At 31.0% G+C, this 72,089-nt stretch overlaps 4 protein-coding genes across 19 annotated transcripts; 1 reads left to right on the top strand and 3 right to left on the bottom strand.

The window, feature by feature from the left end:
- Window positions 1-42,957: 42,957 nt before the first annotated feature.
- LOC112277194 (V-type proton ATPase subunit F) lies at window positions 42,958-44,761 on the bottom strand. Its single transcript, XM_024509259.3, has 4 exons — window positions 44,645-44,761; window positions 43,810-43,891; window positions 43,504-43,586; window positions 42,958-43,285 (listed from the first exon to the last, which is right to left on the bottom strand). The coding sequence occupies exons 1-4, from the start codon at window positions 44,708-44,710 to the stop codon at window positions 43,118-43,120; spliced, it is 399 nt and encodes a 132-aa protein (XP_024365027.1). The 5' UTR covers window positions 44,711-44,761; the 3' UTR covers window positions 42,958-43,117.
- Window positions 44,762-46,640: 1,879 nt separating this feature from the next.
- LOC112277413 (uncharacterized) lies at window positions 46,641-51,053 on the bottom strand. Of its 10 annotated transcripts, none has more exons than XM_073531290.2 (10): window positions 50,958-51,053; window positions 50,678-50,809; window positions 49,459-49,703; window positions 49,177-49,314; window positions 48,850-48,999; window positions 48,592-48,654; window positions 48,265-48,456; window positions 47,928-48,038; window positions 47,322-47,435; window positions 46,641-47,196 (listed from the first exon to the last, which is right to left on the bottom strand). In XM_073531290.2, the coding sequence occupies exons 1-10, from the start codon at window positions 51,025-51,027 to the stop codon at window positions 46,873-46,875; spliced, it is 1,539 nt and encodes a 512-aa protein (XP_073387391.1). In that variant the 5' UTR covers window positions 51,028-51,053; the 3' UTR covers window positions 46,641-46,872. The 10 variants fall into 10 exon arrangements, 9 of the variants coding, with proteins under 9 accessions (XP_073387391.1, XP_073387392.1, XP_024365422.1 ...); XM_073531291.2 differs by adding an exon at window positions 50,027-50,138 and having other exon boundaries at window positions 49,459-49,692; window positions 50,487-51,003; XM_024509654.3 differs by adding an exon at window positions 50,027-50,123 and having other exon boundaries at window positions 49,459-49,692; window positions 50,487-51,003.
- LOC112277412 (phosphatidylinositol-3-phosphatase SAC1) lies at window positions 51,043-60,044 on the top strand. 2 transcript variants are annotated; one of them, XM_024509651.3, is made up of 17 exons: window positions 51,043-52,346; window positions 52,934-53,138; window positions 53,655-53,686; window positions 53,961-54,183; window positions 54,477-54,553; window positions 54,673-54,866; window positions 55,175-55,272; window positions 55,527-55,660; window positions 55,807-55,947; window positions 56,168-56,615; window positions 56,791-56,912; window positions 57,114-57,224; window positions 57,696-57,825; window positions 58,113-58,201; window positions 58,384-58,575; window positions 58,838-58,949; window positions 59,170-60,044. In XM_024509651.3, the coding sequence occupies exons 2-17, from the start codon at window positions 53,127-53,129 to the stop codon at window positions 59,425-59,427; spliced, it is 2,373 nt and encodes a 790-aa protein (XP_024365419.1). In that variant the 5' UTR covers window positions 51,043-52,346; window positions 52,934-53,126; the 3' UTR covers window positions 59,428-60,044. The 2 variants fall into 2 exon arrangements, with proteins under 2 accessions (XP_024365419.1, XP_024365417.1); XM_024509649.3 differs by having other exon boundaries at window positions 53,521-53,686.
- Window positions 60,045-61,464: 1,420 nt separating this feature from the next.
- LOC112277262 (glycine-rich domain-containing protein 1) lies at window positions 61,465-67,093 on the bottom strand. Of its 6 annotated transcripts, XM_090247630.1 has the most exons (13): window positions 66,959-67,093; window positions 66,502-66,814; window positions 65,679-66,128; window positions 65,280-65,514; window positions 64,966-65,098; window positions 64,561-64,827; window positions 64,310-64,456; window positions 63,866-64,192; window positions 63,365-63,772; window positions 62,951-63,242; window positions 62,685-62,851; window positions 61,911-62,530; window positions 61,465-61,700 (listed from the first exon to the last, which is right to left on the bottom strand). In XM_090247630.1, the coding sequence occupies exons 3-12, from the start codon at window positions 65,692-65,694 to the stop codon at window positions 61,925-61,927; spliced, it is 2,598 nt and encodes an 865-aa protein (XP_090103756.1). In that variant the 5' UTR covers window positions 65,695-66,128; window positions 66,502-66,814; window positions 66,959-67,093; the 3' UTR covers window positions 61,465-61,700; window positions 61,911-61,924. The 6 variants fall into 6 exon arrangements, with proteins under 6 accessions (XP_090103756.1, XP_073387555.1, XP_024365160.1 ...); XM_073531454.2 differs by having other exon boundaries at window positions 65,280-65,502; window positions 66,502-67,063; XM_024509392.3 differs by having other exon boundaries at window positions 65,873-66,128; window positions 66,502-67,062.
- Between the last annotated feature and the right edge of the window lie 4,996 nt (window positions 67,094-72,089).

Below are 72,089 nucleotides of genomic sequence, written 5' to 3'. Positions count from 1 at the left end.
GATAGTAATTAATAAATCTTAAAAAATATTATATATTTTTTTACTGATTTTAGAATCTTCTAATTTATAATAGTTTGAACTTTTTTAAGATCCATCATGAATTCATTATTTGAAATAATATACCTTAAAAAGTTAATTTAATTAATATAAAAAATATATATATATTTTTATCTTGGCATATAATCTTACATCTTTAAGTTTTTGTAATACATAAAAAATATGAAGTTCATGCTCTTTTATATTCTTAAAATAAATCAAGATATCATTTAAATAACAAACAATAAAATCATTTAAAAATTCTTGAAAAAAATCTTTTAGAAGATATTAAAAGTAATTGAGTCATTTATGAGTCCAAAAAGTATCATATAAAATTCAAAATATCCATACTTAGTTTAAAGTATTGTCTTCTATTCATTTTTTTTTTTTTGATGTATATCAAGTTGTATGCTTAACATAAATCTATTTTAATACAAATCTTAGCTTGATTCAATTAATCAAAAAATTCTAATATCAAAGATGGAGGATGTTACAAATATATATCTACTATAAGTATTATCTAAATAATATGAATAGGTAGAAATAGATAAAAATAGATTAATTTCATAATACCTTCTAGAGAAGCTTCTTAAAAGCTTGTTAGACGTTGTTTTAACTTTAAATATATTTGTGATTGATTAGTAGGTTAGAAACTTGGTCAACAAGTTAACTACATACAACATGTATTGATAACTTGCAAAATAAGCTAATTATGTGGTGTCCATATAAAAAACTTGCCTTCCAAGTTAAGATATATGTCATGCAAAATCAACACATTTTTGGAGATCCTATAGAAAGTTGTCATATAGATCCTAGGTAGATAGTATATATAGAGGCAAGAGTGAATTCTTCTTCACTCTTATAAATTTTTTTAATATACATACTTTTCTATTTCTATTTTATCATATTTTTTTAATTTTTTTTAATTTTTTTATTTGTATTTATTAAGTTCTTATACTTAACACCTTGACAAATTAACAAGGGTATACTTATAATATCAGAGCTTTATCTTTTCTTGATTAAGAATGGATTACCTTTTTTTCCTTAATAAGACTTAAACATATTAAAAGTTGTAGATTATTCTCTTATAAATTGATATTATTCTTAGTATTTTTTATTTATTTTTATTTTTAAGCCTTTTTTTTTATTTATCTTCAGCAATATTAGATATCTTGTCTTTTTAAAGTATTATCATGGCAAGGCTTCTTAAAATGAAGAGTGAAGTAGCAAAAATGTAAGAACAATGAAGGAAATTAAATCTTGCAATGCATCAACTCAATTTATTACTACAAGGAGCAACAAGAATACCAAGGAGCAAAGATATAGAGATGATTGAAGCTGCTTTAATATGTGCACCAAATCATATTTCTTCTTGTATAGTAGAACACTCTTCCAGTATTAGCAAATCAAGAATTATACTGCCTAAGAAGTTTGATGGCACAAGATCTAAGTTTCAAGAATTTATCAATCAAATACAACTTGTAATTGAACTTCAACCTCAAAGTTATCCAACTCCACAATTGTAAGTTAAATTCATTAGTACATTCCTTTCAAATCTAGCATTATCATGGTTTCTATCTTTTCTTGAACAATAAGGTCAAATATTGGATAACTTAGAGACAAAGTTTTAATCCATATATGGAAAAAATGATGCAATTTATATTGCAACCAATAAAATATATATTTTATAAGAAAGAAATCAATTAATAATATTATATGCTTCATAGTTTTGACAACTTACAATTGATATCAAATGGAATGATGTTGCACTTGTTAACCAATTTTTCTATTGATTATAACATGAGGTAAAAAAATTGATGCTCAATGCTTGAAGATAATCAAGCAATTTATTTTTTTGTGAGGTGTGACAATCAACTTTTTGAATTTTGATCTAAGAATCGCACAAGTACACCTCAATGTTGTCATATTACGTGAAGTCTTACTCAAGAATGCACCAAGCACCTTGCTATAGAAGATAGAATAAAAATTACAACAAAAAAAATCTTAAATCTAATAGAATATTAAATAAATTCTAATTAAATATTAAAAATTTTAAGCAAGCTTTAATAAAATTCAAAAGAAACCTTAAATAAATTATAAAAGAAAAAATAAAAAATCTTAAAGGAATTTAAAAGAAATCCACAATAAATCTTAAAAGAATCTTTAAGAAATCCTAAAGAAATATTAGAATAATCACATATTTATTTTAAATAAATCTCAATTAATTCTTAATTTAACCTTAGTTGAAATCTTAATGAATTTCAATAAAATCTTAAGCCAAATCCTAAATCCTAAACAAATCCTAAATCCTAAATTCTAAATCTTGAGCAAATCTTAAATTCTAAATTCTAAAAAAATCCTAAATCCTAAATCATAATCAAATCCTAAATCAAATTCTTAACTCTAATCTAATTCTAAATCCTAAATAAATCTTAATCAAATCTTAAAAAAATCTGAAATCCAAAATCCTAAATCCTAAACAAATCTTAAATCCTAAATCTTAAGAAAATCCTAATTCAAACCCTAAATCCTAATCCAATCTTAAATCTTAATCAAACCTTAATCAAATCTTAAATCCTAATCCAATCCTAATCCTAAACCAAATCTTAACCAAAATCTAATCAATTCAACTTAATTTTAGCATAATTTAGAACCTCAATATTTATCAATTAAATTATTGATCTTGCTTAAAATTTTATATACTTCTCAAAAACTAAGTTGGAAACAAATACACAAAATTTGAAGATAATTGAATATACCAAATAGAAGGAAAATCCTAAAATTTGCTCAAGTGTTGACTAGCTTCATATTCCAATCTAAAGGTTAAATTTTTAGTATCAATATTTCTATTAAATTTTTTAAAATTATTATTAAATTCTATACATATGTAGAAAATCAAATCTATTATCTTTACAAATAAATTTCACTCCAATCCAATAAGTAGATTACTAAAAAATTTAAAAATCCTAACTACTTTTCAAATTCTAATTTTTGAATCTTCAACCTACTTGAAATTCAATAATCTTTAATTCAACCATTCAATTAAGCTCAAACTTACAGCATACACTTTACACAACAATTTATATAAGTGCTAAAAATTTGAATTGTAGATCTACTACTAAACTCACAAAATACTCTAAAATATAATAGCCTTTTTATTTCACAAATTCTAGAATCATCCAAAACAACTAACTTTTTGCAAAGCTCTTACAAAGTCATTACCTACTCAAATCCCTTAAAATTAATGCCCAAAAAAATCCTATTAAGTCTTTTCTCAAATCCTACTCTCTAATTTGCCAAAGAATATTCGAATTGCCATAGGTGATTTTTTGTGTGCCTTGAGATCTGATTTCGACCTAGGTTGATATCTGGTCCTCTTTGGATATCAAAATTTGCCTTTTTGAATTATTTTTTGTTCAAATAAATTCCTAATTTTTTCTTACATATGCTTATATCTTTTATTTTTCTAATCTACCTTATTTTGCCTTATTAATTTGAAACAAGAGCTTTTATAATATAATAATTTTTTCATTCTTTTCATATATTAGTTGTGTTACATTATGACAAAATTACTATAATTCAATGACAAAGCATCTTTTCAATACATACATTTGGAAGTAGAAGATATGCAAATTGACATGATAGATTTCAAATCTCTTATTGAGCAAAAAAAGAGTCATTGTTGTTAAAGAGGATTGTACTTGTTTTATAGAGAATCTAAATATATTATTTAATATTTTCCAAAGAAGTAACACAATCACAAAATGAGAGGTATGGCCATCAAAAAAGATAGTATGTCAAAAAATAAGTTTGTCTAGTTATAAAAGAGACCATGTGGCTAGAACCTTATACATCACCTAATATAGATCTTATTCCTTCCTCATAACCCTCTCTTTATTCTATAATAAATATTAATTTAGGACCTAAATATCACAAAAGCTCTACCTTGTTAGATTCAAGAGTCTTAGCATGTTTTTTAAATGAAAAATTTGCTAAATGACATAGATGGCCATCCATTGTCTTCAAAAAATATTATTCATGAAATTCTTCCTATAGAAGTAAAAATTAATGGTCATATTAGCTTTATAATATTCAATACTATTAAATGTCCTTCTAATCAAATAATTTAGATTTATCATGGCTAAAAAAATATAATTTAATTATAGATTAGATTTTTTATAATCTTAACTTTTTTGAAAGTATAACTAAAAGTGTAATTGATCAAGTAAAAGGTCATAAATTGAGTGGAATTAAATCTGTATTTATAGGTACAAGAGCTTTTTTACATACTACAAAAAAAAGATTATCTTATGTCATTTATGCTGCACCTATTTCTAATAGTAAAAAGACTTCAAGTAGCATTGAAAGCAAATATTAAGATTTTAAAGATGTATGTGAGAAGAAGAATGTAAATATTCTATCAAAACATTGTTCCTATGACTATTCAATTGACCTTCAAGAAGAAGCTCAATTGCCATTTGGATCAATTTATAACTTATCACAAAATGAGTTGGCTGAATTCAAGGAGTATATTGAAGAAAATTTAGCTAAGAATTTCATATGCCATTGTAAATCTCTAGCAAGAGCTCCAATTTTATTTATGAAGAAAAAATATGGATTATTGTGGATGTATGTCAATTATCGAGGACTCAAAAAAAATCACCATCAAGAATAGGTACTTGCTACCTTTGATATTTGGACTTCTTGATCAGTTGAATCAAGAAAAGATCTATAAAAAAATAAATTTATGAGGAATATATAATTTGATATGCATCAAAGAAGAAGATGAATGGAAGACTACGTTTTGAATAAGGTATGGACATTTTGAATACAACATCATGCCTTTTGTACTAACAAATATACCAAAAATTTTCCAACATCTAATAAATGATATTTTTTGAGAGTTTTGAGATGACTTTGATGCCTACTACTTAAACAACATCTTAATCTATTATAAAAAATATAAAAGAACATAAACTTCATATTCATTGTGTATTATAAAAATTAAAAGATAAGATTCTATGCTAAGATAGAAAAGTAAATATTTCACACTACTTAAGTCAAATTCTTAAGATATATTATTTCAAATGATAGACTTATAATAGATCCTAAGAAAGTTCAAATTATTATAAATTGGAAGATCTCAAAAATAATAAGAGATGTCGAATGTTTTTTGAGATTTGTCAACTACTACTGACTCTTCATTAAGAAATTCTCTCAAGTTATAATTCTACTTATATGTGTGACTTATAAAGTCAAACTTTAATAGAATCAAGAAACAAAGGAACATTTGAAGTTTTAAAGACAAACTTTATTTCTATACCAATCTTATATTATGTGAACTTTTGTAAGAATTTTTTTATGAAAATAGATACATCGGATTTTGATTTAGATTTTGTATTATCATAGATAGAAATAGATGTTAAACTTCATCCAATAGCTTTTTATTTAAGAAAAATTTAGTAGCTGAGATCAATTACAAGATTTACGACAAAGAATTTCTTGTAATTGTAGATTTGTTTCAAGAATGGTATCATTATCTAGAAGGTACTTTTAATCCAATTACTATTTATACCAAGTACAAGAATCTTGAATATTTTATGTTAGTATATATTTTGAATCATCATCAAGTCATTTGAAGTATGTCTTTGTCAAGATTTATTTTTATAATCACTTATCGATCCAAAAAATAATAAGGTATGTTATACATGCTTTCTAAATATTCTTATCTTATACTAAAAAAAAGAAACACTTCTTTCAATCAATAGAGACTAATTTTCTTGAAATTAGAGCATTTTCATCTTTGAGCAATACAATGAATATTAACTACTAATTCAATCCTTGTCAAACAAATTCAATCAAGTATGTCTTTTGATTTTTTTATTTATGATATCAAGAATCCTTCTTTTAAGTTTTATGATGCTTCCAAGTTGAAGTTTAAAAACAATCTATTGTATTTCAAAGGATGCTTATACATTCCAAAAGAAGGAGCATGTTTATGTGTTTTTTAAGCACATCATGACTTTTTTACAATCGAACATTTTGGATACAAGACTTTAGAACTTACATTTAGAGATTTTTAGTGGCTATAAATATAGAAGATAGTGAAAGACTTTGTTTAGTCATGTGACATTTGTTTAAGATTGAAAACTACTAGTCATCAATCTTGTGGACTTTTCCAACTATTACTCATTTTTGAAAAACCATGGTCTATTGCTTCTATGAATTTTATTATAGATCTTCCAATCTCAAGCTTTTATGACTCTATATTTGTGATAGTAGATCATTTCACTAAGATTGTAGATTTTTTACCATGCATAAAATCTATTACAAGTAAAGAAATAGCCAAGTTTTTTTTTCATAATATCTATTGTTATCATGGATTGCTTAAGAATATTATATCAGAACTTAGTTTGTATAAAGATTTTGAACAACTCTTTTGCCATTGGCAAAGTTTGCTTATAATAATATAATACATTCTTTATGTAATAAATATCTTTTTTTTTGCTAATTATAATTATCATCTATAATTTAATAAATTTGACTTTTCAAAAGTTGATAATTTATAATAAAAGATTTAAAAAATCATTTATTTGAAGTACATACAACAATGAAGGCATGACTAAAAGAGGCTTAAGAATAACAAAAGAGTAAAATAGAACAACTTCATTTCTATATTGGTGATAAGGTATGGATACTTTTTTATAATATTAAAACTATTCACCCTTGGTACAAGTTGAAATATTATAGATTTTGACCATTTTCTATTTGTGAATAAGTCAATCTAGTTACTTATCAATTATATCTACCTAATTCTATGAAAATCTATCTTGTATTTCACGTATCTCTTTTAGAGTCATATAAGACAATAAATATCTTGAGAAGAAAATAAATACAACTTATAAAAGTATCTCTTATAAAAGTGGATAATAATCAAGAATTCAAAGTAAAAGAAGTCTTAGACTTAAGGTAGTATCAATAATGGTTAAAATATCTTATTCATTTGCACAAATATGATATTAGCAAATGTACATAGAAGCCAGCAAAAAATCTTACAAATATAGTAAAAAAAGTCAAAGCTTTTCATCAACAACATCAATCAAAATCAAAATAAAGGATAACAAATCTTTGCTATAAAAGAAATGCAATTTAAGAAAAATTTCCTTCTATCTTTTATCTTTTTTTGTAGTTTCTATATAATTGTGGCGTTAAAGAAATAAAAAATCAACAACCAGTGGATTCAACTCAAAAGCCATAATTTGTTGATTTTCTGGATAAGATATTATAAATCATAGCCTTCAAGTTGACATTATAGGAATAAAGACCTTCAAAAATGACATCTTTTTCTTCGTATAGATGGCAAGATACAATGCATTTGATAGTATTACAAATTTTTTATTTGAAAGAAGTTATAAAGGTTTCAATAGTCATCAAATAAAAAAAATGTCTTTTTTCCTTAATATGAGACATTATCAATGGCTAAGAGGATCTATTAACTACCTTCAAAGGAAACAAAGATCAAAATATGAGGCAAATACAATTTGTTGCATTTTAGACTTCCTCAATATATAATCACTGCTTTTTGTGGAACTTGTCTATAGAAGGTGGAATAATATCATGGATATATATCTATTTTAATTATTAATTAAATAATATAAATATAAAAAATAGATAAAAATAGATTAATTTCATAATACCTTTTAGAAAAGTTTTTTAGATGTTGTTTTGACTTTATATATATTCATAGTTGATTAATAAGTTAGAAACGTAGTCAATAAGCTAATCACGTACTACATATGTTGGTAGCTTCCAAAATAAGCTAATTATGTAGAATCCTTATAGAAAATTCACCTTATAAATTAAGATACTTGTCATGCAAAGTCAACACATTTTTGAAGGCCCTATAGAAGATCGCGACATAGATCCTAGATAGATAGTATATATAGAAGTAAGAGTGAAGCCTTCGTCACTCTTGTCAATTCTTTTCTTGCTTCTAGTCTAGTTTCAAGAATCTCTACTTTCCTTGTCTTTTGGCAATAACTATTCTAGTTTCTTTTTTAATATACATACTTTTCTATGTCTATTTTATCATATTTTTTTTGAAAGAGTCTCATTTGTTTATTTGCTTTCATTGAGTTCTTGTCCTTGATACCTTGACAAAGAATACTTATTATTAATGGTGATTTTATTGAGTCTTTTATAGTTCACACAAATTTGCGATGATCATTTTTTTATTTTTTTATTTTTTTATTTTTTTTCCATAAATAAGATAGTTGCTCTTGCTAGAAATTTTGAGTGGTGTATGAAATTCTTTGCTATGTTATCATTAATGTATTACTTGAATTTATCCAACTTATTTTGTGATAAAATATAGATTGGTCCAAATGAAAGTTAAGCTCTTTTTTTTTAAAGATTAATTGTATAATCATAAAGATGGTTCTTTGGAAGATTATTCTTAATTTTTTTATTAAAAATATCTTAATAATCTTGATATTGACTTAAAATACCACTTGAAGTCTTTTTATCATTAAAAAATATATCATAAATAATACAAGATGATCCTTCTTTTGTAGCATGTAAAAAAACTCTTACATCTATAAATACAAGTTTGGTTTTATTAGACTTTTTACTTTCTATTAGGTTAATAAAAATCTTAGTTTTATTATAGGAAAAGTCAAGACTACAAGAAAATAAATCTATTCAAGGATTATAATTTTTTTGTCATAATAAATCTAAAATTATTGGATTAGAAGAAGATCTAATTATATTAAATATTAAAAAGCTACTATGGCCATTATTTGTTATATCTATAGAAAAAAATTTATGACTAATATCTACAAAAGAAAACAAATGTCTATCTATGATTTTTATATAAATGGATTTAGTTTTTTTTTTACTAAAAATATATTATATTTTTTAATAAATTCTTCATCTCAAAAAAACTTGATACTCTTAAATCTAAAAAGGCAATAGCTTTTTGATATTTAGGTCCTAAAATAAAATCTATTATAAAATAAAGAAAAGATTTTGAAGAGAAAATATGTCATTTTTTGAGTATTGTATAAGATTTCAATTGCACGGTCTCTATTATAGTTGAAAAAACTTATTTTTCAACATATTATATTTTTTAATAGCTATACTCATTTTATGATTGTATCATTTTTTTGGAAAATGTTGAGCAATATACTTAAATTTTTTTATAGTATAAATATAATCTTTTTTATGAATGATGAGTCTTTTCTTGCTCAATAAGAGATTTAAAACATACATCATTAATTTATATATCTTCTACTTTTATATGCATTTATTGAGAAGTCATTGATACTGCTTTTGATTTATAAAAATATTGAGGCCCATTTGAACATTTCTCAGATCTAAATTCAAAAAATCAATTGTCATACTTCATAACAAAGTCAATTTTTTGATTCAATATTTAAAGATCTAATAAGTTAAGTATCAATTTCTTCATCTTATATTATAATTTGTAGAAAAAATGACTAATGAATGTACCATCATCTCCCTTAATATCAATCATAAGTATTATGGATATACATATTTATTCCAATAATTATCTAAATGATTAAGTAAAAATAAATAAAAGTAAATTAATTTCATAATATCTTCTAAAAAAGCTTTGAAGAAGCTTTTTAGAAGCTTTATAGATGCTACTTTGACTTTACATGTATTTGTAGTTAATTGATAAGCTAAAAACTTAGTCAACAAGTTAATCATATGATACATGTATTAGTAGCTTGTGGAATAAGCTAACTATATAGTACACATATAGATAATTTGCCTTGCAAGTTAAATCATATATCTAACAAAGTCAACACATATTGGAGATTTTATAGAATATTACTATGTAGCTTTTAGTTAGAGAATATATATGGAAGCAAGAGTGAAGCCTTTTTCACTCTTCTTAGTGCTTTTCTAGTCATTAATTATGATTCAAGACTTTCTAGTCTTCTTATTTTATTAAGTTGTTTAATATGGAAGAAAAAATCATAGATGCTATACTTGACAAAAGTAGAAATAGATTTGTAACTATTGCAAATCTTTATAAACTTGTCAATACTCTTAAGGTAAGAATTTCATGCATTACCAATGCAAACCATAGAAACTTTAATCCTATGCCTATAAAAAAAGTTCACAGTTTGCATCAAGAAGTTATGTAATTGAAGGAAGTTAGTAGATCAATTTCAGAATCAAACCTAAAAATTTTTATTTTTAGAAGCAAAATAGAAAAAAAAAAAAAAAAAATAGTATGCTCAAATAGTTTGATGGAATAAGATCAAAATTTTGAGGATTTTTGTAATAAATCAAGCTCTATTTAAGATTATATTTCTTTTAATATTCTAATGGATTTATTCAAATTAGATGCATAATCGATGTTATATCTTATATGTACTCTTTTTTGGTTTGCACCTTTGATAGAAAAGGATTTATAACTCCTTTATCCTTTGAATTCATTTTTAGAAGTATTTATGGCTATATTTAGAAAAAGTGATTAAAAAAGAGTAGTAGAGACTAAGTTCTTATCTCTATAAGAAAGATCATGCTTAGCCACCATATATACTACAGAATTCCAAAATTTTGCTTGCTATGTGGATTAAAATGAAAAATATCTTATCAAACAATTTTGATATAGGTTGAAAGACAACGTTAAAGATTTGGCTAGAGAGGAAGAATTTGAATAATGATGATAGCTTTTAAATTTTGAAAAATTTATTTATGAAAGCCAAAATCAATGCAAATCAATATGGTACATTTTAAACTTCTTATTGAGCAAGAAAAAACTTCTTGCGGTTATAAAGGTTTATACCTATACTATAGAGAATCCAAACATACTTCTCAATATTTTCTAAAGAAATAATGTAATTACAAAATGAGGAGTATGATTACCAAAGAAGATGATATATTTGAAAACAAGTTTCTCCAACTACAATTAGAACTGTGCAGCTAAAATCTTATGCAACTCCTAGTAAAGGTTTTATTCTCTCTTCAAATCAATCATTTTATTTTATAATAGAAGTTTACTTAGGACAAAAAAATTACAAAATCTTAACTTTATTAGATTTAAGAGCCTCAACTTCTTTTATAGATAAAGACTTTGTCAAAAAATAAGATATATCCTTAGTTAAGAAAATCAAACCTATATATGTAGAAGTAATAGATGGTCCTTCATTATCCAATAGATATGTTATACATGATTAAGAAGTTCTAAATTATTATAGATTAGAAGATTCCAAAAACAATCAAAGATATGCAATATTTTTTGAATTTTGCCAATTATTACTGATTCTTTATCAAGAAATTTTTTTAAATTGTAGCCTCTTTTATATACTTGATATATAAAGACATACTTGAGTAGAATAAAGAAGCTGAAGCATCTCTTAAAGCCTTGAAGACAATATTTATTTCTATACCAATCTTATATTGTATCAACTTTTTGAAGGCATTCTTTATAGAAATAGATATATTAGACTTTATTATGGGTACTATTTTGTCAAAAATAGAAGTAGATAATAAGATTTATCTAATAGCTTTTTATTCCATAAAATTTTTAGTAGTCAATATTAACTATGAGATCTATGACAAAGAACTACTTGCAATTGTGGATTCATTTCAAAAATGGAGTTATTATCTAGAAAGCGCTTGTATTCTAGTCATTGTTGTTGTATTATAATTCTTTATAGTATGTAAAAATTAACTAAAATATATAATATATTTATAATTTTTTGTAATAGTTGTTAAATGTACATTAATACTTCATATAAAATTTTAGTTTTTTTGGATAGTTCAATCTTAAAATATGACTTATTAAAATTTAGAAAAATTTTATCTTAAAAAAAATAAGGTTTTAGAATATTTTTATCACATTTTCGATGATCTTTGATACTTAGGACTTACATATTGATGTAATTGCTTCTATATGAAAAATTATATATATAAAATTTGATATTTTTTTTATGTTGAGACTTTATTGAGCAATTAGTGATAGCTAAAAGCTTAATGCTTTCTTAAGGCAAATTCTCTCTACCCCAATATCATATATATAGTTTCCTATTACATAAAGCTTTGCGTAAGAATATACAAAGCATCTAGTTGTGGAAAATAGAAAGAATATTGCAACAATAAGATTTTAATTTTAATAGAATCCTAATGACTTCAATTAAACCTTAATAATTTTAATCAAGTTTTAATGAATCTAAATAAACTTCAAAGAAATTACAAAGGAAGCATAAAAAATCCTAAAGAAATTCAAAAGAAGTATCAAAATATATTTTAAAATATATCTTAAATAAATTCTAATTCAAATTTATTATAATTCAAATTAAAATTCTAATATTTCTTACTTAAATCCTAAATCCTAACTAATTCTTAAATTCTAAATCAAACCCTTATCAAATTAACTTAACCTTGATGGAGATTAGAATCTCAATATCTATCAATTATATTATTGATCTTGCTTAAGATTTTATGCACCTTTCAAAAACTAAATTCGCAACAAGCATGCAAAATTTGAAGAAGATTAAACTTACCAAATAGAAGATCAGCTCTAAATTCCACTTGAGTGTTGGTCGGCCTTCTACTCCAATCTAAATATTGAACTTCCAATGACAATATTTCCTTTTTGAATTATTAAATTTACTTCAAAATATGATTAAATTGTGGATAATCAAGTCTAATTTTAATATAAAAAAAATTCTCTTCAATTCAATCAATAGATTGCTAAAAATCTTAAAAATACTCATTGACCCTCAAATTCCAATTTTTGAGACCTCAATCCACAAAAACCTTCATACACTTTGATTTCATTGTTCAATCAATTTCAAAATCTTTACACACACTAAAAACTTAAACATCAACATATTGACCAAAATTCACTTATATATACATCACAAAACTCAAAAAATATTTAATTTTATAAATATGATTTTATTTTTTAAAATCTACTCCAACCAAGAATATCACTAACTTTGAAAATCTTCCAAAAATTATATATTAATTTGATTGATATAAAACCAATGTTCAAAAATCTCTTTACTAGTCTGCTCTCAAATTCCATTTTTTTTATCTACCAAAGAACCTTAGAGTTGCCATAGGTACATAGTTTTGTGCCTTGGGATTTGATTTCGACATAGTTTGATAACTGGTCGTCTTTGGGTATCAATATTTAGTAATTTGACATAATTTTTACTTAAAAATATTGATAATTTTCTTCTAAATATTTCTTTATTAATTATTTATCTTATTTACTTTGATTTGAAATATTTATGCTTCTACAAAGAAAATCAAAGTTTTTTTTTTAAAAAGCAGTATTAAGACTAAATTTTTTATTATTTTCTTTTCATTTATTCTTATTTTTCAACACATCTTTTTAGTATGATCTTCCATAGCAACATCTATACTTTTATTTTTCACTGTGAGTCCAAAATAATGCACCAAAATTTTATTTACTTAATTTTTGGTATTTCGACAAGATATAGTATTATTTATTTATTAATTATAAGAAATTAGAGGTTGTTAGAAAAAATGAAGTTAGTTGTAGTCGGGATAAGGTAGAAAATAATAGAAAGTTATTTTTTTCTTGAAGCCACAAGTGATGATGAAGGAAGAAGATGAAGAATTACTCTACTCTTCAATCATTACTTCTACAATAACAAATCAAGTCGTTTTCTAGAAAATCTCTTCGAAATATAAATGGATGCCAACCATTGGTCATTTCCATAAAAGACATTGATTGGAGATCATAGAGGGTGTAGATTGACTTCTTAATGATAAGTTGTACTACTTGCGGGGATTAGCTAGTAGAAAGGCTCTTAAATTAGTTTTTACTTATAAGTTATTGACAATGGTAATTGCTGATAAATGGCTTGAGGGCTTGGGTATATAAGGCTCTTTCAAAGCCTTGTTCTCTCTTTCTCACCTTTGATTTGAGCCCTTGGTAAGGATGGCCTATTAAGGCACCAAAGAATTGTAGTGTTTTTATTTGTTATAAACTTATGTTATAAGTTGTTTGTTTTATATCTTTTTTGGTCTTCTTAAAGCTCATTGTTAATAGGATTATTTTCTTATTTAGACATGTCCATTGTATAGGAAAAAGATAATTAGTAAGGTTAAGTGAAAGAATCATCAGATTTCGAATTGAAATAAAATAATTATGAAGGTTTGAAGTTGGGAGGTTTTTTTTATTCCTGCTTTTGCTCTGCCCTGGTGGTGGCTACTGCTCTTGCTCTATTCCTATGCTGTTTTCATCCAGTTGTACCTATTCTCATCCAACCATACGATTTTCATTTAATAGTACTATTTTCATCTAATTGTGTTGTTTCCATCCCAACTAAGCCTATTATCATCCAACTATACTTTTTTTCATCCAAAAATACTATTTCTATTCAATTGTATCTATTTTCATCTATCAACAATGCATTTGTCTAGCAGTGCTTTTTTTCATCCAATTTCTTGTTCTATCCATTTTTTTCTCATCCAAATATTTCCATTTGCTAATATTTTTTAATTCTTTTTTTTTCTTATTTTATTTTTTATCACTTTTTCTAAATTAAATGATAACTATTGCTTGGAAGGCATTATCTAGATAATTATAAATTAATTGATTAACTAACCAACTATTAAAGTAATCTCTTAATTAATTTCTATTACCTTCCAAACTTGTTATAAAGTTATTTTTCCTCTTAAAATAAAGTAGGAAAGATTTATAGCTCACATTTTGGTACGTTTGCTGGGAGATGGTACTTCTATTAGTATATGTGAATGTGAAGTTTGCTTATTGTGATTAATCTTGCTTAGTTGTATTCAATAGTGTGAGTCATCAGATTGACTCACTAGTTATTTTAGGACAAAAGAATGCATGTAGAGTACCAAAATTACAATTATTAGGTAAAGTTGTGCTTAGAAGACGTTAAAGAAAGAAGAATAGTATTAGTGGAGAAGAAATGGAGTCTCGATAAGTCTTGGAGATAATTATTTTAGTTGCTTTAGTATTTTTATTTATTATTGAAGAGTAAGGAGTAGTTACTAAAATAAATATTTATATTGATCTTATATCTATATGTATAACTTATACAAAAACTAAAAATATTAGTTAGTAATTAAAAGAAGCATGAAAAAGAACCTCATGTCTTTTTAATTATTTATATAGAAAGTAGAATTTATAGTAGAATTAAGTTGATTCCATTACTATAAAAAATAAATAATGTAGGAAATTATATTCTTAAATTGCTATTAGTATTATAGAAACATTATAGGAATTTTTAGAATTTATTTAGAAATTATTTTGAATTCTTAGTAGATTCAAATTGATTTTTATCACTATAAAAAATCATAAATATAAGGAATTATATCTTTAAATGGATATTAGAATTATAAAAATATTATAGGAATTTTTAGAATTTATTTAGAATTTTCTATGAATATTTAGGGTAATTTTCAAGACCTTGGTAAAATTGAGTTTTATCACTTGGGGAGCCATTATGAAGAAATGGAGTAAGGTTTGAAGGCCACACAATGTTTCCAGGCTAATTGAGTAATTTTGAACACCACGGTGAAGTCAAAAATGCAAAAATATTAATTCTACTAGTAGAAAATAGGAGGACTAACAGCTAGTATAGTCCTTGTAAGAAAGGAGGTGCACAAGTCCCATATGGGTTGTAGCACCTTGGATGTAGGTAGGAAGATAAGATTAAGGCCTCAAGGCCTCTTTAGGCAATCCATATACACTACATGTGAGCCTTGGTAAGGTTCGAACCCTTGATCTATTAACAAGTTACCATTGAGGAAAAATATTTTTCACATAACTTTCTATTTATTACTTGTTATTTTCAATCCTTCATAACTTACTCATAGTAACTCGGATTTATATGTTTTTTACATCATTGAAAAGATAAAAAATTATCTTTCTAAAAATATATAATTTTTACTTTTAATTTTTACTTTTTATTGGGTGAGAATCCAGTGAATAGACTATGACTCGTTTTGTAGTGTACAATTGCTTGATTACACTTGTTTCACTTGTTTTGTGTTATTCTTCTTTAGTTCTTGTTGTTTGTTACTTCCACTTCAAACCACCCATTACAAGCAACTCTTAATTGAGGCCATCTTGTAATTGGGTTGAGGGGTGGAATTTTACACTCACAAATAGGAAATTCAAGTAATTCATCATTAGTAGTACGTATACTTCATCCCTTCTTTGTTGGTGTAAGAAAAGAATTTCTAATTTTCAATTTATAAGATAGTCAAAAATTTCATTGTTAAGTTGGATGTTGAATTGCTCTCGGATTTTCATCAATCTATTTTTATGTGTTACATCTTTTAAGTCAAAACTTTTTGAGGTTGTGTATCTAGATGTTAGCTTTCCATAAAGCTATTATATGTTCAAATTAAAGTTGATTTGAATTTTTAGTAAGTTTTAGAGTAGAAAGAGGTTCACTACCTTGGTAGTTTCATGTATTCCATGTTTGAAAAGGCATTTCTTAGTACTTGGTGATTCTTTTATAATAGAAATTTTTTATACAAACACCTTAAATTTGAAGTTGTAGTGGTATAAAATTCACTATAATTGAATCAAAACTGAAATTTTGGCGATTTTTGGAGTGGAGAGAGGTTGCTGCCTTGAGCGGAATACAATTGAGGTTAGTGATTTCTATCTCTTCAATCATTTATATGGTTGATTTTATGTTATATTTTTAAATTTTATGTTGAAACCTCTTTTTTTTTCTTACTATATTAAATCATAATATATAAAATAAAATAAAAATAAAAATAAAATAAAATTTAAATTAAATTAATCATAATAATAAATTAAAATAAAAGTGGAAATATAAATAATAATATTAGATTAAAATAATTATTTAAATACTAAACTTAATTAATAGTTTGAATTTAATTTTAATTTTAATTTATTTTTATTTATTTATTTATTTTATTTTTAATTTTACTTGTCTTTTTATCTTTATTTTTTTTGTAAAATTTTTTACTCGTATTTTTATTTACTAATATTTTAATTAATAAAAGTTACTTTTAATAAATAAAACTTATTATACATATATAATAATTTTTTATTTACTAATATTTGAATTAATTATTTACATATTAATTAATTTATTTTATATGCATAATAAATTTTATGTGTTGAAGTAAGTTTAATATATTTTTTCATTAGTTTAATTTTATGAAATATTGTTATTTCCAACCTTAAGTAATATTTGAATAGTATAATATTAGTGTTAGCATTATTTAGTGGTTCTCTTAAGTTGGTTGTTACTTCCAAAGCATAAGAGGTGGAACTCATCTTCAAAGTTTCATAACTCCCCTTTCTTGTAATTTTTCTAATTGAAGGCCTATCTCTAATGAGTAGAGGGATTTAATCACCCTCTCCACCTCTCATATCTTCTCTTTTCATCTATTTGTAAATTCCTTGTTGGTTGCAATTCTATATTGGAAGAAAAATTTGATCACCTTTTCTAACAGCTATATTTCTTCTATTTACATATATATTATAAAAGAAAATTATTCATCAACAAAAAAAGAAGAAATTTAAGAAGATGAGATAGATAGAAAAATTAGATAGAACAAATTTGAAAAAAAAAAAGAAAAAAAAGAAAAAAAAAAAAAAAGACCAACTTGTTCAAATTATAATCTAAGGTGAATATCTTTTCAATAAAATTTATTTTGCTAACATAGATTGTGGTTTGAAAAAAAGAAGCATAAGAATAAAAGAAAAAAGTATTAATAGCTTCCAAATAAGTAAGTCCTTAAATCTTATCAATTATTCTTCCTTTTAAATTTCAAAAAATTGCTTAAATATAAGGAGTAAGAGCTAAGAATTGGAGGGTAGAATCTAGAAAAAAGATACTAGAGAAGTAAATCTCCAACCTCTCTTATAGATGTAGGTAGGAGAAGATAGATAGAACCTTTAATCTACTATATTTAAACCTTAAATCCTTACTTAGAATGTTTAGTTTGAGAATGGCTAAAGAAGAAATCACACATTTTTGAAGTTTGTTAACAAGTGATAGTTTGGCTGGAGATGCAACTAGGTGAATTCTTCTTCAATGTGATCTGATTTTTTTGCAAAGAATTATTTTGTAACATAACCTTTATTGTTAACTGTTATAGTAGGTAATTCCTTAACTATCTTACTGTGAAAAAATAATAAAAAAAGAGAATTTATACTCCTTGTAATCTTGATATAAAATTCTTTTTTGCAACTAAGATTTTTTAGTGTCACTCTTACACAATAATAGTTTTGTATAACAATCAAATTCAGGAATAGTCTTGCTTGAGGTTATACTTAAGCAAGCATTTTTATTTAGTTGTTTTTATTTTGTTTTCCTTTCCTATCAAAAGATACTTAATTAGGTTGCAGATAGAAGAGTCAAACATTTAAATTGTTGAAAAATTGGATAGATTAAAAATTCCATTAAGTTAAATAGTATGTCTATAGTCATGTAGATGCATTGTTCCATTAGATCTAAGCAACCTAACCTCTCTTCACCTGTAGAAAACCTTAAATCTGTTATCAAGAAAAAACAAACCAAAGCTCAAACAAGTAGAGATTCAACCATTGGACAAACAATCTTCACGTCCACATTAAAAGATATTTTTGTTTAAAATCTAATTTAATTAATTTTGGACAAAGGAGTGGAAGAAAAAGGGTTGGATCCTAACTCTCCTAATTTGATTATAGAGGTAAATCAAGAGAGAGAAGGATCAACACTTCCTTCTCTTCTAATAGAAAATTGTTGTATTGTATGGTTTTCCATCTAGAATTACATTGGATATTTAGTTGTAAAGAGTTTAGTTTTAATATATTGACCAAGTTCTAATAAGTTATTCAACCTTTAAAGTAGAAGAAAAATAAATACTATAATATTAAAAAGCTATTTTAATAATAAAATCTATTATATTTAAGAAGGTTTGTATATAAGGCTTTTTAAAATATTTAGAAATTTCCTAACATTCTTGGCTTTATCAAATCATAACTAACAATTTGTTGATAAGTTAGATTTTCAATAGTTCCAAAGAAAATCCATAATCTCTTCTTAAAAACTCATATTTATATCAAAATTTAAATATAGCTCTATATATCTATTTTCAACATATATATAAATTCTTAACTTCCAAAAACTCCTTTATTTTATATAAAATGTTCAAATAATAATAAAACCTCTTCAAAATATATATTTTTTTTGCAAAAGATTTCTTCTTCCTAAACTTTAGAAATTCATATCTCTTGATTCAATTGTTTAGTTTTTTCAAATTTACAAATAATATAAAATTTATCTTTAAGCAATACTAAAAAAATACTCAACTATAAATTTACTACTGTTTGTCTAACATCTTAAAAATCCTAGCAGGTGCTTCAAATCCTAATTCACAAGCATCCATGTACTATTTTCTTCATATAACACAAATCCAAAACTCAAATGCCATAAAATATGTGCACAAAGTTTATTAACATGACTATATATATTCTTGGAAATTTTGAGTCAAAATCTCATCAAATTGCTTAAGATATAGCTCAAAATAAAATCACTAGTGAATCAAGTTACTTACTATCCTTAGATTTCTAAGTAATGATTTCAACCTCCAATATCTCTTTTTTTTTAACTTAAAATCCATAAAATAATATGCCAAAAATATAGTTAAAAAAATGCTCTCTTCAATCCCAATTGTCAATCTTCTATTACTTTTCATATGCATGTATTATATCCAAAAGAGTGATAGTAGGTATAAAATCAATACTTTGGCTTTGAGTACCTAATTTTCCTTCATAAAAACTCCAATTGACTCAAAATTTATACTAAAGCCATAGCCAAAAACTTGAACTTATCAAGTCTAGCCTCCAATGTTCAAATTTCCTTAAAAGGTTAACCCTAATTCCTAATATGGCCTCAGGTAGTCTCCTTAAAGCCCATTAGTCATGATTTTTGACCAATAGGAATAGAGATTTTCATCATCTATCTCCATTCATCCATATGGATGTCCTAACTTCTCTTTTTTGCTACCAAGATCTTTCTCTAATATATATATATATATATATATATATATATATATATATTTTATAAGATTTTTATAATTTATACCCTAAACACCAAATAAAAGAAACAAAATAAAACTTCAAGGATCACTAATATCTAACAAAGATGACTTTAAATATATAAAAGTCACTATCAATCAAAATTAATCTTAAAAGCTACTATCAAAAGAAAATAAAGAAATATAAATTCTAATAGTAGTTCTTTTAAACAACCTCCTTTTAAAGTAATAATCTTATTACATTCTACAACGAATTAAAATCTACTAACATGATTCTTATCATGTTACTTAGTAAATTATATATCAAATATATAAACACAATATTTTCACATGGTAGTCGAACCACAACACAATAATATGAAGGAGAATCTATATCCACTCCTATATCCATCAACCCCTTGGTTCAACCAAAGGACTTGTCAATAATAATTCCTAAGGAATTACAAGCAGCTCCTATGCTCCACAGCCTCCCTATATTTAAAGGTACTAGAGACAATGATCTATCGACACACATAAAAAGATTTATGGAACTTCTCATGACGTGTTTAATAACCAATCAAGGTTATTATCTTATATGGTTTTCAAGTACCTTAAAGGATGAAGCTTATGAATAGTATAGTAACTATTTTTCTAAATCTTAAAGGACATGCTCATGAGAGCATTCTTAGAAAATTTTAGGCCAAAAGTAGGGCAAAGTAATGCTTTCATAGCCCTTTTCTCTTTGAGACAAAGAAAGGAAGAAGAAATCATTGAATATATTTGGCAATTTTAACCTGTAGTAATCAAATTTGTAAAAAATCTTCTCACGAATGATATCTTCATTCATTTCTTTATTTAAGGATTTAATAATGAGAGAATAATTTAAGAGATCTTTAAAAGAAGACTTTATAATTTAGAGGAGGCCAAAAAAATAACTCGAGTGACTGAAAATATTGATAAGCAATAAGAGCAAATGTAGACAAAGACAGATCATAGAATATCTAACTTTATTCTAATACATGCTCAAAATATAGGAAATTCCTAAGAGCATATATGTGAAACTGATGGAATCCTATTTCAACCTATATACCATTATCCAATACCTCTAGAGGTTAGATTGCCTTCCAATCTTCTTGAATTGACATACATTGAAGATAAAAATAGATGGAAAGAGAACTTTAAAAATGAAGTCCTTTAAAGCCAACAAGGATTTTAAAATAAAATTATTCAATAAATGAAGGCTATGTAAAAATAAATGACTCTTTTAATTAAGAGTCAAAATTCAAACCAAGTCCCACCTCCTATAAATTTTGGTAGACACACCTCAAGGCTTTGGTAAACTCAATGTAGCTAATTAGGACATACAAGTCAATTCTGCTTAAACTAGTAAAATTATTAGCAAAACTAGGGAAGGCCACAATTGTATGTTCCACCTCATAAAAATCAAGATATAGGAGGCTTCAATTTGCAGTTCCAACCTCAAGAAAATTCCATCGAAGGCTTTAAAAACCTACAATTACAATAATATGATGTCATATTACGTGTTGTCTTGTTTGAAAATGCACCAGACACCTAGCTGTGGAAAGTGAGATTATATTTCACAAACATTCAAGAAACCTTAATAGATTTCATCCATATGATAAGAATATAATCCAAATTCTAATTCAAAAGTATAAAAAAAAACTCTTTTTAGTAGCCTCAATCACACATAAATCTCAATTATCTTTTACTTTCATATTTAAGCAATTTAGATTCTTTTTGTAAGTCCAAATCCTAATCAGTGAGCTTTGAAAAGCTATAACTTCTAATCTAATCGTCCACTTGATGTAAAATTTTGCATACAATTGCCAATGTAAGCCTTCTATATGCTTAAGAATTCTTAGCTCAACTTATAGATTGTGAGAAAACCTCTAAAAAACTACAGTGATGTCACTCAGCTGCCAATTTGAAAGGTGAAGCAAAAGTTCAAGTAATGATTTTTTCTTTTCCAACTATTAACTTTCACTCAAAATTAATGTGCAACTTGATTTTGAAGTCCTTCAACACCATGCCAAATTTCACCTTGATCCAACTAATAGATCTCTAGATATCACAAAAACCCTACTCAACCTCAAACAACCAACTTTTAGTATGTTCTTATACCAAAACCCAGATATCTCTCAATTGTATTGTTAGATTATCACAAAGTCTTTCCAAATCCTATTAAAATCAGCCTTACATCTTTGAAATAAGCTCCAACCTAGCTCTCAAATTCTAATCTCTAATCTTCAAATGAAATCCTATTTTATCCTAAGCAGTCATTTTAGTGGCTAGAGGTCTGATTTGGATCCTATCTCACAAATGGTTGATTCCTAGGTATCAATCTAATCTATCCTAATAATTTTTTAGTCCAATCTTATCCTCAACTTAATCCTAGTATCAACTATACTAATTATTTATCTCTTCTAACATGATTTTATCAATTTATGGTCTTTCTAAGGTAATAAAAGAGTCTCTACAGCTAGAAGGTAAAATTACTAATTAACCTTTAATGTATTAACTATTAAGACAAGAAAATAACCTAAGAGGTTTTTATAAAAGCCATGTTTAGATACCTTGAATTATTATTGAACCAAGATAATTAAATATTAATTAAAAATTTAATTTTGATTATAGTTTCACTATATAGTCATATTATATCATGGCAATGAGGTATACCATCTTTGTAAAAAAAGACATCTATCAAGTAGTTATTGGATAGAAAATAAAGTAGTATGTAGAAATTTTGGGAGAAACCATCCTATAGATATGTGTAGGCAACCTAGTAAGGTGATTTTTTAAAATTTCCACAAAAGAATTATCAATAGCAAATCAAAGACCAATTAAAAGGAGCAAGAACTCCAAATTCAGACAATATCTTAAGACCTTTTGACCTATTTTATAATTATAATAATAATTATAAAATCCAACATCCCTCCTTAAGTGTAAATACACAAAGAAGATTTATTTCATTTCTTGTGGATCAACCTGAATATGGCCAATAAAACAAGGGAAGAAATTCACAAGATATAAGGTATTTGAAAATACCATCTGAAAAACAAGGTTCTGAACTTCTTAGAGACCAACCTTTGTCTTCTCTCTTACATTACATCTCTCATGAAAAAGCATTAAGTAAGGATAAAGGGCTTCTTAATATGCTGGCCTTGACACTTATAACAAGGTCTAGATATATTAGTCCTCTCCTTCTTACTTTAATTGTTAATAAAAATAATTCAAAAGATTCTCTTTACTTCTTAAATTTGAATGAAGCCACAAAGGAAGCAATAGCTAATATCAAAGATTCTAAGAAATTACTTCAAGTCCTTGAATCCAAGCCAAGTAGATTACCAAGAAATTTAAAAGAAAATATCTAGATAGAGGAATTTTCTTCTAAGAAAGAGTGGAAAGGCTCTAGAGTTCTCGACTTTGAATTTAATCCTTTATTTCAATATAAAAGTTAAATCAAGTTGAATCATATGATTTATGTGAGGATGTGGAAAAAATGACGACAAACATAACAATTGCTCAATTATTGGAGGTTTTTGCAATGATAAAAAAGAGCTTTAAAACAAGCCTTCCCATTAAAAGACATTAAAGATTTAAAAAAAAAATCCAAGCCAATGTTAGAACTATTCAAAAAGCACAAGAAGTAAAGGCAATTGAGTTAGAAGTCTCTATAGTAGATAAAATCATATCCTACACCATTGTTGATAGAGGTAGTAGTTTAAATATTATACTAGTGAGAACTATGGAAAAATTAGGACTTAGTATCACTGAACCATTTCCATTTATAATCTATATGGCTAATCAAAGCCAAGAGACACCTCTTGGAAAAATAAGTGATTATAAGATGATGACAGGAGGTAAAGAATACTCCCTCATATTTCATATGATTCACATGCATTGTAGCAAAAATTCATATCCATTGCTTCTAGGTAGACCTTGATTAAAGGCAACTAATGAAAAAATTAATTGGAGAAGTAAAAAGTCCCATATCATCTATGGACTACCAAAAAAATTGACTAAAATCCTTATTCAATTCCAAGGATTTTCTTTAGCCAAAATTTTATCTCATTCTTCAGAAGATGAGATTTTAAATCCTCAATTATAGAAAGGATTTAGAAAGAAAGTTTGGTTTGCTGATTTGGTAGCAAAAGAGGTGGTTTACTCAAATATGGTTCAATCATTTCTATTAGGATATATGGGCCTTAGATTATATGATTGAAAAGATAATAGAAAATTCACACAATGCTTGAAGAATTATCCAAGTTCAAGTGTGGATGAAATTGTGAATATAAATTTTATAGAATGTTGCTCTTTATGAATATGATGATTTAGAAGGAGATTTAACAACCCTAGTTGATGACATAAAAATTGAAGATGTCTTTAGAGTGAACTTTGATAGCACTCAAGTTCACGAGTTGGATGACTTAATAGAGGAAGGAAACCTTACTCTATTCTTACAATTTAAACTAACCTCTAGTGGTCTTAAGGTTGGAAATGATATAGTTATCTATCCACAAATTTCAAATGATTGGTATAAAAGCCTTATAGAACAAGCTCATGTGTACAATCTTGTTTACAAATTAATGGATGTATCTTTAAAAAATGAGGATCCAAAACTCATTAAAGTAGGGATTCAATTGACAAAGGATGAGTTGACAAGTTACAAGTCATTAATTATAGTATATAGGGATGTAATTGCATGGTCTTATAAAGATCTTAAGAGCATACCTCCAAAAGTAGCCCAACATAGAATCCCTATCTTTTCCAATTCAATTCCTATGATACAAAAAGAAAGAAGAATGAATCCCAATCTGTAATTAATTGTCAAGGTAGAATTTAAAAAATTCCTACAAGAAAGATTTATTCAACCTACAGAGATTATGAATTGGATTTTACCTATGGTTTTAGTGAAAAAGAAGAATGGAAAATTCTAAGTGTACATAGACTACAGAAAACTTAACAAGTGCACTCAAACTTACTCATAGTAATTTGGATTTATATGTTTCTTATATCATTGTAAAGATAATAAATTTATATATCTAAAAATATACTTTTTATATTTCACTTTTATTTTTTACTAGATGAAAATATAGTAAATACTTTGTGACTTAGTTTTGGATGTTGTATTTATTTAATTTCATTTCTTTCACTTGTATTGTCATTCTTCTTCTTTGATTTTTTGCCAATTGCATACTTTATTTCACACCACTAATTACAAGTAACTCTTAATTGAGGCCATCTTATAATTAGAATTAAAGAATAAATTTTACACTCATATTTACTACATAATTGTATTACTATACAATAATGGTTCATAAGAATTTTGAATACTTCATGTCAGTATATATTTTGAATCATTAGCAAGCTAGTTAGAACATATTTTTATTAAGATTACTTATCAATGCAAAAAAAAAACTATTATTAGATATATTTTTTAGATGTTCTTATCTTATACCAAAAAGAAGAAACATAACTTTTGATCAACAAAAAATGATTCTCTTGAAGCTAGAACATTTTCATCTTTGAGTAATAAAATCAACATTGACTATTGATTCAACCTTTGTTAAGCAAATTTAATCAAGTATGTGCTCTAATCCTCATCTTCATGATATCAAGAACAATTCTATTAAGTCTTATGATACTTTTAAGTTCAAGTTTAAGAATAATCTACTCTATTTCAAGAGACAATAATATATTCCAAAAGGCAAATGACAATTACATGTTCTTCAAGCTTATCATGACTTTCTAACAATTAGACATTTTGGATACAATAAGACTTAGAGCTAATATGAAGAGATTTTTGGTGACTTCAAATATAGAAGGTAGTGAAAGACTTTGTACAATCATGTGATATTTGTTCAAGATCAAAAACTCCTTGTCATCGATCTTATGGACTTTTTCATCCATTACCTATTTCAAAACAAGCATGGTCTTTTATTTCTATGGATTTTATCACAAAACGTCTAGTCTCAAATTTATATGATTCTATATTTGTGATAGCAAATTTTTTTACTAAGATAGCATATTTTATACTATATATAAAATCTATCACAAGTAAAAAAAAATTACTAAGTTTTTTCTTGACAATATGAATTGCTATCATGGATTGGTTAAAAATATTATATTAAATATGAAGACTCAATTTGTATCAAGATTTTGAAAAATCCTTTTTAAGATTCTAAAAGTAGATTTAAAGTTTTTTTTAGCTTTTCTCTTTAAATTTTTAGAATAATAGAATAAATGAATCAAATTTTAGAGTAGTATTTGAAATGTATCATAAATGATCATCAAGATGATTAAGAAACTCTTTTGTTATTAGCAAAGTTTGCATACAATAATTTGATATATTTTTCAACTCAATAAATATCTTCTTTTTTCCAATTATAGTTATCATCTATAACTTAATACTTTTGACTTTTTAAAAGTAGAAGATTTGATAAATTGTTTATTAGAATTACATAGAATAATGAAAGCATAGTTGAAAGAAGCTCAAGAATGAGAAAAGATCATTACAGATACCTATTCTAATAAACAACCATAATTCATTGTAGGTGACAAAGTATAACTATTTTGTTTCAATATTAAGACTACTTGCTTTTGTGACAAGTTAAACTATCATAGGCTTGGACCTTTTTCTATTTACAAATAAGACAATTATATCTACCCAAGTCAATAAAGATTCATTTTGTATTCTTCATGTCTCTTTTTGAGCCAAATAAGACAATGAATATCTAGAGAAGAAGAAAAATTTCACCTCTTTTTATAAAAGTGTATAATAATTAAGAATTTAAGATTGAAGAAGTCTTAGATTCAAGATAGCACCAAAATAGATTACAACATCTTATTTATTGATATAGATATGATATTAATGAATGTATATGGTAGCTAGCAAAGAATATTATAAATACAATAAAGAAGGTTGAGGCTTTTCATCAATGACATCCATCAAAACTAAGTTGAAGAATAGAAAATAATAAAAGAAACAAGATAGAGAAAAGATAGCATTCTAATTTCTATTCTTGTTTGTAACTTTCATATATTTATAACGCTAAGAAGATGGAGAACCAACAACTAGCATATTCAAATCAAGAGCTATGACTTATCGATTTACTAGAGAAGACATTGTAATTGTTACAACCTTTAAGACAACATAATTGAAATAAAGATCCTGAAGAATGACATATCTTTTTTTGAACATACAACAAGATACAATATATTTGATATCACAACTTTGGAAGAGACTTTTGATATTTGGTGATTTTATTAGAAATAGGAATAATTCTTAAAAATATTTAAAATATTTTATTTGAAGGGAGTTATAAAGGCTTAAACAATGATCAAATAATAAAGTAGTCTTCTAGTCCTAGTATAAAATACTATTGATGGCTGATACGACCTTTCAACCATCTTCAAAGAGAACAAAGATCAAAGTATGTGGTGAATATAATTTTTTATATTTAAATTTTTTTAACATATGATGACTACTATTCATAGAACTTTTTTCTAAAATGGAGGATAATATCACAGACATACTTATTTACTCTAATATTTATCTATATGATTAAATAAAAGTAGATTAAAGTAGATTTATTTCATAATATATTTTATAGAAGCTTCATAGATGGTACTTTGATTATACATGTGTTTATAATTGATTGGTAGATTAGAAGCTTAGTCAATAAATTAATTACGTATTGGTAGCATGTGGAATAAACTAACTATATGGCACATATATAAAAAACTTGCTTTGTAAGTTAAGATATGTATCTTGCAAAGTCAACACACTTTGAAGGTCGTATAGGACATTGCTATGTAGCTTCTAATTAGATAGTATATATGGAACCAAGAATGAAGCCTTCTTCACTCTTGTCAATGTCTTTTAAATCTTTTGTCTCATTTCAAGTCTTTTTAGTCTTTTTGTCTTTGATAATAGCTATTCTATTTTAATCTTATATTATCTTCAAGTGACTTTTTAGTCTTTTTTAGTGACATAAGAATGTATTGAGGTTTTTTCTTTTGTCAAGATTCATATCTTTGACAATTCTTGTAAATTAGTAAAAAAACAAAAAATTAGTGAAGGCAAATAAATAAGTGAATTTTTTTTCAAAGAAAGATGAAAAAATAGAAATAAAAATTATTTATATTCAAAAAATAATCTAAAATGGCTATTTTCAAAAGGTAAGAAAATTAGAGATCTTTTAAACTAGACTAAAAGTAAGAAAAGAATTGACAAGAATAAAGGTTTCATTCTTGCCTCTATATATACTATCTATATTGAAGCTATGTAGTGCTTTCTATACGACATGTATGAAGGTGAAAAAGCATCAATGAAGCTTTAAGAAGCTTTTTTATAAGATATTATAAAATTAATTTATTTTTACTTATTTCTATCTATTTATATTATTTAAATAATTATTAGAATAAAAATCTATACCTATGACAGTTACACTTGTAGTTGCATCATATTGATATAAAGACCTCTACTCTAAAAACTAATTTTTAAATAATATTATCTTTATAAGAAATTTTAATATTGCACTAGTATCAATAATCTTATTAATTTATAAGATTTTTTTTTTTTTTTTTTTTTTTGTGTTGAAATTTTAACTATTATAAATACAATAATATCAATAGGTATAAAAAATTCATTGGATTAATATCTTAAGTCAAAGAAGAATCTCTTGATAAATATTTAAGACTTTAGATATTAGAAGTAATAGCAAAAATAGAGTATTAATTTTGTATTATGAATTGAAATGGCTAATAAACTTAATATTGAATAATCAAGATGTTTCTTAAAAATTTCAAATTTTTAGAGCTCATTATAATGAATCTTTATCAATCTTCTATAAAGATATGAGTTGAAATTATTATAATTTTAATATTACACAAAAATGGCCAATTTTATATTGTATAGAAGGAGTTAAAGGTCTTTGTTTGTCAAAATGAGCTAAGTTTTGTAATCTATTTTTTTAAATTCAAGTGTTATTTAAAATATTCCACCTTATAATTAAATATTGTAATTTCTTATATTTTATTTTTTACTTATACTTATAAAAATATGATATTAAAAATTTTGATCACTATGATAAATAAATTTTTTACCAAAAATCAACTTTATCTAATATTCCTTTCTAATAGAAAGTTAAATATGTTTGCACCATTGATGTAAGTTATAGTTTCTACTTCAATAAATTTTAACTTTAGTATTTTTTAAAAATTAAAGGTGGAAATCTGAATTTTCTATTATTAAAAAAACATCCCAAGAAAATTTATAATAAGATTTGAAAAAAAATTGGATTTAATAATAAGAAGATTCTATTAGATCTTTTGATCTAATTTGTAGTCTCATACACAATCTGAATATTTTTAAAATAAATTTTAGTAGAAAAAAGACTATTTGGTTGGAATAAATAATTTTTATAACAAAAAATTATAATTAGTAGTATAAGACTTAAGTTTGTGCTTTGAATGAGATATTAAAAAAGATTATAGATATTCAATTACATAGTTTATAAAAGTTTTTTATCCTTATGGGGAAAAAAAATATTGCCTATAATAATTAAAGAGGAGAATATCTTTTAGCTATAGTCTCATTGATCATATGTAGATAATTAGTTCTAATCATATTTCTAAACTTTTTAAAAATCTTAAATTTCACACTATTAGAATCAAGAATTTTTCCTATTGCCATATCTTTGATTCTAATATTAACTTTACTCATAAGAATAAACTTAGTGAGATATGTATTTAGCATATCAAAATCTCTATAGAAGAAAATTTTAAAAAATATAGCTTTCGGCATCCACAAAGGCTTAAAAAATAATGTAGATTGAAACAAAGAAATAAAAAATAATTTTTTAATAAACCTCTTTGAAGATTTTTTTGATCTTATAAAATATTATCTATTTTATCTTAAATTTATATACTATAGAAGTATAGATGTTTTTTCTTCTTTATAATTTTTTATTTCCTTCTTCTTTATTTATGACTCTTTCTTTCTTTCAAGAGATTTTTCCTTTTATTATTTTTTTTCTTCTTAATTTTAAAATTTTAATTCTATAAGATTTTTTGATAATATTTTAAAAAAATTATATGTTATTAAATACCTAAGCATAAATCTAATTTTGGATTTCTAAAATAGATTTAGTCTTTATAATAATTTTAAAATTAAATAAATGTTAATAGTTGAATTATAGAGTGTTTCTTCACTTTGAAGTATTGACCTAAATAATTGAAATCTACTCCATCATATTTAGATATTTAAAATAAGATTTGATTATATTTATATAAAATATGGTTTTGGATTATATATTAAAAAATAATTTGATATTGATAAAATATTTTTAATTTAATATTATTAAATATTATTTTATTAAAAGAGTTATTTATTAGTATAAAATCTACCTAATATAGCCAATATTTTAAATTATTTTTATATGTTATCTTATAAATTATTTTTAAAATAATTTAATATAAATTTTTTAAAAATAATATTATATATTTTTTTTCATTAAGTTTTTTTTATAATATATATATATATATATATATAGTCATATTTTTTTTACCACCAAAAATCCATGATTTTTTTTGAAAAGAAGTATATCATATTTTTCTTATTTTTAAACTATTCATAAAATTTGTTACAAATATAAATTATAGCCGCTTCTATGTTTTTTGTAAGAAAATATTTTCATACCATATGTGTCAAGGATATGAATTTCAAAGGAAGAAAATCTCAATACATTTGTGTGTTACTTGAAAAGACCATAAAATCATTCAAAGATAGTAATATATTGAATTAGAATGGCTATTCTCTAAAGATAAGAAGACTAGAAAGTATTCAAATAAGATCAAAGACTAAAAATACATTATCAAGAGTGAAAAAGACCTCATTCTTGCTTCCATGTATACTTTCTAATTAGAAGCTATGTATCGAAATTCTATAGGACTTCTAACACATATTGACTATGCTAGACACATGACTTAACTTACAAAGCAAGTTATCTATATGAGTGCCACATAGTTAACTTATTCTACAAGCTACTAACATGTGCATTATGTGGTTAATTTTTTGATCAAGTTTTTAATCTATCAATCAACTATAAATACATATAAAGTCAAAGCAGCATCTATGGAGCTTCTAAAAAGCTTGTGTAGAAGATATTATGAAATTAATCTACTTTTACATACTTCTATTTAATTTTATAAATAATTATTGAAATAAATATGTATGTCCATGAGATTATCCTCCTTTTTAGAGACGAGTTCTATAAGGACCAATCATCATATATTGAGAAAATATAAGATGTTGCAAATTATATTTGTTACATACCTTGAACTTTGTTCTCCTCAAAACATGGTTGATAGGTCTTCTCAACCATCAATAATATCCCATATTAGGCCAAAAAAATCACCTTATTATTTAATTGTTATTAATGCCTTCAAAACTCTCTTCAAATAAAATATTTGAAACACCATCAAAAGTTGTACCTACCTCTAATAAAATCACCAAACATTAGAAATCTCTTCCAAGGTTGTTATATCAAATACATTATATTTTGCCATCTATTTGAAGAAAGACATATTGTTCTTAAAGATCTTTATCTCAATTATGTCATCTTCAAGGTTATAATAATGGAAATATTTTATTTGATAATCCAGCAAATGATAGCACTATTAATTTTTGATTCTCCATTTCTTCACTACTACAAATATACAAAAGCTACAAACAAGGATAGAAGCTAGAAACAAACAACAATAGAAGGTGCTATCTTTTTTGTAACTTGTTTCTTTTATAGCAAATTTTTTCTATTTTTTATCCTAGTTTTGATTGATGAAAAGTCTCAATCTTTTTTATTATATTTATAAGATTCTTTATTGGCTTCTATGTGAATTCATTAATATCGTATGTGTGCCAATAAAAAAAAAATTCAATCTATTTTAGAGCTATCTTGAATCAAAGACTTTGTCAACTTCAAACTCTTGATCATTGGCTACTTCTATAGAAGGGGGTAGCATTTGTCTTCTTCTCAAGATATTCATTGTCTTATATGACTCAAGAAGATATACATGGAATATAGAATGGATCTTCATAAATTGATAGATATAATTGATAAGCAATAAGATTCAATTATTCACAAAGAAAAAAAGATCTTAGTCTATATTAATCCAATTTATTATAAGGACAAATAGTCTTGATATTACAATGAAATAACTATACCTTATCATCCATTTTGAATTATGGTTGTCCCTTGCAATAGGTATCGGCATTGATCTTTTGTCATTTTGAACTTCTTTTAAGTGCTCCTTCATTGTTGCATGTAGTTTTAACAAATAATTTGCTAAATCTTTTATTACAAGATCATCAACTTATGAAAAGTCAAAAGTATGAAATTATAGATGATAATTATAATTGACAAAAAAAGATGTTTATTGAATAGAAAAATATATTGAATTAATATACATAAAATCTACTAATGGAAAAAGAATTTTCTAATTATCTTGATGATAATTAATGCTACACCTCAAATAGTGCTCTAAAACTTAAATCATCCATTCTATTATCTCATTGATTTGAAGATGAAAAGCTAAAGAGAGCTTTATATCCACTTTCAAAATCTTAAAAAGGATTCTTCAAAGTCTTCATACAAATTGAGTCTTCCTATTTGATATAATATCCTTGAACAATCCATCATAGTGATACATGTTATCAAAAAAAAACTTATCCATTTAGATTTTGTATATGATACAATATGTATCATCTTGGTAAATATAATCTATTTTCATGAATATAAAATCATAAAAACTTGAGGGAAGAAGATCTATGATAAAATCCATAGAAATAAAAAAAACCATAATTTTTTTGGAATAGGTAATAGCTGAAGAAGTCCATAAGATCAATAATGAGGAGTTTTTGATTTTAAACAAATATCACATAATTATACAAAATCTTTAATTACCTTTCATATTTGAGGCTACTAGAAAATTCTTGATATTAGTTCGAAAGTCTTATTATATCAAAAATATCTAGTTGCTAGAAAATCATGACAAGCTTGAAAAATATATAATTATACTTTGTATTCTAAAATATATGATTTTTCCTCAAAATAGAATAGATTATTCTTAAAATTGAACTTGGAAGTATCATGAAATTTGAAAGAATCATTCTTGATATTATGAATAAGAAGATAAGAGGATATACTTGATTGAATTTATTTGACAAAAGTTGAATCAATAGTCAATGTTGATTTTATTGTACAAAGATGAAAATACTCAAGCTTTAAGAGATTTTTTTTTTATTGGTCAAAAGCTAAATTTCTTTCTTTTTATATAAGAAAAAAATAATTTGAATGGACATTTGACATATCTTGTTATTTTTTAGGTCAATAAGTGAGCTTGAAATCAAATCTTGATAAAAGTATGCTCTAATGGACTTGAAGACTATTCAATATACATATCAATATGAAGTATTCAAGGTTCTTGTAATCTATATACATAATGACTAGATTCAAGAAGTATTCTAAATAATGACACCATTCTTGAAATGAATCCATGATTGCAAAAAATTCTTTGTCATGGATCTCATAACTAATCTTAATTGTTAAAAATTTCTTGGAATAAAAAGCTATCAAATAGATCTTTTCATTTATTTCTATTTAAAAAAAAATAATACCTATAGCAAAGTTTGTTGTATCTATTTCTATGAAGAATGCTTTGAAAAAATTAATACAATATAAAATTGGTACAAAAATAAATGTTGTCTTGAAAGCTTCAAAAGATGCTCCAGCTTCTTTGTTCCACTCAAGTTTATTTTTACTTGTCAAATATATAAAAAAAACTACAACTTGAAAAAAGTTTGCTATGAAGATCTTCTAATAATTGGAAAATCTCAAAAAGCATTGCATATCTCTTATTATTTTTTAAAATCTTTCAATCTATGATAGTCTAGATCTTTTTTGAATCTATTACTAGATCTTCATTGGAAATGATATATCCTAAGAAGTCAACTTGAATAATATGAAATACGTACTTTTCTATTTTGGCAAATAATTCTATAACTTTAAGTTTTTGTAATATACAACAAACATGAAGTTCATATTCTTCTTTGTTCTTAGAGTAGATTAAAATATCATTTAAATAATAGATAATAAAATCATCTAAAAATTTACTAAAATTTTTATTTATAAGATGTTGAAAAGCAATTAGTACATTTATGAGTCTAAAAAGAATGATATTATATTTGAAATATCCATACCTAGTTTAAAAAATAGTCTTCCATTCATCTCTTTCTTTGATGTAGAGTAGGTTGTATATTCTTTATAGGTCTATTTTTGTATAGATCTTTATTTACTTTAGTTGATCAAAAAGTCCTAAAATTAAAAATATGAGATATCTATTCTTGATAGTGATCTTATTAAGTCCTTGATATTCAATACACATCAATAGAAATCCATCATTTTTCTTCACAAATAAGATAAGAACTCTTGTTGGAGATTTTGAATGGCATATGAAGTTTTTAGCCAAGTTTTAATCAATATTCTCCTTTAATGTAGCCAATTAATATTGCTATAAGCTATAAATTGATCTGAATGGTAGTTAAGCTCTTTCTTATTTAGCACGATCGTGGTATAAATCAATTGAATAATCATAAGGTCGATATTCTAAAAGAAATTCTATATTTTTTTAAAAAAAACATCCTAAAAATCTTGATATTGATTAGAAATACCACTTGACATCTTTCCACTATCAAAAATGGACATAAAATATATAGCAAAAGATGATCATTTTTTTGTAGTATGTACGAAATCTCTTGCATTTACTAATAAAGACTTGAATATACTAGAATTACATATTTTTACTTGACTAATAGAATTTTGGATTAAACTATTAAAAATATTAAGGTTACAGGAAATCTAATATATTTGAAGATTATATTTTTTTAACCATGATAATTTTTAAATAATTTAATTAAATAGAAATTTTATTACAATAAATACTATTATGCTATTGTGATCTTTAATTACTAAATCTAAAAGAAAAATCTCATAGATAACATCTCCAAAAGAAAAAAAATGACCATCTATAACTTTTATATTTATAGATTTAGTTTTCTTCACTAAATGTATATTTTATTTTATGACAAAATCTTCATCTATAAAACAAACTAAGGTTCTTGAATCTAAGAAGGCAAAGACTTTGTGATTCTTAGGTCCTAAACAAACTTCTAATATAAAATAAGGTGAAAGATTTTAAGACAAAATAAGATCTTTATTAGGCATTAAACATAATTCTTATAGCACGATCTCTATTATAGCTGAAAAAACTTGTTTGTTGATACACTGAGCTCTTTATTTTTTGATTTTTTTGCTTCTTTAAATAATGTTGAGCAATGTACTTAGCTTTTTTATAATATAAGGAAAAATATTTTTTTGCTTTATTAAAGATTTAAAACGTATCATATCAATTTGAATTGATTCTGACCTTCATGAATAAGTTTCTGAAAACTTGAGAATTTTCATCATTTCTTAACTTATTTTTCTTCAATCAAGTCATTATTTTTGATGCATCAATTGTTCAATGCGATAGATTGAGCAATAAAATATTTCAAAAATTCTATTTTTGATATTCACAATAACAAATCTTTGATATAATCCTTCAATCCATATGAATATTAATTAATAAGGGCTTTGTATTTTACTCCATGTTACAAGCAAGGTTTTGGAACTCAATAACATATATGAATTTCAAAGACAAGAATATGATAAAAACAAATAAACAAGTGAGACTTCACTCAAAGAAAGATAACAAAATAGAAATAACTTGATATGTATATTGAGAAAGAAACTAGAATGGCTATTACCAAAAGTCAAGAAAACTAGAGAGCCTTGAAACTAGACTGGAAGCAAGAAAGGAACTCACAAGAGTGAAGAAGGCTTCACTCTTGTCTCTATATATACTATCTACCTAAGGACTATGTGGCGATGTTCTATAGGACCTCTAATATGTGTTGACTTTGTAGGACACATGCTTTGACTTACAAGGTAAGTTTTTCTACATATGGGCCACATACTTAGCTTGGTCTTCAAGCTAACAAAATGTGTGGCACATGGCCAACTTGTTGACCATATTTTTAATCCAAAAAGTCAATTAAAGATACCTATAAAGTCAAAGTAATATCTATGAAGCTTCTAAAAAACTTCCATAGCAAATATCATAGAATTAACTTACTTTTACTTACTTTTATTTACTTCTACTTATTTATATATGTAATTACTGACTTACATACATATGTCCGTGACATTACCTCCCCTTCTAGGGATGAGTTCGATGAGGAGTGATCATCATATGTTGAGAAAATCTATAATGTGACGAATTGTATTCGCAACATACTTTAATCTTTGTTTTCTTTGAAGAGGATTGATAGGGCATCTCAACCATTGCTAGTGTCCTATACCACGGCAGGAAGACCACCTAATTATTTGATCATTGTTGAGGCCTTTATAACTTCCTTCAAATAAAACATTTGGAACACAGTCAAGAGTTGTTCCTACCTCTAGTATAACCATAATTGGCAAAGAAAGGTGCTTGTTTTGTAGAAGAATATACCGTGTTATTGTAAGCAAACTCTACTAATGGTAAAATAATTGTCTAATCATCTTGTTGGTAGTTAATGGTACATCTTAAATAGTACTTCAAAACTTGATTAACATGCTCCATTTGTCCATCAGTTTGAGGATGAAATACCAAAGATAGTTTTATATCCACTTTTAGAATCTTGAAAAGAGTTTGCCAAAATCTTCATACAAATTGAGTTCCCCTATCTGATATAATATCCTTGAGTAATCCATGATAGCGATAGATATTGTCAAGAAAGAGCTTAGCTATTTCTTCACCTGTGATAGATTTTATACATGATACAAAATATGCCATCTTGGTAGAATGATCTACTATCACAAATATAGAGTCATAAGAACCTGAGATTCGAAGATCCGTGATAAAATCTATAGAAATAAAAGACCATGGTTGATTTGGAATAGGTAATGGCTGAAGAAGTCCATAAGATCGATGATGAAGAATTTTTGATCTCGAGAAAACATCACAAGTTTGTACAAAATCTTTGACTGCTTTCCATATTTGGAGCCATCAAAAGTCTATGGATATTAGTTCCAAAGTTTTATTGTACCCAAAATGTCCTACTGCTGGAAAGTCATGACTAGCTTGAAGAACACATAATCAAGATTCATCTTTTGGAACATATACGTGTCTCTCAAAATATAGTAGATTCTTCTTGAATTCAAACTTGGAAGTATCATGAGACTTTGAAGGATTTTCCTTAATATCACAAATAAGAAGATCAGAAGACATACTTGATTGAACTTGTTTAATGAAAGTTGAATCAATAGTTAGTATTGATTTCATTGCTTGAAGATGAAGATGCTTTGGTTTCAAGAAAATTATCTATTGTTGATCAAAAGCAACATCTCCTTCCTTTGATGCAAGATAAGATCGTCCAAAGAGTGCATCTGACAAACCTTGTTATTTTCTTGCTTGATAAGTGAACTTGAATTCAAATCTTAACTCCAATGGGATTGGCAACGATTCAAAACACGTGCTGACATAAAATATTCAAGGTTCTTGTAATTTGTATACACTGTGACTGGGCTAAAAGCACCTTCTAGATAATGGCGCCATTCTTGAAATGAATCCATGATTGCAAAAAGTTCTTTGTAGTGGATCTCATAATTGATCTTGGCTGCTGAAAATTTTCTGGAATGAAAAGCTATTGAATGAAGTTTATCATCTATTTCCATTTGTGACAATACGGCATCCAAAGTAAAGTTTCATGCGTCTATTTCCATAAAAATGGCTTAGAAAAATTGATGCGATACAAGATTAGTGCAGAAACAAAGGCTGTCTTCAAAGCTTCAAATGCAACATCTGCTTCTTGATTCCATTGAAGTTTATCTTTACAAGTCAAATGTATAAGTGGAACTACAGCTTGAAAGAAGTATTTGATGAAGATCCGATAGTAGTTGGCAAATTCCAAAAAGCATTGGACATCTCTTACCATTTTTGGGATCTTCCAATCTATAATAGTTTGAACTTTTTTAGGATCCATCATAAGTCCATCATTTGAAATGATGTATCCTAAGAAGTCGACTTGAGTAGTGTGAAATATACTTTTCTATCTTGGCATAGAGTCTCGCATCTTAGTTTTTGTAATACATAATGAACATGAAGTTCATGTTCTTCTATATTCTTAGAATAGATTAAGATGTCTAGGTAACAGACAACAAAATCATCTAAAAACTCCCGAAAGACATCATTCATTAGATATTAGAATGCTGCTGGTGCATTTGTAAGTTCAAAAGACATGACATTGTATTCGAAATGTCCATACCTTATTCGAAACGTAGTCTTCCATTCCTCTCCTTTTTTGATGCTTACTAGATTGTATGCTCCTCGTAGATCTATTTTTGTATAGATCTTAGCTTGATTCAACTGATCAAGGAATTCGGATATCAAAAGTAACAGGTACCTATTTTTTATAGTGATTTTTTTGAGTCCTCGATAATCAACACACATCCACAATGATCCATCTTTTTTCTTCACAAATAAAATTGGAGCTTCTACTAGAGATTTGGAATGGCATATGAAGTTCTTGGCCAAATTCTCCTCAATATACTCCTTGAGTTCACCCAACTTATTTTGAGATAAATTTTAGATTGGTCCAAATGGCGGTTGTGCTCTTTCTTGAAGGTCAATTGAGCAGTCATAGGAACAATGTTTTGGAAGAGTATCAGCATTCTTCTTTTCAAATACATCTTGAAAATCTTGATATTGGCTTGGAATGCCACTTAAAGTCTTTCCACCAATAGAAACAAGTGTGGCATAAATGACACAAGGTGATCCTTCTTTTGTAGCATGCAAGAAAATTCTTGCACCTACAAATATAGGTTTAATTATACTAGATTTATGACTTTCTACTTGATTAACTATGCTCTTAGTTATACTTTTAGAAAAGTCAAGACTACGAGAAGTTCAATCTATTTTAGGGTTATATTTTTTTTAGCCATGATAAACCTAAAATGATTGGATTAAAAAGAGATCTAATGATATTAAATATTATAAAGCTACTATGAGCATTAATTGTTATTTCTATAGGAAGGGTTTCATGAGTTACATCTCCTAAAGATAACGGATGACCATCTATGACTTCTACATGAACAGATTTAGTTTTCTTCACTAAATATATGCTATGTCTTTTAGCAAATTCTTCATCTAAGAAATATGTTGAGGCTCCTGAATCTAATAAGGCAGAGGCTTTATGATGTTTAGGTCCTAAAATAACATTTATTGTAAAACATGGAGAGGGTTTTCAGGAGAGGATATGACCTTTACTAGGCATTGTACAAGGTTTCAACCGCATGGTTCCTATTGTAGTTGGATAATTTTTTTTTTCGATATGTTATCTTCTTTGATCGCCGTACTTCTCATTTTATGGTTGCGTCGCTTCTTTAGGCAATGTTGAGCAGTTTGCTTAGGTTCTCCACAATATAAGCACAATCTTTCTTAATGACGACAAATCTTTTTTTGCTCAATAAGAGGTTTAAAGCATACCACATCAATTTGCATATCTTCTACTTCTGAATGTATGTGTTGAAGAGATGTTGGTATTGCCATTGAATTATAGTAACGTTGAGGTCCACTTGTATGGTTCTCAGATCAAAATTCAAAAAAATGATTGTCGCACTTCATAGCAAAGTCAATTGCTTGACTCAATATTTGAGGATCAGGTAAGTTGAGCATTAATTTTTTTTACCTCATATTGTAATCTGTAGAGAAATTGGTTAATAAATGTAGCATCATCCAACTTGATATCAGTTAAAATTATGAAGCATACAACGTTACTGATCGATTGCCTCATTGTAAAATACAAATCTTATTGGTTGCAACATGAATTACATCATGTTCTCCATACATAGATTGAAACTCTGCCAAAAAAACCTCTAGATTATCCAATATTGGATCTCGTCATTCAAGAAAAGACAAAAACCATAATAATGCTGAACTTGAAAGAAGCGTAGCAATGAATCTAACTTGCAATCTTGAAGTTGGATAGCTTTGGAGTTGAAGTTCAATCATAAGTTGTACTTGATTGATAAATCCTCTAAACTTTCATCTAGTGCCATCAAACTTCTCAAGTAAGATAATTCTTGGTTCTCTAACACTAGAAGGACGTTCCATCATAGGAGAAGAGACATGATTTGGTGCAAATATTGAAGCAGCTCCAATCATTTCTATATCTTCACTTCTTGTCAATCTTGTTGCTCTTTGTGGTGGTAAATTGAGTTGATGCATCGCAAGTATTAACTCCCTCAATTGTTCTTGCATTTGTGTCATTCCTCTCTTCATTTCAACAAGTTCTACCATGATAACACTTAGAAAAGACAAGATATCTAATATCGCTCAAGACAAATAGAAGAGAGGACTTAAGAACAAAAAAAATACTAAGGACAATATCAGTTTAGAAGAGGATAATCTGTAACTTCTAACATGCTTATGACTTATCAAGAGAAAGGGATAATCCACTCTTAATCAAGATTAGACAAAGCTCTAATATTGTAAGTATACTCTTGTCAATCTGTCAAGGACAAGAACATGATAAAAAAAAAACAAACAAGTGAGACTTCTCTCAAAGAAAGATAACAAAATAGAAATAACTTGATATGTATATTAAGAAAGAAACTAAAATAGCTATTGCCAAAAGCTAAGAAAACTAGAGACCCTTGAGACTAGATTGAAAGCAAGAAAGGAGTTGACAAGAGTGAAGAAGGCTTCATTCTTGTCTCTATATATACTATCTAACTAGGGGCTACATGGCAATGTTCTATAGGACCTCCAATATGTGTTGACTTTGTAGTACACATGCCTTGACTTACAAGGCAAGTTTTTCTACGTGTGAGCCACATAGTTAGCTTGGTCTTCAAGATAACAATATGTGTGGCACATGACCAACTTGTTGATTACATTTTTAATCCAAAAAGTCAATTAAAGACACCTATAAAGTCAAAGCACTGTCTAGGAAGCTTTTATAGCAAATATTATGGAATTAATTTACTTTTACCTACTTTTATTTACTTCTACTTATTTATACATATAATTACTAGCTTATATGTGTATGTTTGTGATAATGGTAGCTGAGCATGATCCTTATTGTAAAAATAAGAGCTTGATTTCTACTACTATTTTTCAATTGTTTTCTCTAAATGCATCCATAGACACTTCTAAGAATGAATTCAAATCCTAAAAGAGTCACAAATCTTTTTCCATCAAAGGTACAAATCAAAAGAGAGTACTTCCAAATAGAAATGTGTCTATGAACTCAATTTGAATAAATCCATCATGGTATTGGAAGGAATGCAATCTTAGATAAAGCTTGAATTATTATAGAAATCTTTAATATTTTGATCTTATTCTAGTAAACTTCTTATGCATATTAATCTTTATTCCTATTGTATCTATAAAAATATAATTTCTTCGATTTGATTGTGAAGTCAATCTAGTTGCATCCTTCAACTATATAATTTCTTAATATAGACTCTAAATTTCTTTTATAGGCATAGAATTAGTATTTTTGTCGTTGGCATTGGTAATGCATAAAATTTCTATCCTAAAAATGTTAACAAGTTTGTAAAGTTCTATAATAATTGCAAATCTATTTTCACTTCTATTAAGTATAACATCCATAATTTTTTGTTCTATTTCAAACAACTTAACAAATTTACAAATCAAATTAGAAGAAGATAATCCACAACCTCTAATATCAAATGAAAATTTCTTCAAAGAAAGATAATTCACTCTCTTTAAAAAAAAAGTCAGTCTTAAAAAACTAAACAATTTGTTTAAAGGTAGATAATGTGCAACCTTTAAAATACAATAGAAGTGCGATAATCCATTTACTTTTAAAATAAGATAAAAATAATAAATTAGCATTCTTGTCAAACTATCAATGATAAGACTCTCAAAAAAAGAAATTCTCAATACACTCTTATGTCATTCAAAAAGATTATAAAATCATTCAAAGATCATAATATATTGAACTAAAATGACTATTGTCAAAGATAAGAATAACAACTTTATTCTATTGCACAAAGTATAACCATATCAACAAACTCAAGCAACTGATCAATTAAGAATTTTTTATAAACATTCATATGTGATTTTACAAATCAAAATCCTTTGATGAGGATAGAGCTGATAAAGTAATTGTGAATTTCTTGTCTGATTGGAAACAATACTTCAAAACATCACGTTTACAAAACGTAGACAAATGGTTCTTGTTTGTTACTGGTCAATTGAGAATACTGCTCAAACTTGGTGAAGACAACAGAAATGGGAGTCGACCCAAACCTTGGTGCCAAGATGCTACTTTTCAGCATGGCATGAACGCCTATTTAGGCAATCCTTTTGAGATATTCATAACCTTTTAGCAACCAGCCACTTGTCGACCTTAGATGGGCTCAGCCATCGCCTATAATCCAATCATGCTTTCGCATTATTTACGAGCTGGTTTGCAAGATCGTTCCAATTAATACATTCTCTTACGAATGTGATCGAGGCATCGCCGTGATGAGACTTATCATCTTATGGTAACATACTCTCAAGATGCACACGAAAAGTTCTTCCTGGAAGAGTTAAAGAATTGAGAACGGCAAATGTAAGACAACTTTCAACTGGGCAGTTTCTGTTTCCAAGTTCCATCGCAAATCCAGAGGCTTTGCCAACTTAGTATGCCGAGTAGATTATAGTACAGTTTTTGAGATTGATAAGGGTACAATACCAAGGACACATGGGTAGCGTGGAACAAATGCCTCGGCACAATTAAACAATTAAGACGATGATCCAATGCACTCTTAACATGAGGTCTTCTTATTACACTAAATTACCGCCTGCTTATAAGAGGACGGGTTTCTATACAACTCAATACAACATGCGAAATCCTCTGGAAAAAAACTCATTTGCGGGCAGAACCCTCAGAAGGATCACTTGAAAACATGTGCTTCACTCGTGACAAGATCGAATCTTGACTTGGGTCATAAGGATGGTCCTTTGATGGTATCTCGAGTATCGCTGGAAGTGGTTTAGAGTAACTATCAATCATGAAGCGAATCATGTTGGCAATCTGCACAATGGTTGACAACGGAAGTCCTGAGCATTCATACTAAAATTACAAGAGATATGTTACAAGCTTGATATCATATTTATTCAGCTATAAAACAAATCACCTGTCGGAAACAATTAACCATCAGTGCAGACGATTGTTAAGTTCGAGAGAAAAATAACCAGCAAATGATTGGCAATACTCAACTCTAATTATGTGCAAGGAGAGAGGAAACCCACATATTGACTTATGAGAACGATAGCTATGTCCTCACGGTTGGTGAATTCCTTAAATGAATCCTCGATTTGCTTCACAGTGGTCTCTGCAGGCGTATTTACAATATAAAAAGAACATTTACAACAGCCTATTACCCTGTACGTCCCCCATAGACATCTCAACCGAACTGTTCTATAATTTCAAGAAGCTGGCACTATGACCAGTGGAAAAATGTGCGCCTTCTCTCTCTCTATCTCTCTCTCTCTCTCTCTCTCTCTCTCTCTCTCTCTCTACATATATGTTACGTGTGTGTGGGAGGCAGCGCTTACTGTTGTCCACAACTAGGTAGTTGGTCTTTCGGCGTAGGTCTACATTGCCCACACCTGCTAGCAAAAATCCTGTTACTGTATCCTGCCAAAAGAGCACCCCAATACACCTCAATACCTACACTTCTAGTTTGTAATACATCCCAAAGGATCCCATCCGCTTGACATTCAAAGCGCCCCAGTTTCATAGACATTAGATCTCGAACATTGACACCTACGGGTTTGAAAGAAAACAACAGTTGCTACAAAAGTCATAAACCTAATAACTGCTTAAAGGATATCGCCAGATACACCCCAAAAACCAAGACATCGAATAGAGGCAACGTCTCACACCTCTAGATTCAAACTTATTCTCAGTAAACCTTAAAAGTCAAAGAAGCCAACGCCAACACCTCCCACCAATCTCCACCATACTAAATCATGCCCGTTCCATTCCCACAGTTATTGAATCACACAAGATCACAAACGTATCCGCCTTAAATAAAGAGAAAAAACATCATTAAACGTCAGAGCTGAGTCGGAGGAAAAATCTCAACACACTCAGAATGCAAGTAACCCCAGATCCACAAAACCCTACGTTGCCCCCCACCCTCTCAACTACAGAAATTTCCCAACACGCAAAATCCTCCTCACAACCAAAGTAAACGACCCTCGAAACTGGAACCCTTCACCTGCATCAACTGCACATCGACAATCCCCTCCACGACGCGGACCTAATCCCACGCCACAATCCCAACACAATCCGCCATACCGTAGAAAATCGGAGGATAGGACAGGAAACAGATACAAAGCAACAAGCGACCCACTGAGAGAGAGAGAGATAGAATCCGTGGCATACCTCGTCGGCGATGATGGCGATGAGCGATGAGCCCCGTGACGACGCTTGCGCTGCAACGCTTGCCATTGCGAATCCTCCACGCGAGCTTGACCCGAATGCTACACAACGTGCCTATGAATTAATAGCAATGTGCTCTGAGAGTGTGGGGGTGTGTGTGTGTGTGAGAGTGAGAGCGAGACTGTGTGCGCGCGTGCTCGACGCGGTGATGGGGTGCTCAACTCATCTGGCCCACAGCTCTGCAACATGAAATGGATGTCCCTATGAACGAACAGACTTCATCTTCTCTTCGACGAACGAACGTCTCCCATTTCTCATCCAGGCTCACTAAAACATGGTTCCATTTTAAGAGAATAATTACAAATTTTGTGCTCTATAAAAATTAAATGTAATATTAACAGTGAATTTTTTTCTTGTACTAACTAAGTATTAGATAGGTTACGTATTCTTTAAGTATTTGATAAAATATTTTTTATGCTAAAATCATCCCATTTATATGATTGTATTAATTTATTATTTTTTCAAAATATTTTCCATTTTTATTTTTATTTTTATAAATTTAATTCTTATATTTTTTTTCTTGTAATGTTTTTAATCTTGTTTTATTGTATCTAATTTAAAGTCAACATTTCTTCTTTTCTATTTAAAATATGTGCATGTTTACTTTTTAAATGCATAACATCTACAATATTCTATTTAATAGTTAAGTTTTTTTTACTTGTCTGTTGTTCTTCATCTTGATATTGGCCATTTTTTTTTGTACTTCTTACAATTCATTTCCAAGTATTGCATAATAAGATAAATGGAAAATAAAATACATTACATAATTATATATATATATATATATATATATATATTTATTTATTTATTTATTTACATATTTATTATAAACATATGTATACATAAGTGCGTTTTTTAATTTTATCTGAAAAATTTATCAAGGAGTCAATTACACATCAAAGCTTGACAATAATATAATAAAATAATAACTTAAAGGATATATTTGTGATAGAAAAGAAATATCTAATTATGAGAATGCAATTGATAACAAGAAAAAATTTCACTGTTAATATTATGCTGTGATTTTGCACAGTTTCATTGTATTTTATTTTTCAATTTTAAAATGAGTACCCAAGAATGAGAATTTTCAGACCATGCAATTTTTTTCTTTTTCTTTAATAGCATCATGCACTGAGTATCTTTTTCTTTTTAGTGATAGTTGCTTGATTTATTGTCTAATTCATCTTTTATTCAGTGGAATTGATATTGAAAATTCTTTTGTAGATCATTTGGGCAATCTAAGAATGACTTCTGCTTCAATACATTTCCTCAATAAAATTACATCCAGTACATTGACTAGTGAAGTAATGCTGTTTGTTTCTTTGTTTACTATGCTATATTATATTTTTTTTTGATTATTTTTGGCTTGCAATATTTTATTCATTTTATTTCCATTGGTCTGGTCAAAACACCTTCACAACATGGCCACATCAAGAATTTTTCACTTTCATGATGTTATTTTTGCTAAAGCATTTTCTTTTCTTTTCTTTTTCTTTCATATGAATATAATGAATTGATATAATATTTTCTAAGTATAAAATGTGGGATTAAGATGATCTGAAAAAATTTGCCCAAAATGAACGGAAAGATTATCTAACTATTCTTTAACTGTCTGTGAGGTTAACTCCATGAGAATCTACCCTCTGAGAGAATAAGATTAGGAACATAAAAATTGGGTTCTCCCCAAAATGATGCTCCTTGTATTTGAAGAGGAAGGGACTTGAGAAAGAATGCTGCAATCCGTTTTCATCTCTCATAAAGATCACAACCTTCATGCTTGAAATTATTCTCCAAGCTGCAATAAGAAGCAACTTTGAAGAAACCAACTCTAGCACAGACTAGTCAGTATTATCATTCTAGCGCTGCCTAAGGTTAAGAAAACTCTCTCCATTCTCTACTACATTGAGCAATTTCAAGTATGCTGACATACCCAAGTCAGTGGATGCAAATCAAATCCTCATTATCTCAGGTGCTCGGAGATTCCATAAGCTTACATTCAGTCGCTTCCAACAATTATCTACATAACGAAACACAACCGAAACTGCGTCTTTTAAATTTCTCTCTTATTTCGTCTACACAACAAAAAGCTATTGTTGCGCAGTTATTTTACACCCAGTACTTTTTGGTACAAATACTGCAAGTGAAGTACAGAGTCCAACACAGTCAGCGTGTCAAGGCTTGCAAAGAGGTGGCTTTAATGTCATTTGATCCGCCATCATTTCCTCCATGTCTGTATCCATATTTTGGCCAAAAACTCCACGCCTCACGCCCCATCTTAGCGCGCCGCGCTCGATTGAGTTTTTGGAAAATTTCTTTGCTGGCACAGGTGCTTCTCCTAGAGAGAAAAGTTTCTTCTTCCTTTCTTCAATTCGGAAATTCAAGTCTTGGTATTGTTTCTTCAAATTGTTAACAACTTTCTCTTCAGCATCAATGTCCTCTCTCAGGAAGTCCATATCGTCTAGGAGCTTAGGAATAGTAACAATCACAATTTTTTTCTGCGAAGTTGCAAATCTGTTGTTAACAAGAGGCAATCAAGCGCCACTTGAAACATGAAATAATTGAACGACCAACAAAATACTTGATGTGAGGTAATCAAAGTTGGCATTTCCGGCTTAGGTACCTGGGAAGCTTCCATTTTCCTTTTCATAGCTACGATAGAAGCCTTGATTTTTGACAACTTTACTCTTGATCCATACAAAGTCTGGTCTTCACCTAATAAGAGATCTCGTTTCTCCTGAAAAGACAGAGCATAGCAAGAACATATTAAAATATCTGCAATGAAAGGATTGTTCAGTTCTCGTCCACGTCCAATGGTGCTTTTTTCCAGCGTTTTTAACAAACCCTTGACATGTAACAGCTGTTTCCAAGATCAAGCTCACAGCTGGAGGTTGTTTCATAATGCTCACCCAATCACTAGACTGGTAGCTCCTCTCCACCACCCACTTAGATAACTTGGCAGTTGGGCAAGAATTGTGGAAACATCCTCCAAGAATAAGTGTCAATGTTTATCATGCCTGTGCAAGACACACTATCACCTCTGAACTTAAGTGCACCAAGCTAATCTTCTATTGCGCCATACATGTAAATTAAATTGACCACGTGGTGCCTCTCACCTCAGATCTCATGGTAAAGAAGAACCAAAAGTGGCAGGTTTCTCCGATTTAAAAAATCGAAGGGTTGAGATTGTCGACCATAGTAATTAGCATTGTGAAGCTGGATTTAGTACCTTACACTCTTCAAAGAGGAACTGCAGCTTCTCTCTCACGTGTGTGAGTAAGTGCACCAAGAACCGTGTCTTCTTCCTCAAGATCGTCAAGGCTTCATTTTTTAAGGAAATCTGCATCACGAAGAAAGCCCCCTCTCAGCCCATAAGCTTGAGATTTTCCTGAAGATATAGTTCTTAAAGCAAGAAAAACAGAGCGTGAAGAAAAGTTTCCTGGTGTCTCCAGCCTGGGAGGAGGTTTGGCAAGTTCTTAACCATGTCCAAGTCTATGCTCGTTTGCAAAGCTACTTTCGCTTGCAGTATTAAACATACATGGATGGAAGATCGATAGTGCACTAGCCTTAGCATTGAAAGATTCATTTTCCATCTTCAGTTGCTCATAGTTCACCAAATGAAGAGGTCCATTTTCCGACTGAAGTTGGTCCTTGAGTTCCAGTTTATGCTCGAGCTTCGCAAGTTGATTTTTCAGCTGACGTCCCCGGATGCGCACTATTTGCTTCTCCAAAATCGAGTCCCGCTCCTCCTGCTCCACCTGTGCACCGAACAGAACAAGTTAAACGTCAAATGACCTCTAATTTTTTTCTATAACATGAATCGACAGATATGAAAGATTTAGAAACCGACCATGTAGATAAGACGAGTGCCAGTTCACATACTATCAGCGTACCGCTAGGAGCGTAGATCTTGGTATTCTCTGATTGGATAGCACGTCCCGTGAATGTCTAGCAATCTGCGAACCGAAAAAGGAATGTCATAACTTGGTTCTTGTAGCAAGCCCAAAAATCGAGCATAGGAGTGCAATGAATTGTGAAAACTTTCAAAAAGTAAACAAACGAAGTAATTAGATATTAAACGATCAAGTTACTAGAGTGAGGTTGCATGTCACGCTTGATGCATCTAAAGCAGCAGATTTGCGAAAACAAACCTTCCAAAGAAAATGAATCAACCCCTCCTGCCGGGCATCTGCTTCAGCCTTCTTTTTTTGGAGACTGCCGCGCAGTTCCTCAATCTTGCTGTCGTAGTCTTCTTTGAGCGTCTTAAATCCAAGTTTCATTTCTGCCCAGTCCCGCATGCGCTGTTGTAGCAAGAAATTCACGTTAATTAAAACCCAAAAAGGATATGATATGTTGTAAGTTATCCATGCATATGTATTTTATCCTACATGTGTCGAACTCAACCGAAATGAGAAGTGGTGAGGGCAATCTATTAGTTTTATGAGAGAATGCTTAGAGATCTTGGGTTAATAATTTACTGCTTGGTAATAAGCCTCTTGGCCCTCAAGTATGAGTCCCTCCGCATTGACAGACCGCCTCTTCTTTTGCAAACTGCACACGCGCTTTTGAAGCTCCACGTTCTCCTGCTTCAGTCCATTTACCTCCTCTTGTGTTGTCTGTAACAGAGTGCACTGCAGAGGGTTAGAGGCAAAAAACAAAGATATAAAGATATGAACACGTGCACACGGACAAAAGTAAGTTTTACCAGTGCTAGTAGTCCTGGAATATATTCTTTAAGGGGCAGTCCAAGCGCTTTTTACCTCAATGATAAAGCGCAAACGAGCTGCTTCGACTCTCTTCACGTTGTCTTGTTCTTCCTTTCTCCTTTTCTCTTCTAACCGCCTTGCCTCCGCCTCCTCTCTTCTGCTCTGCTCTTCTTTTCTCTGCTCCTGCTCTTCTTCCAATCTCTTCTGCTCTGCTTCTTTTTTCTGCTGTTGCTCTTCTTCCAACCTCTTCTGCTCCGACTCCCTACGCGCCACCTCTTCTGGACCTTCCTGCACATTTTCTTCACAGGGAGAATGTTAAGTTCAAACTGGAACTCCTCACAAAGATGTTCCACCATGATTCACGACCCATAACGTACATGTGCTTCTCAATGGTGTCCTCTACAAGAATGTCAACCGCTTCAAAGTATCGTATGACGCTTCTTCAAGAAATACTACTACGCTGTTTGTGTTAAAAAGCCCATACTTATGCCTTCTTCCACCCAAAAACAGCAGGGGTAGTCCAATGTGTCTAAGAGCAAATTTTGGCCTCCTAAGGGTTTATGCAAGAAATCAAGGTCAGACAGAGGCACTTTATTATATAGCCAGGAAGGTTCAATTACACCTGCTGTGGTTTGTCCTTAACTTTATCTTTTTCAGGCGGCTCCGCCATGGCCGGAACTTACGATTGATTAGCAATGGCACGCGACAACGAAATAAAACTGCAAAGCACAGGTCTGTTTCTTTCAGATTATCAACTCAATTGCATTACACCAAACTATTGAAATTTCAGGTTTTGAAGAATGCTACAGTTTCCGTGATTGAGATTCCCAGTTCTGACGAACACAAACGAATCATCTTAATTCCAACTTGGAAGACCTTGGGTGTTATCACAAACTGATATCCAAAAAACTTCTCAAAAGCCCTAAGACTAATTGACAAGCGTGACAACGTCTACCTCTAAATGTTCCTGGAGTTGGCAAATCGTCCAAGTAAACTTCGAAGCGTGTGTTTATGAAATCCTAGGGAGAAGAATTACCACAAGACAATTACGGTGCTCTCAAAATTGGATATCCCTGACCTACCTTCTGATCACGCACAAATTGTGTAGAAAAAATTGCAAGGCCGACATGACAATAGTTTCGCATTCCTCGAACTGCCCGTAAAGTGCAAGATTAGGGATTCTCCGATCCACATGTTGACACGACAACAGATGCTCTAGCCTGCTGATTCAATGTTAAAGCAGTCGGTTGTCCAGTGCAATGGCAGGTTTTACCGTTAGACATCAGTGTAATCGGATGTACACATCGGCCTATTCGCGGTGGGTTCATTATCGCAGTCTCGTGCGTTACTTCGTCAATACTTAGCCCTGTATTCCCCGAATGGTCTTGGTCATGGGTGACCCACTCTGCCATCCCCATAGCCATATATGAAAACATTCCACACTTCTCACGGAAGTGCTCCCACGTCAACAACAGAGTTTAGGTTTTCTTGTTAGTGTGGAACAAGCGTGGAGCACAAGCAAGTCTACTCAACATCGGAATCAAGTCCAATACCCATGGAAGCAATTGAACAAAGACATCTGCGAAGGGCTTGCGCTTCTCCCGAGAATTGGTGGAATTCCATATATAGCTTGAGTGAGGTCGAGCTGAGGCCCCTCACCAAGTGTCTTAAGAACTCCAGAAATATCCTCTTTGCTAATCATTCAAAAGATACGCTGCGGAAGATTGGCCAGCGAGTCTGTACCAATCACTGTGCCTCCACCTGGACGTAACAATTCTTACTAACATGAAGGAGCACAGCTCTGCCTTCTTTCATTTACTGTGTTGTCAGTCCTGCCTTGAATCCGACATTTGGGACCTTACAAACTGGGTCGTGCTGTGATTCTATGCCAGACGAATCCAGTGTAGTGCGTTGAAACATCTGGATAGTGATTATTTTACTTTGAACTTTGAAGTTACTGCTGATTATTCAGTATTTGTACTAGAAATATAAAACGTAGCACATGACAGGCGTGTTAAGGAAGCGATTGAGCTTTTGATTATGATGGTCGGTGCACGTTTATGGTGCATTTTGGCTTCATAGTAGCATCAAATTTGTTCATAATTTCTGCAGACAAAATACAGAGGTGGCAGACGAAACACAGAGTTGGCTGACAGCACAGAGGTGGCAGCACTATTGTTTGACTCTTGAACGAAAATTTCACGACATGAAGCGCTTGCAAAAAAGTGTCTAAGTGATTGGCACCAGTTTCTATGTGAGCCTCGCCCAATATGGAGTGATTCTGAAATCGGGATGTCTGTTTCAGCTTTGAGCGACTCATCTCCGCCCTATGAGTATGCGTTGCGTGTTCACTGTTTGTGATTGATACACATAACCAAGTACCCAATGGCAGGTCTCTGTTTACAACAAGTTTGTTGAAAGGACAATGTGATGTTGGGGCTAATTGTATCCCTAATCACAGCAATTGAAGTGATTCTTTTTGCGTAATCCGAAGGGTAGAGTATTGGATCGTAGTAAAGATAAATTGCGGTGTGGGTTCATGGTGGGGACTAACAATCTGCTTACGTGCAAGTTTGAGTGTGCTGGCATCTGTATCACTTCTTTGTGCCAAGCATCTTTTTTGCTTTGGCACGGGCTTCCTCCTCAGTGAACATTTCCTGAGAGAGTATCGTGGGTGCTTAAGTGGGGTCGTGAGGTTGTTTCCTGGTCTCCACTGCCATTGTTGCACCGTGGTGGGGAACAAGGGAGGTTTAGTGGATGGGGGGGCCGTGGAGAAACGAAAGCTAGTTCAGGAATCAAACAAGAAACAAAGGGACACAGCGCGGTTATTTGCGATGACTCCTCCTGCGATCATTAGTTACCAATCTGTGGTGGAGGGCAACAAGGATCTGGATCCTACAAGTTATCCTCTTGAGAATTTTACGCTGTACGAGACACGAGCGGTACGTAGTGAGGCAGCCATCGCAACTCCAGTTCTCACTTATAGTATTTGCATTTGTAAGTGCTTTAAAAAAAAAAAAAAAAAAAAAAAAAAAACTTTGGCATTATTGAGAGAAGCTGATTTCTTCTGAGGGACTTAGATCGTGGTGCTTTGGGAAATTCTGCTCAACATTTGGCAGGTTCCTAAAATGGTCTAACGGATTTACGTCTATTTATTGTCTTTTACCATTTTTGCCTACCATGAACTTGCTCTGCAAAAATTGAACCACTAATTTGTCCTTGAGTTCAAAGTTCCGAGTAAGGCATGTAATGTTCGGCAGAAAGAAACAATAGCTTCGTAGAAACATTCGTGGCTTAGGCTCCATTATCGGATATATATAGTGTAATTTCTTTTACGAAAACTGGTATGAGAATGAGAAAGTGGAGAATGCTAGAGTTCAATTGAAGTATTCTATATTTTTTAAATTCAATTCTCAGGAAGCATTCATATGGGAGTCTAGTGTGGACTCTCGGTCAATTGATTACTTTCTATCATTAAAATGTTTCCATGCACATGACTCATCTGAGTGTGAATTTGTTGTGCGATCAGAAATACTATCTTGTCGGAAGGGACAAAATGAAACAGCACTGGCAGGTGCTAAAGATTGATCGCACTGAAGTCGCGGAGCTTAACGTGGTTGAAGATCCCTTGATATACACGGAAGCTGAGTGCAAGACGCTCCTCTCGTGTATTGCAGAGGGTAATAAACCAACTGGTGGGCTTCAATTTGTTACGAAATGTTATGGCATCATCGGTAAAGTTTCTAATCCGCTTCATAACAATGACTGCTCTCCTCTTATATTTGTGGAGAGTTGGACAAATCTTATTTTAATGAGTATCTGAAATTATGTGGCTATTTCTATGTTGATATTGATTGGTCTATATGCAATCTGAAATCAATGAAGATCCAAGCATATCAAAATTGTGCAGTGGTTTTGAATAAGTTCCTACATTCTAGTTCCTTCACCCATCCCCATTTTAACAGGAGTTGGTAGAAACATAGAGGTCTTAAGTTTGAATCGATTTTACTTTATCTTGAAGATTGCATTGATCTGGAGCCAGTTCGTATTATGAATGTGTTATGTTTTTACAGCGACAATTGGTAACTTATGCACGTTTTGTTTATCTATTCATAGGATTTATCAAGTTTACCGAGTCTTATTACATGATTTTGGTCACCAAGCGACGGCAGATTGGAATAGTATGTGGCCATAAGATATATAGCATTGAGGAGAGCCAGCTCATAACTGTGCCACACCCGACTGTGCAGACTGAAGTTTCTCATTCAAAGGTGGAACTCAGGTTGGTCCTTTATCTCGCACCTTTTTCTGCAGTTTTTATCATTTGTTAAAACATCTTGGTTTTCTTGCCATTTCATGTTGATGCCGTTTTGATGCACTTTAGAATAATCATAAAGCTCCTCATTGTCTGTTCGAGTTTGAAGTAATTTGCATCCTTCTTTCTGCAAGTTGCCAAGATGAGACATGTGAGATAAAATGTATTCATTTTTATTTATTTATTTATTTATATGTTTATTTTTGCCTCGTTCAAACCATTCTGGGATTTTCTGATTTAGGTACAAGAAGTTGCTAATAGGAGTGGACCTCACCAAAGACTTCTACTTCAGTTATACTTACCGCATTATGCAAACTATGCAAACAAATGTCAAGTCACTAGACGACGACCAGATGCCATATGATAATATGTTTGTGTGGAATGCGTTTCTCACAAGCGGCATCCGACAATCGTTAGGAAATACTCGGTGGACTGTGGCCCTGGTTCATGGCTTTTTTCAGCAGGTGACTGTTGTTTGCATATACTAGAAGCACTTGTTAGACTTTTCATCTTTTTTCCAGGTTGCATAGTATTCCAACAGAATCAAGTTATGGTGCCTCAATCTTATATGGCACTGTGAGTTGTTGGCTCTGAGATTCTACTTCCGAACTGTTGAGAATTCTTTTGTGATATTTGTTTGCAGTAATCCTGATAGCTTACATTGTCATACTTACTTTAGCAAGAAAGTCCTAATGTAGATAATTAGTATTTCGTGCATTTCTTAAGTTTCTAAACGGATTCCTTTTGTTGAATGCAGGAAAAGCTTTCCGTTTTTGGTCGTATTTTTGTCATTACTCTTGTTGGAAGACGGTCTCGACACTTCGCCGGGACAAGGTGAGTGGTTGTCCAATACCTTCGTATTTACCATGGTGCACGCTGTGGTGATAACTTCAGGAATTCAATCAGCAAACCAGGACATGAAATGCAGTGTTTCATCTTCTCATTCACTCCAGGTACTTGAAGAGAGGTCTGAACGACAAAGGCCGGGTGGCAAACGATGTAGAGACGGAGCAGCTAGTTATGAACGAGGAGACGGGAATTGGCCGAAGTACTGTACAAATTAGTTCGGTTGTGCAACATCGGGGCTCTATTCCTCTCTTTTGGTCCCAAGAAATGTCCCGACTTAGTCCCAAGCCTGATATTGTATGTAAGTATTGGTACTACAAAACATTCAAGTCAGTGAGCACCATGCAGCACAAGAAAAATATCATTGCCTTCTCTTCTTCTAGCGGTTAGATTCACTTAGTTTGGTCGTTAACGTAATTTTAATTACTGTTTAGCTCTTATACTAATATTATGGATGCCTGTCATAGTGAGGTACCGTATGGGCGTGCAGTTATTATGCTTCTGCGAATGTCGTTTCAAGTGAAAAAGATTGATTTGTCGTTTATTGTTTTTAGGCTGTTCACGATGATCATCTAAAGCGTGGTTTGTTGTCTTTCTGTAAAATCTTAGTGCAAAGATTTGATCCAACTTATCACACTACAAAGCTCCACTTTGAAGATCTGTCAAAGAGATACGGCGATCCAATTATAATCTTAAGTCTTATCAAGGTATGTTCTACCTTCGTAATTCAGACTAGATTAATTGTAGCATACGCCACCCTGAATTTCACGATCAATGTAGTCATTCCAGGATGTTTTACTTCAATATAGTTTCGCGTGTTCAATTCTGTTCCGAACATGTCACTTGTATCAAGTGATTTTCTCCAAACGACCTCCAGCAAATTACGACCTTTTATTCTATTGAGTTTTATTCCTCGTTTGTAAAAGTCAGTTAATTTTTTGGATACCGTGTTTGGATTTAGACAGTTGAGAAACGACCACGGGAAATGATGTTGCGACGGGAATTCGCGAATGCTGTTGGGTACCTGAATCAAACATATCCCGAAGAGAATCAGCTAAAATTTATCCACTGGGATTTTCACAAGTTTGCTAAAAGGTGGTTAATTTATTATGAGGGAATAGCTGCTGAAGCAAATCAAATATTTTGGCTATGTGCATTGTTTGTATGAGTCAGTGTATGGTACCGGTGATACAGATGAAAATCATGATAGTGCTGACAATTTCGGTTTGCTCGTCTCTCAGTGGCAGTAAATCGGCCAACGTATTGGCAGTGCTTGGAAGTGTAGCAGCCGATGTCCTGGACCTCACTGGCTTCTACTACGGTGGCAAAGCACTTCTTCCTAAAAGGAAATTGCAACAGAGTTTCATATCCACTACTCCAGCGTAAGTTACTCACCAGAGGAATTCATGTATGAGGAAGATCATTTTCGGTTTTAGATATCCTCATGGAAGAGCCACAGCGTTTATTGTTTGCTGTGTAGAAATCTCAGTTCGTATATTTCTCTATTTCAAAAATTTGAAATTCATTCTTAACTCTTCCAGCGCATGATCAGGACATGTGTTCACATGGAATATAAAACCTGTTTTTATTACTATTTGGCAGATTACCAGCAGGTAGAAAATCCCCATCGAGAGACCGAACCTCATTACTAGATTTGTCAATGGATCGTCGCTTGGCTTTAGACCTGGGAAACCGGCAGTTATGTATGGACTTGGGCTCTTTGTATACTACCACAGTAAGTAGTATGAATAGTAGACTTGTAAGCGTACAAGAAGTTGAGAAAATAAATTCTAAGGTGGACAAGGTGCGAGAACCTCAATACCAAAATGGTGTCTTGAGGACAAACTGCATCGACTGCCTTGATCGCACTAATGTTGCACAATATGCTTTTGGCCTCGAAGCTTTGGGACGTCAGCTTCAAGCTGTTGGTCTTACAGACAGTTCCAAGATAGACCCTGACAGTGGGGTTGCAGCTGCTTTGATGGATATGTATCAAAACATGGGGGACTCTCTAGCGCTTCAGTACGGGGGATCTGAGGCTCACAATTATGTACGTTCTTCCTTCTCTTTTGGATGAAAATCTTTCTTCGTCATTTTCCTTTTCTTCAATTTGGTGATATATGCATTCTTTTAAAATAGTAGATTTGTAGAGATGAAGGATGAATGAATATATTATCAGCAGGATTGTGGATTGCTTGGAGTAATTCAGATGGAGATGCTGACAGGTATTTCCGGAGAGGCAAGGCAAATGGAAAGCCACCACTCAGTCGCAAGAGTTTCTCAAGTCCATCAGACGATATTATAGCAATACTATCACAGATGGCGAGAAGCAGGATGCCATGAATTTGTATGCTCATTTCATATCTATAATTACAGTGCCGTGAATGTCAAGTTTCTGATTCAGTGATTAAGTTTATACCTTAGTAACATTCAGATACGTAGAGTGAGTGGCTTGACCTGCTACTTCATTTCGGTGAAAGCATTATTTGAAAGTCTTTTCTAGGGACTTAATAGATTGCCCGGATCTAACATGTTAGATCGTATGCAGGTTCTTAGGCCACTTTCAGCCTCAAAAGGGAAAGCCTGCTCTCTGGGAGCTGGAGACTGATTATTATTTACATGCTGGCGGTCGAGAAGAAGAAGCATTTCTTGAGCACAAGTAATCCAAGGCCTTTTTTAACCTTATTGTGGCTGCTAGCTCTGGTTGATAGTGGGTTGGTTTGTGGCACATTAACGTTAAACTTAATTGTGAAGTGCTTTAGACTCATAAGAGGCAATGGTGTGTACCCACTAAATGCCTTAGTGAGCTTCGTATAAGCATTGTTGAATTCGATATTGGTGAGGTATTACAAGTTACGGAAATTTTATTAGCATTCTTCCATCAATGCTAAGTTCAGGTATAAATGCCATAACTATGTCAATAACTTGGGTAACTATACGAGTTTCTCGTGATTTTCTCTGCTGAGCGCTGCGATGGGTTTACGTAAAGCGCATGTAGCTAATATGTAGACGGTCGACGTTCGCACAGTAATACCCCACTTGATTTGCATAGGGCATGTTTGATTTCTGAGGCTCTCACTAGATGCTTTTGGCGAAATCCCCATAACTTATCGCGTGAATGAAATTGTAGAAAACCAGGAAAAGACAGTAAGAAGCCATCGCTTAGCTTCCAAAAACCACGAAACAGCAAGCTGTTTTCTGCATCTCCATATGAAGAAGATTTTCACCGCCAAAAGCTGACATCATTTGATAAGCTTCAGGTTATATTCGAACTTCTATTGTTTACTTTGGATCTCCTTATCCCAGGAGCTCATACTTCGTGATAGATGAGAGCAATGTAATGACAATATATTAATCACCGTCCTATCTAAATCTATGTTCTAGATAAGAAAGAAACTCAATATCAGAAAAATTGTTTTTCGTCTTAACTTGTTGTTACTATTGTTCTGAAACACTTAAGAAGTGCAACATACATGACCTTCTGGGATTATTGTGTAGATAAAATTCGGCCTGCCTACCAAATTAGTGCATCTATTGTGTTTTGTAGGCAACTTGTGGATCTGCCAAGAGTGTGCGCATGTATGGAGATTCTGGGTTTAAGAGGAGCGCAGCCACTGGAGTTGCAAGTGATGCCGCGTAAGATGATTTCTTTTTATAATGTTATTTCTGTATCTAGTATGAGACTTCGTAGTACATGCGGAAAATGTGCTTTCCTATGTAATTTACAGAAAGTAGGAGGGATGGCTCAAAACATGCACATTTTCGTTTATAGATTCATGCCCTCTTGTTGACATAGTCGCATCTGATTGTGGATTCAGGGAAGTGCAGTTAAAAACTCCGAACTGGCTGTATGGCCAAAAAAGGTCAGGCGATAATAATGTAGCAAAATCAGATGCTGAAATAAGCTTACAGGCCCATGCAACGAAGCTTAAAGAAAACAATAAAGAACTAGAGGATATGAATTGGTTAACAGCACAAATCCCTCGTGTGGAGGAAGAGCTTTTTACCAGGTATACGATCTTCTTCTTCAAGAGTAACTTATCGTGCTTTTGGGTGTGTTCAAAAAAGGAAAATTAACATAGCAGTTGTTAAACTTGTCTGAATCTTTTAAAAGCATAATCTTCTGAGTACTTCACTCCGTATATGTGTAAGTTGCATACCAAATTTCTAAGACATCGTCAGTAGCCAGTCGTTAACTTAGTCCAGTTGCAGCTGCTGGTGTATAATTCTTGTTGTATTATTTAATTTAACTTAATTTTTTAATATATGCAGGTATATTTCAAGTATAGGAATCAATGAAGACGATTCGTGGTATGGAACCAGGATCCTTCCTGGTACTGTAAACGAAAGCGAAGCCAACCGACACTACCTGGAGTGCTGCAAGGTTTGCTGTTGTTTCCCATCGACTGATTCCAATCATTGCTCTCTTATAATATTCTATCATTCTTAGCTTTTAGGCCTTCTCTGCAACACTCTATTAGAGGCATAGGTCGGTGTTAAACAAGCTGCTTCGTTGCATGTTCGGGGCTGTTCCCTACAGGTTGGAGGTGTGCGGTGTGAGTGTTTGGAAACTAGGCACTGAGAGAGTTCGGTTGGTTTTGCAGGGACCACTACAAGATTTCGAGGATTTGACGAGGATTAAAGGAAGAGAGTCGTTTTATCCTCTTTCTGAGCTGATTCAATTGGAGGACGAGGATATTGTGAGACATGCAATGGAAGCTGCTTTGAGCGAAGGCAACAACATTGGTAGCAGTGATTTGTTGGACAATCATATGTCTTCAGATTCGACCGCGCTTGATTCGTCTTGTAATTTTTTTGAATGGCTTCGACAGGATAAACAACTATGCCAAGTGTTGTCATGAGCTAACGATCTGCACCTGATCATGGTAATCTACTTCGTGCAACATCTGCAACGTAGTGGATTCAGAGGATCAAATTTCGAAGGTAATTTGAGGTATGAGATGGCATCAGTTGTGGCGATTGTAATGTATGGAGTGTAAGTATCTGCTAGAAACGTTGTTGGGAACGGCTTGTCAGAGAAAGGGAGAAAATCTTCACCAACTTTAGTTGAGCTTTTGCTTCACAGCAGCATCATGACCTAAAATTTGACAATGTGAGAAAAAAATTTATTAGATAAATGCTGCAGAAGCTCAACCGTCTGCACAATTGACACTAATCCCAAGGAGAGTGTGAAGTATGGAAGTTGTGAAGAAGTCTAGATTCTAAGATCATCCCATAAGGTTTGAGGAAATCTGGTTCCCAACTGAGTGTCGTGAGGATCTCAGATAAGGTTGACAATGAGCACACGAGACAGTATCAGATGTATGTAGTTGATACATAGTAGACTTTGAAGGCAATTGTAACAACATAAAATATTTTCATCGTATAAAATATGTACATTATTTACATACAATTGACTATTCTTCAAGGTCAGTGTATGATATTCAATTGAAACTTGAAGAGCTGGGGTTCCATTCAATATTTTGCATTCTAAAATTTTATTATTCTTGTAAGATAGTTTTATGTTGAAGAATCTCTCTACTTTATGTAATTCAACCTTAATCAAACCCGGATTTGCGTCGGACTTCCAGGTAAGGTCACACCCCTTAATCATTTGAGTGAATGTGCAGTTCTAGAGATTTAAAGATACTCATCTCTAGATTGTATAAATCTAACGTATTGTAATATTTCTATAACACGATTGTTTTTCTTCGACTCAATATAGTATCACAACTTATTTTATTTTGCAATGTAAAATTTTGACAAGTCTTTAGTTGAATGACAAGTTAAATTTCTTAACTTGTTATACTTCTTTGATGATTATTTCAACTCATATTGTGATTTGTTGAGTTTTCAAACAATATGCTTTTGGCCTTGCTATAAAAATCTCTTATGTTTCTTCCAATAAATGTCATTTTTAAAGTTGCTGTTAAAAATGACATCTTTTTATTCATTTAGCATATTTCTAAGTCTAATGTTGATCCAATAGTTAGAATACATCTGGTAGTGGTGAACTCAATAAGAACTTCAAACTTTTCACTAAAATTCACTTTAAGTACTGTTATGAGCATTTTTGCCAAGAACATTATTTTGTAGCCCATAATTTCCTATACTGCATCTTTTGGTCTTGAATATCTACATGTATCCTGTAACATTATAAATATCTAAGAAGAGAATTAATTTCTAAATTCTAATTGTTAATAAGAATTGTACTTATCATCCTTGACTAATTTCTACTAGTGTCCATCATCAAATTTAAGTGCATCTTTAATAATATAAAGATCATCTACAAGGGCCATATGAGCCATGTGTGCACAATTACGGTGTTGGTTATCTTAAGAAAAAATGTGATTTTTATTTTTATTTTTTTATCAATCTCCAATAGACTCATTCTCCTTATATTCCAGTGTAGACCATCTTCATTCAAATGTTCACCCACTAAAACATTTGTAAGAGGTATTCGTGCCTGCTATTTCTATTTGATATATTTTTTATATTGTGATGTCTTGGTTACCTTACACTTTCTGAATCATTTATTTCATTGCTTGCATCAACAATATTATTTTTTCATTGGACTAGTTCTCACCTTTTCTTATTGCACCTTTATTAAGAAGAAGAGATGTTTAAACTTTGCAACTTGTCTTTAAAATCCCTCAGATTTTAGATTTTAGATTTTAGATTTTTTTTTTTCAATAATTTTTTACAATTTTTTCATGTAAAATGACCTCTTTTTTCATATATTTATTTTATTTTTAATCAAAAACCATCAAAACAACTAAACAAATTTTAACACAGCGAATTTGAATAAGACGTCATTCTAAAGAAAAATAATTTGATCCAACTATTGTAATCAAACCAATTGGAAAGCATATATATATATATATATATATATATATATATTTCAAAAAAAATATTTATATATTCTTAAGCGAGTCTCTCATGTATACATTAAACATTTGTGCACAAATGTTTTCATCATTGTTTTTTCAATGTTGAAAGTGTAACCACAATGCCTGGAGAGTCCGCCCATAACTGAGCGATCTTAAGACGGCAAACGAGACGCCCGCTGACGCCAACTGCCGCGTACCGCCGCCGTCATCACAAAATGGAGATCCCGCTGGATCAAATCGCAGCCCTGCCTCGAAAATGTCATTCATAATCAGGCTAAACTGCAGCGTTCACTGCTCCGAACTAGACATTTTTCCCACAATCAAATCTCTGGGATTCTAGCACCAAACCATCTGCCCATGTTGGAAATCATACTGATAGACTGTGTCATTACGGGCTTGTGTTCAATGCCACGCAACAAATCTCCGGAACTCGACCGTAGTGTGAGAGAACTAACCCAGTTGCTTATACTCATCTGGCAATGCGTGACAGATCCATTTGAATGCCGCTTCCCGTGCGCCTGCCCCAAACACCGATGGAGCCCTTAGACGAGTCGTTCGCTACTTGTTTCCAGCCTTGATGTTTGACGGAAGCCCGCTCTGCATTCGACCAGATCCCCTCCCCTGCCTGGCAGCTTGATCCGCAAGCGCCACCCGTAGGCCCTGTATGATGGAGCTGCGTTGACTGAGGACCCTCGTCGGTGTCAGTAAACCGCGGTGTATTGAGATACCATGTTGCTAGATTGGACTGCGAGGCCGCGTTTTCCACTGCCACGGACCCCCAGTCTTTCTGCCCCGGCTTGGACTCCTTGTGTCGTCTCTGAGCAAATAGATTACCGTGGTGTTTGCCTCCGAAGTCGGCCACTGATCTCATCGTGGCCGTGCACAATAGCAGCACAAGGACCACGTCTTCCTCGGGGTGAATCTCCATGGCCGACACTCGCCAGTTGAACAATGCGGTGGCTTTGCCTTGTGGCGCTTGGGCGTTGTAGCGGATAAGCGTGACGAAGCCCTCTTCTTCCTGGAGCGTTGCGTTTGGAACCTCGTATTGGAGCTTCCTGCCGTTTATCAAACGTACCTGAATTCATCCCATTGCCTTCGATGATAGACTGAGAGTAATACTGCATATTAAATCATTTGTGAATCGTTTTTCATGAATCATGAGACAGGACTCATGAATCTGAAAAATAATTCACAAAGAGGAGAAAAGGTTTAAGTGAAAATAAGCATACCAAGTTTGTGTAGGAGCCCATCAGACGGAATTCTAGGTAGTGCTCCCAGTCGGTTTCGACTTCCAAGGGCCTAGAGATGACTAGAGAGTCGCCAGTAGATAGATGCCAGCTTAATCTGTAATGTTCTAGGTCATCCGCACATGGCGTTGCGGTACCCACAATTTTATCTGTTTTGGAAAGGTGCACAGATTAGTCACCTATGGCGATCAATGATAAGAAATGATTATCTTCATGGAATAAATCATTTCGATGAGAGAAACACATACGTGGGGCATAACCAATTGAGCCCGCCACGTAAGTCCAGCCCCCTTCGCAGACATCGATGACTCGCTCGTTCCAATCAACGCCTTCAGGTCGATCTCCATTCTTTCGCCATATCCCCTTCGCCACTCTGATGCGGATCACAAAGCACTCCTTTCCCATGTGATTCAAAACAGTTCGTGAGATCCAGCGTCCACGTTGAGGCTCATACTTATTCATCCGCAGAATCAAATTCGACAGCATCGCCCCAGCATCATCTGTCACTCGATCGGGCACTGATTTGAGAAGGTAAGGACCCTGCAATTACGAGCGAGCGATACTGTTTCAATGATCAAGTACGTTAAGTTCGGTATCTTGGAAAAACGGAAAAGCTGATTCTGCGGTTGCAACTTCCAACTTGCGCGTCACCAGAATCTTGCCTGCACGGGAGGAGCAATGGATACTCCAAGACGAAGCTGGAGAGGATACTTTTTCCTTTCCATCACCCACCGTTTCTCCGTGAGTTCAATTAGAGTGTTAGTGGAGAGCATGGGCGAGTTCTGCAGAGCCTCCCACGTGAGCTCCTTCGACCCGATCACTTTCGACTGATTTAGAGTCCCAAGACAGCCTTCCAGTTGACACCGAACCTCGAGCACGAAGCCCCTTGTTGCCATTTCGCAGTGGAGTAGCCAAAGCTTCTGCCATTGTGGATTTGAGGCGAAAGGAACCACCGCCGCATCCAACTTCAGGAGCTTGTGAGCTTGCAATGCTCGCAAGCGCACAGAAAGGACAATCTTCTGCTTTGTTTCATTTATAACATTGGTCTCACTTTTGATAAATATGCCTACCTGCTCATCACCATTAATTGTCAAGGTAGTATTCAGCGTGAAATCGTCTCCCTAGTGAACCATCCAAGAGTACAGAAATGGATGAATGCTTACTTGCACGATGCGTCTCGGAACAAGACAAGGAAACTTGAGATTTACGTCAGGGAGACGGAACTCGGAGGGAAGAGTCACAGGCACCCACTCAAGAATCTGCTGTCCGTCACTTCCGTCGTGGGGAGCAGGGAGATTCACGGGCTTCGACCCCTTGTACAAAGAACCGGCTCTTTCGTAAGGGTGGCCAAACGTACTCTCCCATAGCTGGGTTGTATCTTCAAAGCTATCGCCAAGTTTTGTGTTAGGTCCTCTCTCCATGCTATCGTCGTGGTCCACTACGCATCCGAGCAAAGCTTTCGTGTCTCTGGCGTAGGCCACAGGAGACACCTGTAAATCACGAGCCAAATGTGAGCAACGTTGCATGTATTGGGGAAGTTCAATTCAGATTATTGCAACTGTTGGTCAAGTATTGTATCAGTAGCAGAAGGATTGAAGGTCAATGACCTGATGGGCATGCCAGATGAGATCAATGTCGTAAGTTGGAACACACATGATCGAACCTCGTGACTTATTCACAATGTGGAGGAAGCACTTGTATCTCTCCAATGAAGCTTGCAGAAACGCTTCCTCCCACATGTAGGGCTGTGAAATCTGCGACAAAAAGAAATTAGAGACACAATTCAGCAAAATCTTGTTCGAAAAATCTATATTTGAAGGAGTAATTTCTTCAGTGCTTTTGCTGCAGAGGCACTTACGTGGTAGTAGAAAGAGCTTTGTCTGGTAATGACGGCCACCAGTTCTGAAATCTCCGGTACAGGAGGTTCCTCAGCTGGAAAGGCTGAAGTAGTGTCCTCGGTACTGCCCCATAGATTCAGAACGATGTCAAAGGGTTCATCTTTGTAACGCTCATTCCATATCTTTCTGCATCTATTGCGGGCAGCGTCTTCAATTGCAGTGTCAGGCAGAAGAGGACAATCAATGACGCGACCGTACTTGGATTTGCAGAAATCTCTGTAGGCCATCTGCGGAGTGCATGCTCGAGGTGAGGAATAATAAGTTTCGTGCGGCCAGCGAGTTTAGATTAAGCATGTCATTGTGCAAAGTAGACTAGAAACTGAGAGTAGCAACCCATTTTCTGAAATGCCGAAATGTTGGTGTACCGGGCTCAAGCAGTGACAATGCCACACCCATTGCACGTCCACTGAAGGAAGAAGAGCGGTTCCCGTCTTATCTCCAAGCTTGCATTCAGAATTTCCCGCCTCTGCCGCCAACGGCATCCAGCAATTTCGGTACCTACATAATTACGTGACAACAAAAAAATCTAGAATTGAACTTCACAGATGTGTTTCCACCTTCACAAAGAGATCAAGTATGCATGCAGTACTTTGCTGAGAAAGCTGTGCTAATCTTAAATTTCCTCAACAGCAAGTCCAATTTGCCGTTTCGTGGTCAAAGTGGTCTGCGAAGTGCTCACCTCTGAATCGCTCGCAGAACCGTAGGGGTGTAGCTGTGCAGGCTTGTGATGCTGTCGATGGTGCGGAGAAAGCACAGCAGACGCTTGGCTGCAAACACGAGATCCACCGAGATTTCTACCGTCCGAGCGCATCTCAGCTCCTCTTCATGATGCGATCGTTCTTTTTGGAGACATTTCTGGGACTTGTCCATTGCATCGCAGATCATACGGGTCGCCACAAAGTCTGGAGCCATCCCTAGCCCTTACACTGTCAGTTCAACCATAAACCAGGTCTCCAATCCTGAAACCCTGTCCGCATGTAATTCTTTTAAGCTTTGCACGCATCAATCGTCATGACATGGCTACACTGACATAAGGTTATAAATCTCATTGCAAGCATGAAACAGAAATCCGTGGAACCTGTCAATATGCACATCCTTCACTCTGAGGGCTGCAAGGCCCGAGCTCGGGATAAAGGTAGATGTTGTGAGACAGGGAGGGCGACAAAGAGCAGCCAAGCAGAGGATTATGCAACGCCAATACTTGATCCATCACTGACACCCTCATTTTATTTAATTTAGCTCTTGGGAGTGAGGCTTATGCGGTGTACTGACTTGCAAAGACTTGGCAATCCCAAGAGAAAAATCTCCCTGCTAATGCACGTAAGCTCTTGGGGGAGGCAGACACGTTGACGATGTGACTGTCTTTCGAATCTTCTTCATTCCCAATGATCTCTCACGCTAGAGATCTTGATTCCTTCGACCGTTTAGTTAACAAACCCTTGCCATCAGGGGTTTTACACCCTTACGTCGACTGTCATTCATCTGGAAGATACGTAGCTTGCGCTCTGCCTCTCATTTGCATCAGCTTCTGTGCAAAATAGAAATGTGAAGTAGTTAGTATTCTTGTAGATTACTCGAACTAAATCAGTATAATCCTCTATATCGTTTCTGACGGTTGCAGAAATCCTGACTATCTCCTGACATTGGTACGTGTGATTTTGGAGTGTGGAACTAAACACGGAATCAGGGAGGCGTTATCAAAACCTTGACTGAACTGTGCTCCTCCTGTGAACGACTCCCAACAGTGCATCTACCGCAAGTACACAGAACTAAGCCCATTGTTCGTAGCCCCTCGTGGTTACAATTCAATTTGTGGTTAAAATTGGTTCCGAGTGAGAGCTTTTACTGAGGCTAGTTTCTCTGACAGCAATAACAATTCAATGCTAAATCAGAGATTCCACCTTGTCTACTGAGTTTCTAGCTTGTGAGTGCACGTCGAAACTTCACCCGAATCCGACCTTTCATTTTCCCGAGGCGAGCCATGAACCGCTCAAAGCACTGAATATCATTGGGTGTGAATAGTGGTAACTCCACTCAACTGATCTGTCTTGAGATTATGCAACAAACTTAAGCTGCATTGATATGCTAACATTGAGCAACAGTATTGTCGACGGAAAGCTTCGATCTGTCCCACTAACCGCGAAAAGAAGAACTCAACACTGCATCAACTCCAACATTCCCTTTGAGAAGTCGGCAGCAACAACTGATCATCACCTGCAGGTCCCACAATAAACAAATTTAGTTCACTTTGAGCAAAGATGGAGACTCTGCTTAAAGTAAGCTCAGTCACTGGTCACACATACTAAACAACCAACTTAGTCGGTACCATAAGCTTCGGATTACGAGGGTCGGTCAAACCTCAACCATTTCCATTCTACCGCGACTGTTGAAGCAAACGGAATAGAATTTTGCCCGTTTCAATTAGGAGTGGGTAATAATATAGCTCTGTTGGTCAACCCACTACCTTCGTAGTCTAAAGGAGCTTCCATATTCAACCCCCATGCAATTAAAGGGACTTAAATTAATCAAAGACAGCAGCGAGGTGCGCGTGATATAAAAGGAAAAATATCCAGCCGGCCCACTTTACGGACACAGTAACACAATACTCGTACACTTCTCTGTATGGTATGCGATATTTTAGCAGTAAGGTTTGCGGCAAAATTGCTTAAGATCACACAACGAACCGTTTGCTGACACATATGAACGGGAAGGAAATCCTCAACGATCCATAGATGTACGAATCTTTTCTACAGTGATTATATTGAATTGTTTCATGCAGTTGTGAAGGAGAAAGAAACCCCCACTTCACCCTTTACACCATGTCGCAAAAGATGCAGTCTCCAGGAGCATTTCAACCCCAGCATGCCGACTAGCATAGCGTCATATATACATTAAATACTAGACAGAAACTTCTTGTATGCTTGCACCTTTAGCATTACACAACCTTTCTGTTTCTTTGTCAGAAAATAAGTTGCGGAAACCAGTTGGGTGAACGACAGGATCAAGGTCTGAGTTTTTTCGGTGAAGATCAAGGTTAAAGCTTCGAAAGATGCCGACGCAAGGTGATGATACACCACATGTACTACCCAAGAATGGAAAGATTGGTATGAACACTCCTGAAGCTTTGTCCGATCTGCTTGTCTGCAGCGTGCGCCCATCGATTGTGATCACGACGGTCAAACTAAAAGATGTCCTGCACGCCTTCGCCACTTTTGCAGCTCACATCCCACAGCACTCCAAAACCCGTAGTCCCTATTCCGGAACCCTGTCGCTGCAATGTTTTGTGATATGGTCGACACATTCCAATTTGTAGAATTCACATCTTGTATGAAGTCGTTACATCTGATTATTTGTTCTTCTTTTACCATGTTGGGTTCTAGCTTACTGGCAAATTGTTGATTAATTGATAGCCACATGAAGTTGAAGATTCTGGGCATTTTCTAAGTTTTTCTTTTTCTTTTTCTTAAATTTTATTTATGTTTTTTTCTTTTTTCCTAAAAAACTTTGATCCATGCATAAAAGAAGGAGATAAAAATTCTAATAATATTTTTACAATAATATATATATATATATATATATATATATATATTTTCTAGGAATCATATATAAGATACTTGAGTATAAATTCTTAGATCTTTACTATGATGTAAATTTAATTTGTAAGATCTTTTGGAGAGAATTAAAAATAATTAGATATAAAATTCTATAAATTTCATAACAACACATTATTTTAACTATCTATTTTGGTATTTTCATTGTGTATTTTAAAGCTTTTGTCACAATACGTGGCATTGAGTGCCAAACCACATTGGATAAGTGTTATAGCAGATTAGTTTATGATTATTAATCTACTTTTTATTTTTGAATCTTTCATCCATTGTACAAATTTCTATCTATCAAAGGTTTAAGAGTTTAGTAGAAAAATATTTTTTAACTTAACATTCTTGTCAAGTAAAGTATTGAGAGTGTTTTAGAAAGCTTATTGTTGTTATTTTCTTTAAAATGGTAGCTTAGCCATTTAATGAAGCTTGACACTTTTGACCTACATTTTCACTCTTTGATTCTTCTATGGCAAAATAAAAGATGCTTAACTTATATTGCAACTACTTATTTTTTACATCATAAGAATTGTGAACTTTTTATTTTTTTGACATTTAGAATTATTCAAAAGTAAGAAAAATATTAGTTTTAAGTTGTATGGCATTTAAACAAATTTGTGACACATAGAGCTTAAGAATTAGTATTTAAGTGCAAAAAAACTGAATTAAATGAGAAAAAATATATATATAAATGAATTATATTCAAGATTTAGAGCTAAGCCATGTACAAACCATGGTGAATTAAAAATGAGCTAGAATGCTACAACACCAATTTACAACAATCAAGTAACTATTAGCTAATGCTACCAATTGCATTGTGATATTATTAGACAATTAATGAACAATAGTAGATTGTGAGGAAAAAATTCATTTTTCAACTTAAAATTATAAGATGGCTTCAATTAAGAATTTATTGTAATTGGTGGAATAAATTAGAAAAAGAAAATAACTAGCAAAAAATTAAAAAACATAAAATAAATCAAAGAATTATAATCAAGCAATTACACACTATTCAACTAGTCACAATTTGTTCACTAGATTTTTGTGTAGTAAAAAATTAAAATTAAAACTAAAAGATAAAAAATATATTTTAAAATAAATAATTTTAGTGTCTTTTTAATGATGTTAAAAAGTATCATAATCTAAGGTAATATAAATAAGTAATAAAGATTTAAATATATATATATATATATATATATATATATATATTCTTTTCTAAAGGATAACTTATTTAAGAGATTAAGGATTTGAGCCTCACCAAGGCTCATAAATAGAAAATGAAGTTGTGTTGGATACACAACAAAGCCTTAGTCTTATCCTCCTACTTACATCTAAAGTACTACAATTCATATGTAAAATGTGTACCTCTTATTGCAAAGACTATATTAGCCACTAGTTCTTCTATTTTCTACTATTAAAACTATTTTTCTAAATTTTTTATTTCAATATGGTATTTAAAAAAACCTAATTAATCCAAGAATCTTTTAGCACTTTCAAATCTTACTCAATTCCTTCATAATGGTCTCCTCAAGTGATTAAAATTATTTTTATTTAAGTCTTAAGAAATTACTTTAAATTTTTAATAAATTCTTAATAATTTAAAAAAAATATTATAATATTTTTTTAATTATAAAATTAATTTGAAGCTAATTTTTTGTACTTTATTAATTATAGTATTATAATAAATTTATATTAATTAAAATTCTTATTTTTTCTATATATAATTTAAAAGATATATGATTTTTTTAATGCTTCTTCTACCTACTGAGTAACATTTATAGGTTTATATATATATATATATATATATATATATATACATATATATAACTAATATATGTAGATAGAAGATCAATATAAACATTGGTTTCAATGAATCAATATTAATTTTATAATGAAAAAAAAAAAAAAAAAAAAAAAAAAAAAACTACAAAATTAGCTAATATATATGCCTCTAAATCTTATCAAGATTCTATTTTTGTGACTTCTTTATCCTAATAAGACTCTTACAATTCATAAACTCTTCTAAATTTTAATAATTAATTAAAAAATAAAAATACTTTGTAGTTCTAAAACATTTAAATCTAAAAAAATTAAAACTATATTTTTAATGATTTTACTAATTAAGATCCATTGGTGGGACCTGTACATATATAATTAATTAGCAGTCATTGGCAATTTTCAATGGCAAGTTTTACTTGCAAATTCTAGATGGTGGCAAGTACTTAGGAACATGTGACTAAATATCAATTATTCATCAAATTTAGAATTTTTTAATATCTTTAATTTTTTAAGATTTTAAAGTCTTAAATTATATATATTTTTGAAATCTTTAGATTTGTAAAAAATTTAAAACTTTTCTAAAATTCTAAAAATTATAGATTTTTATTATCTTTAAGATGTATAGATTTAATTTTTTTTTAATTTCAACTGTTATTTGGCATTTTAAAATTATTTTCAATCCTAAAATATTAATTTTAAATAATAAAGTATATTTTAAATATTAAAGTATATTTTAATATTAAATTTTAATAAATTTATAATTTAAAAAAAATACTTTAAGTGTTGTTTTATATATTCTATTGCTAATCATAGGTTATGTGATTTGAATTGCCAACATCAAGGATTTAGTGGCAATATATTACATTTGAATTTTGTTATTTTTTATTTTTAGAAAGAAGATGTAATATTAATTTTTTGATTTTGGTTTTGGTATATTTTTTACTTGTAAGTATTATAGTCAAAGGTTTTTCAATGTAGCCCTACTTTTTATTCTAATTATTTAATTTATTGATGTAATATATGATTAAAGTTAAGTTGATGGCTTGTAAGTTCTTTGTATAGTGTCATATGACATAGCATGGGGTGCCAAATCATGTCAAATAGATGTATCCTACTTTAGTATAGTGGATCTGCATCCATTTAGTATTTTATGTTGATTGATCTTATTAGTGTTAATTAGGATTTTAAAATTTAGATAAAAAGCCTCTTTAATTTGACATTATTGTCAAGTCAAATCTTAAGAGTGTTTTAAGAAAGAAAGCTTAAGTTTGTAAGATTTTGCTTGGCTATAGTAATTTATCTTATTTTTATACAAAATCCTTGACATCTCTATCAATTGGTTTTATTTTGGGATCTTATCAAGCTAGAAGTTGTGATTGCATTAGTATCAAGTAGCTTGATTATATATATTGTGTAGCAATAACAAAGAGCTCTCTTCCTCATAAATTGAATCAACCATTTGATTTTTTATTGAAAGTAAGTAGAATTTTTTAAAACAATCCTTGAGCCAAAATTATAATGCAATAAAATTGGCTCAACATTAATAAGGCCATAAAAGATAATTACTAAATTTGAAGGTAATAAAGATAGAACTAATAATAGCATCAATAGAGGAAAAATTCCTTAACAATAATGACTACAAAACAGATAACATGCCAAGAAAGCCATGAAATGAATAGAAGCTTCAGAGAAATTCTATTAATGAAGATTTTGAGGATTAAGGTGTTTTGGAAGGAAGTAGCTAAAAATAATAATTTCTAGTTACAAATTCAATACCAACTAATTTTCATCATATCAAGTATTAAGAATTATCTTCAACTTCTATTCGAATCTTTTCTCTAAAATGTATCAAGATTAGATGAATTTATAAGAAAGAGAAAGATATACCTAGAGATTTGCATTCAAATCTCTATTTGCATTTGTAGAGATGGAAGAAAGACTATCAATTTTTTTGGTGTGGCATTGTAGAAGAAAAGTATTTTAGCGTTGGATACCACCATAAGGCTTTGGATCGAGGATATAGACACATTTTAGGAGAGAGAGGATACTTTCCACAATATGATAAAAGATTGTTTCTTGAGACTAATTGGAGGTATTTTTTGCCAAATTAG

This window comes from Physcomitrium patens, chromosome 25 (assembly GCF_059467195.1).
Source record: "Physcomitrium patens ecotype Gransden chromosome 25, ASM5946719v1, whole genome shotgun sequence".
In the NCBI taxonomy this organism is placed as follows: Eukaryota; Viridiplantae; Streptophyta; class Bryopsida; order Funariales; family Funariaceae; genus Physcomitrium; species Physcomitrium patens.
Note: the sequence above shows the minus strand (reverse complement) of the source record. Positions and strands in the feature narration are given on the sequence as shown.

What these genes read in the sequence shown, in the direction of transcription:
- LOC112277194 (XM_024509259.3), bottom strand. Translation starts at nt 44,710, where the DNA reads ATGGCAAGCGTTGCAGCGCAAGCGTCGTCACGGGGCTCATCGCTCATC. An exon ending in TCGCCATCATCGCCGACGAG is followed by an intron (nt 43,892 to 44,644) that starts GTATGCCACGGA and finishes CTCTTTTGGCAG; the next exon opens with GATACAGTAACAGGATTTTT. An exon ending in CTACCTAGTTGTGGACAACA is followed by an intron (nt 43,587 to 43,809) that starts GTAAGCGCTGCC and finishes ATACGCCTGCAG; the next exon opens with AGACCACTGTGAAGCAAATC.
- LOC112277412 (XM_024509649.3), top strand. Translation starts at nt 52,239, where the DNA reads ATGACTCCTCCTGCGATCATTAGTTACCAATCTGTGGTGGAGGGCAAC. An exon ending in CGCTGTACGAGACACGAGCG is followed by an intron (nt 52,347 to 52,933) that starts GTACGTAGTGAG and finishes TTGTGCGATCAG; the next exon opens with AAATACTATCTTGTCGGAAG. An exon ending in TTTCACAAGTTTGCTAAAAG is followed by an intron (nt 55,661 to 55,806) that starts GTGGTTAATTTA and finishes CTCGTCTCTCAG; the next exon opens with TGGCAGTAAATCGGCCAACG.
- LOC112277262 (XM_090247630.1), bottom strand. An exon ending in GTTCTGCGAGCGATTCAGAG is followed by an intron (nt 65,099 to 65,279) that starts GTGAGCACTTCG and finishes GTAATTATGTAG; the next exon opens with GTACCGAAATTGCTGGATGC. An exon ending in TCATCTGGCATGCCCATCAG is followed by an intron (nt 64,193 to 64,309) that starts GTCATTGACCTT and finishes CGTGATTTACAG; the next exon opens with GTGTCTCCTGTGGCCTACGC.
- LOC112277413 (XM_073531290.2), bottom strand. Translation starts at nt 51,027, where the DNA reads ATGGAATTCCACCAATTCTCGGGAGAAGCGCAAGCCCTTCGCAGATGT. An exon ending in TTGTTCAATTGCTTCCATGG is followed by an intron (nt 50,810 to 50,957) that starts GTATTGGACTTG and finishes TGGGGATGGCAG; the next exon opens with AGTGGGTCACCCATGACCAA. An exon ending in CAAGATCTACGCTCCTAGCG is followed by an intron (nt 48,457 to 48,591) that starts GTACGCTGATAG and finishes TTCGGTGCACAG; the next exon opens with GTGGAGCAGGAGGAGCGGGA.